Source organism: Pinus tabuliformis, chromosome 8, assembly GCF_031772625.1.
Source record: "Pinus tabuliformis cultivar Carrire ecotype Pingquan chromosome 8, CPIR1, whole genome shotgun sequence".
In the NCBI taxonomy this organism is placed as follows: Eukaryota; Viridiplantae; Streptophyta; class Pinopsida; order Pinales; family Pinaceae; genus Pinus; species Pinus tabuliformis.
The window spans coordinates 550541207-550613295 of NC_142294.1; the positions used below are offsets into that span (position 1 = coordinate 550541207).

At 35.4% G+C, this 72089-nt stretch overlaps 1 protein-coding gene across 1 annotated transcript; it reads right to left on the reverse strand.

Moving 5' to 3' along the window:
• Nucleotides 1–29551: 29551 nt before the first annotated feature.
• On the reverse strand, nt 29552–30289 carry LOC149236621 (uncharacterized). Its single transcript, XM_089368980.1, has one exon. It carries the CDS (start codon nt 30287–30289, stop codon nt 29552–29554), a length of 738 nt encoding a protein of 245 aa, XP_089225106.1.
• Between the last annotated feature and the right edge of the window lie 41800 nt (nt 30290–72089).

The window sequence follows — 72089 nt, forward strand, 5'->3', positions numbered from 1 at the left end:
GTATACTAATAATACTTGGTGTGATTAGGCACAAATTCAATCACTTAGCAGGTAGGCTAATAAGATAATGTAAGATAATATGTTCAAGTAGGACCTTACATACACCCATCCTTCAAAAAAAAACTCCGTCCTGAAGTTAGACTCAAAAGGTTACCAACAGTCTATAAGTAGTATGACAATAAGGCATATCAAAACATAAAGAGATATGGTAGTCAAATTAAGTAAGTCAAGCAAGAATTCCTCTTCCCCTCTAAATTATCCAACTAACCTATAGCCTCCTATCCTCCTTAATCTACTTCCGCCCCAATCCTATCCACCCTCTACTGCAATATACTATGGCATCGACTATACTGATCTAACCATTGATGGAACCAAAATGATAGAAGCATCGACTATATTGACCTAACTACCCCAACAGGCAACTAGAAATCATCATCACACGTATAGGGTAGTGTGTCCATCACTGCACTCCCATGATTCCATGCTTGGAGGTTACATGGTGGGAAATGTCTCTACCCATCCTCAAAACTAAGTTCAACACCCTAATATGGACCACACTACAACACTGGTTGGATACTTTTCATCGGACAATTCAGCTAGCAAGTCATATCACCTGCAATCTTCATTGTACCTAATGTCATAATAGTGCAAGTCAAGTAGATACAAAATGTAATAAAACATTGTACAGCATACCATTCCTCCTTGGATATCTCGGCATCCTCCAGTTACTAGCATGGATCTTAGTTATCATATAGTATTTTCCAATTCTGCAAGTTAGTTCTCATCCATGCATATATATAATAACAAAATATATATAGAAAAATCATCATAATCATCATTTTATTAGGCCTAGTACCTACATACGCATTTTGTAATTAATATCAACACACTGGAGGTAAATCTTTCATCAAATAAATCATAACTTCAATTTAAGTCATTCACTAGATAAATCATATCCAATTAAGCCATACATCAAACAAATCATAACTTTGATAACTCATGCACTAGATAAGTCATATCCAATTAATCCATACATCAAACAATTCATAACTCTGATAAGTCATGCACTAGATAAATCATATTCAATTAAGCCATACATCAAATAAATCATAATTCTGATAAGTCATGCACAAGATAAATCATAACCAAGTAAGCCATGCATTGGGTAAATCATACATTAGATAAGTCATACATCAAATACTTTAATCAACAAAACCTAATCCATCAAGTGTTTTGTATACGTAAATATCATCTATCCAACTCAAATGTATCAATATTACATAGTATTCATAAATAAAACAACATGAAAATACAAGTAGAGCCTCAATATAGGTAGTTATTTAGGGAAAAATAGGCATAACAAATGGTCAAAAAGTGAGAGGTAGTATTATATAAACACTTCCAAAGAGGTTAAATATCTTTCACATCAACTCCTAATTCGATACACACCTTATATCATACATAGAATATTTTCCTTTAGATGAATGGAATATAATCATTGATAAACCTTATCCACCCATATTCGTTCAATGGACTACAAGCACATCAATATGGATAAAGTATGTACTACATTTCACTCCTATCAATACTAAAGTCTCATTTCTAGTTTACACCATTCTTAGTGGGTTGTCATTTAGTAATCATCATTCCACAAAACACACAACGTCCTCCATATGAATGAACTTGGAAGGTTTCTCGTCACTTGAACCTTATAGATCCTAATCACTAGTATCTCACTAGGATAAGCAAACCTATTCACATGGGAGATGTTGATTTTTTATCTTAAAACACTTCAATACCATCTCAACCTTCAACCACTTAAAATTTACCCAATATTTCATGAACATCTTGATGCTATACCTTTCACTAATAAATAAATGATCTACCTTATCGTGGATTTATATAACATCTATTAAACCATAACATGATTGTTTCTAAGTTCCATGTATTGTAGAACCATTGAAATTAATATCACTAATTTTAAATTTGGATATGATCTAAGTATTAAAATGAAGACATCAAATATTTTTCCAATACACCTAAATTTTATATAATCTATACATTCAACTATATTATAATGGGATTTTCTTAAATTGTCCCTTTAAACAAGTAGGTAGCTAGTTCAATGGTGGTTTGAAATTTCAAAGTGACTATTAATATTATATATAAGTAGAACTCATGTAACAACCCTAGTTAAAACTTGATGTAAAAATATATAAATACCACGGATGATGGGACACGTATTCCAAGTTTAATGGTGGGAAGGACATCCTAGTGGGTGTTCATTTGGTTGTTTATGGCTAAGGAAATTGGCAAAGGAAATGGCTGAGGCATTAAAGAGGAAAAAAGGTATTTTGGCACATTTATTTATGAAAATAATGGAAATTAGGAGAAAAGGAAGGTGAAAGGTCACATGTTGCATGTGAGGAGGAAAATGAAGGAAAATAATGGAAATTAAAGAAAATAGAGCCTCATCCATAAAAAGGCTTCTTAGGATTAGTTGGCAAGCTTGGTCAGTGTTAAGGCTTGATTAGTTTAGTTCTGGAGCACTCTTATTATTCTCTCTCTCTCATACTCTTAGACACTTAGAATTTTCTTGGAGCACTTTGGCATTGGAGCAAGAAAAGCAAATAAGGCAAGAGGAAGTAAAGATCAAGCCGGGAAAGGTAGGATCAAGCAACTACAACAAGATTCATTGCAGGTATCGACTTGCATGTGTATTTTCCTTGCTATATTTGGCATGCATGGGATTGCATGTGTTTCTTTTCTACCATGGCATGGATTTTGATAGGTTTGACAATATTTTAAGCCTAACCTTGACATTTCCTGATAGCCTTGATGAGATGGGTTCTCTCATTCGGTTTATGTGGGATGGCCGGATTGGGTTCGAAGCTAAGTGGGGTGGATCTCCGAATTGACAAACACATGGTGTAGTGGTCCTTGAACTGGACTAAGGATCATGAAGCCACTGGCTTAGTAACCCCTGAACCAGAATTTGTGTTGCGTAAAGCCAAATTTTGTGCCTCAGTGGGTCTAGGAATCTTTGCTGGTGAATGACGGGATATAGAATAAAGCCAAGAGGTGGATTTTCTCTCCACTGGGCCTAGTGATTTTGGGATGGAATGCACGGTAAATCTTGGAGAGTATGTCTTGGCGTAGGGAATAGTGATCCCTAAATCGGATTGCAGATGCACGGTAAAGCCTGAGAGACTAGGAGGCACTCAAATTCCTCACAGTGTAGGCAAAGAACATTGGTGGCATCCACATTGATTGATGTTTTTGATGTGTTCTATGAGTCCCACATTCATGTTTGGAATATGGCAGGGGGGTGATTGGCTAAAGAGATACTTGGATCAGCCAATATATGGTCGATTGGAACGTGGTAGTCCCATCACCAATTGGTTCATTGCATTGATTAATGAGAAATTCATTCCATTGATTTTCATGTGTAAATTTGCTGGTGTATATATGGATTTTGATGGTTGATATGTTTATTATATTTTTGTCCCTATTATGTTGGTTATATGCACATTTTATGACAACAGCTATGTATGGCTCTCATCATGTTTTTACTTGTATATGAATGGATAATGTGTCTATAACCTAATAGATGAATGTGCAACAAATGACATGAGGGAACAATGGTTTATAGTGATTCTTAGATAAGTATGAGATCCTTACACTTAGTTTTGTTGTTTACACCTATAGGTTACATATTGATGACATGTTTGATGAAATGCCTGTCATGGCTAGTAGGGGTCTGGTTAAGGTCTTGTTGAACTTATTGTGTTTGCTTCATTTTTTCCCTATACTTTATCTGATTCTGAGCTATCATTCCATTCTGGGCAATGCCTGGGCTCTGGGCCTGAAAAAGTGGCTTAATTCCTGGGGTCGTTGGCACAGAACTGGCAAGTTTGGTCCACAATCGTTGGCAGGCAGGTCTATGAGAGAGACTTTAGGTCTCTGTTCGCTACCTTTCCCATAGCATGAGAGCGACTATGGCCTAAGAGGTCCATAACAATAATGGGACCTAGGGACATGTTGTCTTAGTGGCTGACTTGTCTCCTAAGGGTTATGTTGATGATGTTAGATGATTGTGTGTGATGTTTTGTCGATTCCACTTCCTTAAGGTTACCTAGGAGGTCAAATATGATCGTAGTTAGCCTCTCATCTCATGTTTACCCCGGTTGGCATGGTTACATGGGTGGATGTGGGAGGAGGATGTTACAACTCATATCATAGATTGTGATTAAGATACACGAACTTTGAATCAATAAGAGTTAAGGCTTGCAATTTTCCTTTCTAAAATAAATATTAAATTAACTTTATTTTTTTCTTAGTTAATAAAAATAATTAATTACCAATCATTTATCAATTTCAAAATTTAGATATAACCACTTCGTATGACTAATAAATTTGTTTTATATTTTCTACTATAAACAATACACTTGTATTTGCTAAATATGGTATATTTTCTACTATAAAGAATACACTTGTATTTGCTAAATATGGTATATTTTCTAATATAAATAATACACCTGCATTTGCACAATGTGGTGATGCCCTTTATCGTATTCATTTGGGGTTGTACAATCCATGTTATTTTATTTCACTTGTCATTTAAAAATAAATAAAGAATACATAAAACAACAAAAAAAAATACACTCATAAAAATCATTAAACAACTTACTATTTATCTATCACGCACTTTCATGAATACAAAGTTTATTGTTTCTATTTAAAGACTATGACCATGAGTTTTATGATACTAAAATTAAATGTACAATTCAATAACCAATGAACACAAATTTTTTTTGGCAGCAAAGGATTTTAAAACTAGACGATAATGATTTTCACAGTAGCATGAGCTGAGGAGAGGAAATAATAAAATCACACAATTGGAGTCGAACCCTTTTTAATTCTGGTGAATTTTGAAAATTATAACATTTTCTCGTCTTTTTTTAAACATTATTTATATTTATTGCAATATTCCAATCAACCTAAATATAAGTAAAGAGTGCACAAAAAACCCTTTGGAAACCTAGTTTTACTAATTATACATTCATTTAAGTTGCAGTCAGTACTATTTATGATTAGGGAATTTAAAATTTCTGTGTAAACCATTTCAAGTATATTCATAAGTAATAAAAACTATTTAAACTAATTAAGTATTACTTAATATGGAAGTTTGGTTAAATCCCTTTTCCAAAGTTTTATTGAACAACCCTAATAACTAATGCTTATTGATTTAAGGAAGATCTGACAACAAATGCTGGTCAAGAAAGATTTGAAGAAATTAATTCCAAAATGAGAATGTGGTCAATAAAACAATTGGAATGGAAACCTTACCAATTTCATTAAAGATTGTGATTAATTATAAAGATATTTGCACTTTTCCTTTTATCATGGCCTTCTTTTACTATTATTTTTATATTTCTAACTAATAAGCATTTAATAATGTGCCCACACACTAATAGCAATTCTACCTAAATATCTGATTGTATCTATCTAATTGTATCTATGGGATTGGCTTTTAATGCCTTTACAGTATGAGTTGCTCCCAGTATTATAGCATTCTCAACTTTTTCATCTTGAACATCAACATCTTTCATCTTATTGCCTCCAAAGGGCTTTGCTATTTAGGTCGTACTCCATCAATATAAATGACAACAATAATAACAATAGTTTCTACAACAGGTCAGTGATGTCTCATTTCACCTTACACGTAAGTATTTATACATAAATATTCCTTAACAATGATAAGGTTTTACTCTGTCTGACCCATTAACCTAACAAAAAATACAATCACCAAAGCAAAATAATGTAATATATGAATGATTTAAAATTTACTTGACCATGATTTTCTCTTTTGATAAAACAAAGTTTAAATTTAAATTCTCCTTAATTTAATATCATTTATATTATATTAAAGTACCAGCATTAAACTCTTTGAAGTACTCTATAATTCTTTGGATTTTTATAAATTGAAATGCGAAAATTGTGTTTGTTTTTTTTACTGCTAAATTCCTTATCCAATTCACATTTTTAAAATTGATTTGATACTCAATTTATTTCTTAATTTTTTGTTTTATATTTATATAATTTTATAGACATTAAATGAATTTATAGTGTAAAAGATGTGTACATAATTATGGCAAATTTTTTTTCTAATGGTTCACATCCCTTTTTTTTTAATAAATTATGTTTATATTTTTTTCCCAAAGAATTATGTTTATATCAAAATGTTTATTTGCAGCTAGATGAAGTCTTTATAGTGGGTGATTTCAATGCTAGGACTGCAAGTGAGCAAGCTAGCATTCTTTGTTGTAAAGATGATTGTGACCCTATTTGGCTTACAGAAGACAGTAATCATTAGTGGGAAAGAATTTCAGAGGACACGGGCTGCAATCTCTTTGGTGAACAATTGCTTACTCTATGTGGGGCATTTGATTTAGTCATTTGTATTGGCTTGACTAGATGGGCAAAGTCCGGTAGTTTCACTTGCAATACTTACAATGGAGCAAGTGTGGTAGATTATGTGATTTGTTCGCATGGTTTATATGAGAACATGGAGGAAGTTTTGATTGGAGATCAGTTGTGGGACTTGAAATCAGATCACAAGCCAATTTATTTATGTTTCTCTTGGATTGGAAAGAAACAATTAGAGTAAAAAATTCAGCATGTCCAACAAAATTTCCCATAGGGCAGAATTCTTTTGACCCCAAAAAATTGTAATACCTTCAAAATGACACTAGAGAGGCTCTTCAAGAAGGAGAAAATTACAATGCACAACCTTCATAGTCATGAATTAACACATTTAATTCAATGTGCACTTGCAAAGTGAAAAAATATCAAAAATTAAGAAGTCTGAAACAAATTGCTTTTTGGTTAATGCTTGGTTTGATGAGGAATGCAAAAAGGAAAGGAGAATGTGGAAAGAGTCAAACAGGGATAACATAAAGCTCAAAGCTTACAAGCATTTATTAAGCAAGAAAAAGGTCGATTTCATGGTTTTAAGGACGGAAGAACTAATCTTTCTTGGGAAAAATAATCCCAAATTATTTTGGAAGGAGCTCCAACCGAAAAAGATACAAATTGGAAATAATATTACAGCTTCTAAATGGTTTGACTATGCAAGACAACTCTATGACAGGTTCCCAAGGTTGACCCTCTCCCCTTGGTCAACATTGATATTGAACTCTTCACAATACAAGAGGTAGAGATGGGTATCAAGAAGTTGGGTGTTGGAAAAGAAAAAGACTTAGCTGAACTCCAAGCAGAATATCTAAAGTGGGGCTCAAATTTTCTTGCACCTCACATTACAAAAATCTTCAACAACATCATACAACAAGGGTTCCCCACAGATTATACAACTAGTCTGGCAATACCTCTTTTCAAGAGTGGTGATGTCAATAATCCCTCCAATTATAGGACCATCATGATAAACCCTTTGTTTGCAAAGCTATTTGGAAGCATGCTAGAAAAAAAAAATTAACAAGTGGGCAGAAGAAAGAGATAAGCATGCTAAAGGGCAAGCAGGTTTTAGACCTAAATATTCCATAGTTGATCATTGTATAACTTTAAGGCACGTCATTGAAAAAGTTTGGGAGAAAAAGGAAGAAGTATTTTGTTGCTTTGTTGATTTTAGAAAAGTGTTTGACTCAGTTCCTAGGGATAAGCTTTGGCACAGAATGGAAGAACTTGGGGTTCCTAAACATTTGAGAGCAATTGTGCATAGGCTGCATGAAGACATGAAAGTCAAAATTAGAACTTCAACAGGAATTTCTGAAAGTTTTAAAAGCGATATCGGGGTCAAGCAAGGTTGTCCACTGTCGCCTACCCTTTTTGGTTTATATATCGACAAGCTTGAGGAGTGGCTAAATTCACAAGGGGGTGATGGTATCTATTTGGGAAAGTTTGTTATAAGGCTTCTTTTGTATGCAGATGACCTTATTCTGATTGCTAAATCGACTCTTGGTTTGCAAGAGCACTTACTATCCCTTAAGAATTTTTGTAGAAGTGTGGGGATGCAAGTCAATATCAGCAAAACGAAATTAGTGGTCTTCTCTAAGAAAAGAAAACATAACTAGCATAAGTTCTACTTTGAAGGCAACATTCTAGAAGAATTTGTGGATTACAAATACCTCGGAATTAATTTCAACAAAAATCTAAGCTGGAATGGTTGTAGATAGAAAATAACTTTGGGGGGTTGGAAAGCATTTTATGCTTTTCAAAATAGGTGTAGAGAGGCAGAGTTATGGGATTGGAAAACCACTCAAACTCTTTTTGGGCTTCTAGTGATTCTGGTGATTCTCTATGGTTGTGAACTATGGGCCAGCAGTACATCTGACATGCAGTGGAGACAAATTAAGAAAATTCAGAAGCGTTTGATTACAAACAAATTTAAGATTAAAAGTGTAGTTCCTTATGATATCTTGTTAAGTGAAACAAGGACTGCTCCTATTGAAGCAAATTGCTATGGTGCGATTCATAAGGTATTTAAAAAAAAATGAGCAAATGGCAGAGGGTAAATGGCCTAAGGTTGTCTTTAATGATAGATTGTGCAAGAGCAAAAAAACTTGGTTGCAACAAATTAACAAATGGTTTAGTAAATGGGTATTGGCTTGAACGGGTGCCCCATAAACAACAAAGAGATAAAAGCTTTTGTTATGGAAAAGTTCCACAAGCGTACTTGGGATAAGGAGCTAGGAAGAAAGAAAAATTACTATATTGAAGTGTTTAATCCCACTCATAGTCATCAACCAAAAGCATACATAGAGGCCAATATTTCTTGGAGAGACAAAATTCTTATTGCTCAGTTAAGGACTAATTCTCATCAACTCCGTTGTGAAATAGGGCGGTGGAAAAGGCCAAAGGAAGTGTGGGAGGAAAGAGTATGCATTTTTTGTTCTTCCGTAAAAGTGGAAACGAAAAAACATTTCATTTTAGAATGCGCTGGCAGCTAGCTCTTGGGATAATCTATTTAGTGAGGGGTTTGTCAAGAAGCTAGGAGCATTTATTTTGAAGCTTCAAAGAAAAAGGGTTGAATACATCAAGCAGATGAAGAAGTAATCTGTCCCATAGGGTATATTTAAGCTTGTGGACGCTAAAAAATCTTTGTTTCTTTCTTAACATTTGTTGACCAAAATGAAAAAAACATTTCAAGCACTAGATTAACCTAAACTTTCTTGATTGAACAAGCCCAAATTTTTGAAAGATGACTAGTAAAATAGAATACCATAGAGAAACTATACTAACAACTACTTAAAAAATAGAATACCATAGAGAAACCATACTAACTACTAGGTACCATACAAATCATTTAAAAAGAATGAACACTAAAGATTAATAAATGAAATAAATCAAAACTCTATAGTATATATTTCTAATTGTTACTCCTCTCACCTATATTTTACTTCTTAACTTATTTCTCTTCCAAGCTCTACTGCCTTGCATGGGATTTTTTTTGGAAAAAGACAAAAATGATAAAGTCATAAAAACTTTTTACGCCATTTATTAATGTGCATCACTTTAACATACTTATATGGTTATGACAATCTTCTTTTCATATTTACTCTTACTCATTTGGTATTTATATCTTTTATCTCTCTTCTTCTTTTTCTTTTTCTTTTTTTTTTGTCTTTCTAAGAATTGTGATCAATTTTTTTTTAAATCAATTTTAATAAAATAATATATATTCCTTACTTCAATAATATTTCTAAACATTTTTTTTCATTCACATGAATATGCTTATTTTAACATCAACTTTAATGATTTATAAATGTATACTTTTCAATATTGTTTATATAAAAATATAAACTCTCATTAAAATATATAAACATTTAACTCTAATTAAAAACTTCCAAGAACCAATATTAACCCAAAATTTTTACTTTCTCAAATTATGTACAATTTCGTTCACAATGCAAAGTGAATCTTGTATCAAGTCTTCTGCTTTCTTTCCTTTTCTGAAATTTAAATCAATTTTTTATTAGCTAAATGTATATGATTATACAATCTCAATGAAGGAAAAAACCTATAATTAATAAAAGTTTAACTAGATTTTACGTTCTTTAGAAAAAGTCAAGGCAAGTGTTACAGGCTCAAGTCTCTTGTTGCATAACTATAGTTAATCGTGTTGCATAACAACTATAGTTAATCGTGTTGCATAACAACTATTTTCATGTTATCCAGTGAGTATACATCGAGTGAAATTCGGATGCAATATTATGTCAAGGACCCTCCAAGTCTCTACTTGCTAAATTCCTAGTTAGTCCTAATTTATTTTGTTGTTAGGTTGTTTAAGTATAGATTCACAACATTGGTGGATAGACACACAAAATGCATTGCAATAAGAAGCTTATTTGGGTAATTTGGATGCATTGCAATAAGAAGCTTATTTGGGTAATTTGGAAGTATGAATATGTGTTTTATATATATATTTTTTTTTCTACTGTTAATCCATCAAATGGTTGGAATTCAAAATAAAAATCTTCTCGCATTTTCAATTTTTTTGGGGTTTTCAATTTATTTTTTTGTTTAAAGTCATTCTCAGTTGTTTTGAGTTGAGTTGGGTGGGTTGTACAGGGATGCTCTAGCAGGTTTTAGGATTCAAATTTTGAATCTGGAGTTTTGATGACATGTGTGAGGATTATTCAAATTTATTTCACAAAATTTTAGATAAATGAATTTCAAGTTTATAACACATCACTCATTATTTCATCATAAGCATGAACATAATTTAATTTGATCTGCAATATATATAATTTCTAACAATTTGAACTTCTAATAATTTACTTCTAACAATTTGAACTTAGAACAATTTACATAAATAAAATAATTAACTAAAGAATACATGATCCAGTGACTTCGTTTCTGACTCAGATGGAATGCTCTCATTGGGCTTCCTGACTGAATTTACCTCCTAGCCAACTAGGAATGACTTCCCAGCCCAGGGAGCCTCCACATGTTCCCTTGCCCTCCAAGCTCAAGTCCAACTAGCCGTAGTGTGTCTAGGTAAGATCTAGATCTAACCCTCTCCAATAAATCTCATAAATCACAGTTTGAGTTCTTTCAAGCCACCCTAAAATTCCCAAACACAATCAGGAAATCCCAGATAAATAATAAATAAATGCAACACAACTAGGAAGTCCCAAACAAACAAACAAAAGAAAAGGCAAATAGGAAGTCCCAAACAAACAAAAAAAGATAAGGCCCCTCTTCCATCCGTCCTTCCTAGACTTATCCTCCCTTCCTCATCTGTCCCCATTGCTTCTCATGAATTTCACCCCATCCTTGGTTTTAATGTTATTGAATTTCAATCCCCCGACACCTCCTCGAGCCTCCCCTTCCTTATCCTTCCATTTACTCCTTATCCTTTCATTACCCTCTATAGGAGGTTATTCCTGATTTAGGGAGGAAGTAGGTTAGGGAGAATAGGATGTTATGGGTTAACTAGAGACTCTAGAGCGGAAGAGGAATTCTTGCTTGACATACTTAATTTGACTACTACATCTCTCTCTGTTTTGATATGCCTTATTGTCATACTATTTCTAGATTATTGGTAACCTTTTGAGTCTAGCTTCAGGACAATTTTTTTTTTAAGGACGGGTGTATGTAATGCCCTACTTGAACCTATTATCTTACATTATCTTATAAGCCTACATGTTGAGTAATTGACTTTGTGCCTAATTACAATAAGTATTATTAGTATATGTACAAGGTATGTGTATGTTGGGTACATACCCACACCTCACACGAATACACTAGTATTCTAAAGGTTAAAGTGTTGGATGATTAAATAAAGGGTTAATCATGATTAGTGATTAATTAACTTTAAAACATGATTTATAATAATTGATTATATTCAAACATGATTCATTTAATTATCAAATTAATAACATTCTTCAAGTTTGATTAATATTTCTAAAATAATATTATTGAATGGTGATATTTATTAGAAAACCATTATTTTATTAAGTGTTGATATTTATTAAAATAATAATATTATTGAATGATGATATTTTTTTGTTTAAATTTTGGCTTTATATTACTGTTAGAAAGGAGTACCAACATATTTTCCATGTGTTAATGGTCATGGAGATAGGCAACTAGGCCAATAGCACAAATTGATCAACTTCAGATTACATACATTGTGCTTTTAGTTTGACCTTAAAAACAAAAGTTGCCTAGATACTTGTCCGAGGATCTCAAAATAAAAAAATTCATAGCTCGGTGAAGCTGAACCGCACACAATTAAACTATAACAAGATTTGCATGCCATGAGTTGACAAAGAGAAAGGCAGGATATGAAATCTGCAGTATTGATCGATTGCCCATGTGATGGATAGGGAATTGAGTATGGGTGTCGATGTAGGATGTGGCCACTATAATTGAAGATGTGTCTCCTCACTAGCATTGTGACCCAGCAAAATAAGAGAGCCCACACCACGAGTTGATTCATGCTCATTTGTTACCAAAATTCGTGCCTTCATCCTGCCTGACCCGGGGTGAAACATCCATCCATTGTCAGAATGAGCTAGCCAATGATCGAGACTTCACATTGAGGAAGCATTCCTAACAAGTTTACACAACATGATTATTAAGTCGCGAAGAAGATCAAGAGAACATCGAAGAAAATCATACCAATTGAGGCCATATTCGGAACCTTGGTTGCAATCCCAAGTGTCAGTGTCCTGTATTATCGAATTCTTCCCATAGTGACTATGCCATTTAGTCCTTGGGCCAACCTGAAATGGATTGAGAGCTTAATTAGTGAAATGTAACCCCAAAGTGACCAAATAAATTGTGAAGGTAGCGAAGTGCCCAGGGAGAGATGAACCGCAATTACCATTCTCCATATTGGCGAGAAATAAAGAATGCCCCACGTAGGCTCAGAAGCCAAATACACAAACACAACTACTATGATTGGCATTAAGTTGATCTCGTACCATAACTAGTCTATCATCCTAGAAGAAAATGCAAAATTTGAAGGCCATGATGTTTTCTATAGAAATATCCCACACTTGAGGATTGAAGAGGTCGATCATATGCATGGATGAAACTATAGTGGCTCACCATTATTAAAATTTTTCCTGTGTACTTGCTCATTGTAGGGAGTAATGGCATGCGATCTTTGTAATTAAACTCGTGTACGCTCGTCGGAGTGATGGCACATGGCCATTCATGTGGCGAGCCCATCTGCCACCACCCATCATTTTAGTTGGATGTCATTTCATTGTCACCCATGGTGGAGGTATTAAATGATGATATTTATTACAATAAAATTATGTTATTTAATGGTTATAAATTATTAAACTAATGTTAAGGACTGGTAACATTTGTTGGATTAATAAGGGGTGGTTAGGAATGTGCCACCAAAAGGTTAATGAAAGGATAAGGAGTAACTTGAAGGATAAGGAGGAGGAGGCTCGAGGAGGTATCGAGGGTGAATTCAATAACATTAAAACCAATGTCGGTGCGAGATTCATGAGAGGTAGTGGGGATGGATGAGAAAGGGAGAATAAGTCAAGGAAGGGAGGATGGAAGAGGGGCCTTGTCTTTTTTTGTTTGTTTGGACTTCCTAGTTGTGTTGTCTTTTTTGTTTGTTTGGGGCTTCTTGGTTGTGTTGGGGATTTTTGGGGTGGGGTGAAAGATCTTAAACTATGATTTATGAGATTTATTGGCGAGGGATAGATCTAGATACTACCTGGACAAACTATGGACACACTTCATCTAGTTCGACTTGGGCTCGAAAGGCTAGGGAACCTGTGGAGGTTCCCTGGGCTAGGAAGTCATTCCTAGTTGCCTGAGAGGTAAATTCAATCGGTCAGTCCCAACAAGAGAATTCCACACGAGTTAAAAATCGAGTCACTGAATCAAGTATTCTTCATTTAATTATTTTATTTATGTAAATTATTACAAGTTTAAATTGTGAAGTAAATTGTTAGAAGCTATACATGTTGCAGATCAAATTAAATTATGTTCATGCTTATGACCAAATAGTGATGTTTTATAAACCTGAAATTCCTTCTTTTTTTTTGTCAAATATATTTGAATAATCCTCGCAATAGGCTAAGGCACCACTTCCAACCTTCTAGCTAAACCTCTTTCTATCACTCAAAATGAATGTAATATCGCCTTCCATATCAAAGATATATTTGGCTTATGCTTCACAGGTGATCTGATCCATCCCAAGAGGGACTACGATCTTATGTATTTATTAGTTACAACCTCCGTCAAAAGACTACTTGAGGATACCAACTGCCAACCGACCTTACTTTCCAATGCCCTCATAAAGAAATGGATGCTTTTCAGCCCCCATCCCCCCCATTCCTTTAGTAGATACTTTATGTCCCACTAGACCCAAGAAAATATCCAACCTTATTTCTGCCCAACCCATAGATATCTACAACATATTTTCCGAACTTCGTTTAAAATGGATTTTGGTATCCAAGAAAGAGATGACCAAAATACAAGTATGGCCTCCAACATTGATTTGTAAGGATTAGTCTACTAGTTCAAGAAAGCCAACGAAAACCCCAGAATATCAAAAACCTTGTATAAAGAAAACATGTAACTTGTTACATAAACTTACTAAGGAAGTTACCCTTGTAGCTTTCCCTTTAACACAAACGAGTTGGTTCTAGCCAACAACTCGACAACCATTGTGATAAATACCAAATCCAAAGTCTCTTTCCATAGAATCAAGAAGACCACTACTACTCTTGAATCAAGAAGATCACTACTAGTAATATTGAAGGTTGCACCTCTTCATCTTTCAAAGCATTCGACAACACTTATACTACTATGAAATCTTACATATGTGAAGTATGGAAGACCCTATATGATGAGATTGTAATCGAGGTAGTCATGCATTTTTGTTGTTTGAAAATCAAAATTCCATTGAACACTTCCTCATGAATGTATTTGGAAGTATCCTAGAGAGATCCAGTTTAGTTATTCTTAATTGCACCCTTAAACAAATATTTGAGGCATAATAGCAAAGGATTAAGACACTACTTGGTAATTAGTGTAACCAATAACTCTTGCACATATTAATTTTTCCATGTTCATGATCACAATCTACTCATGAACCATATCTTCCTAATGAAATTTAATTTAATATCAAAAACCTTGTGAAATCCATTGTTTCTACCCATTTCTACGTATAAAAGAAACATGCAACTTGTTACACAAACTTACTAAGGAAGTCACCCTTGTAGATTTCCCTTTAACACAAACGAGTTGGTTCTAGCCAACAACTCGAAAAGCATTGTGATAAATACCAAATCCGAATTCTCTTTTCATAGAATCAAGAAGAGCACTACTACTCTTGAATCAATAAGATCACTACTAGGAACACCTTCGCCCTCCTGGATCTTTAGAGTGACTCCGTCCCTTGATCTCTAGGGTAAGGTGAGTAACTAAAAGTTTCTCTCCCTATTGGGAAGGTTGTACCTCTTCATCTTTCAAAGCATTCAACAACACTTATAATAGTATGAAATCTTACATATGTCAAGTATTGAAATATTCGCTTCGATAATAATGACAAAGTTCAATACAATGCCTAGAAAAAGAATATGATAAAAAGGTCTTGAAAGATAACCATGATGAGCCAACTAAAGGCATTTTGCTGGCAAAACCACAACCTAGAAAGTATTAAGGGTTGGATACTATTGGCCTACTCTCTTTTGTGATGCTCATGGGATGTAAAATTTTGTCCATTAATTACAGAAAAAGACAGAAAAGCATCTATAACACTATAACATGTCTAACCTTTAACCAATAAAACATTAATATCATATGAAAGATAAATCCACATTCATAAAAAAACACTTTCTCTAATAAACCATAACATATAATTATAAATCTTATAAATAAAACTAAATACTACATTAATTTTGATTTAATTTAATTATTTTTAAAACTTTATATTATATAAATATTCTATAATAAAATAATAAAATATCTTATTCTACTTAAAATCACATTATTTATGCCCATGGGGCTTTGGATTGACGGTGAATGGGTGTGCTGTTAAAGCACTCCTTGCGATAAGTCACCGGTTCAAATCCCTTGTGGGTACTTAGGTTAGTCTTAACTAAAAAAAATCACATTATTTATTATATCACATTACTTTATGTAATGAATTATTAATTACTCATCCTTATGAGGATGGCAAAAAAGGGCACATTGATAATCTAGTTCTAAACAAATTTCATATTGAATTCACAATAATGTAAACCATGATTATAAGTTTAATGACACGAAAATATTTTATTAAATACTCCTTAATCTAAAACGTGATCGTGGCAAAAAAGGGCACATTGATAATCTAGTTCTAAACAAATTTCATATTGAATTCACAATAATGTAAACCATGATTATAAGTTTAAGGACACGAAAATATTTTATTAAATACTCCTTAATCTAAAACGTGATCGTAGTTTTAATGATATGTATAAGTTTAAGGATATGAAAATATTATTATTAAATACCCCTTAATCGTAGTTTTAATGATATGAGAAAGGAAATGAAATAATTTATTATTTATTAAAAGATATTGTAACTATGATCATGTTGGGGACTCCATCCAATTGAGAACACATGGACTTGAGTTAGAATGTAGTATCACGTGTTGGGATCCTTCGAAGGAAGTTTCTCCCATGAAGTATTATTGCATATATTTGCAAGTTGTGGAGTGTAACGGTGTGTAGTCTATTCCCACATGTAAGGAAGTATTATATATATTTTTGAATATATATATATATAATTTAAGTGGGTTTAATGTTTAAGAGTATGTGTTTTTTTTAAAAGGTTATAAGTTTAAAATTAGAGGGGTAGAGTATGTATACTTTCATAGATTTAGCAGTGAAATTGATGTGTGGAGGTAGGTCCCTTGTCTCACAAACAAAGGGGTCTTATACGCCAATTTGATGTCTGGCTTGGCCGTGACCTTAAAATTAGATAATGATAATGATCATATATATATATATATACATATGAGAGAAAACGAAAAAAAGGTATCAATTTAGATGTCATTGTGTATACAAGACATTAGGAAAAGGTTTGTGGTGACAAGGAAGTCAAAGGTTCTGACTGGTTAGGCAAGAAAGCGAGAGGGGATCAGGTGGTCATTTAGATGCCAATTCAATACGGTTCTAGAAACTGAACACATGAACATTCCATGAAGTATGAGATACTCCCAGGTATATTTATCAAATAAATATGTATTATATTTTGTTATGTTTTTTTATTAGTATAGCATGACTTTTTAGTTGGGGAATTGCAGCTTAATGAATGATGAAGAAGATATATCATGACTTTTTAGTAGTTGTTGTGAATATAGAAATTTGTTTTCGTGTTTTACTTATAATATATATTTATTCTCTAAAAAAAATTAATTGTGAAAAGCTAAAAGGAGAGGTTTTTTTTTTAAATAATGAGATTGATATTTTATTTTATTAAAGAAAATGTCCTCAAAAGCAGAGAAAATTAATTGGAAAATATTTTTTTAAGAATATACAAAATAATGATTTAGACAAATTGTGTTAGAAATTCAAAAAGTTATAGAAGATTAACCATAGTAAATGTTTTAGAGGAAAATAAATAATTATTAAAAATTCATAAATTAATAAGAAAATATTTTTTTAAGAAAATCACAAATAATGGTTAAGGCAAATTTGTATTAGAAATGAGAAAAATTTATAGAAAATTAATAATAGTAAATGTTTTAAGGAAAATAAATAATTATTGAAATTCTATGAACATCAATTTTATTAAATAAATAATTTTCAATCAAAATAATTTTAACACAAAGAAAGAAACAACTCATAATAGAAGATCCAAGAGAGAGGAAAAATAATGTTTCTTCGAGTCACATCTTGAACACAAGTATGAAAAGACTAAAGTGAGTGTGTCGATGTCTCTCTGCTTCCTCTTTATATATGAAAGGCCAAAAATACATATGTGCTCCTATGCCTTTACAATAATACATGTAGGTGCCACATACAATAATACATGTAGGTCCACATGTGTGGGGTGTTATGCTTTAAGGGCACACATGTCAAGCTCCAAGATGTTGTCACCCACAAGCAAAGCTCCAAAAGTGTGGGTGCTCCATGAGATATGTCCAATGCTCATATTACAAGCCTTAAATGACTCCAATGAACCTCCTAATCCATGTATCCGATAGGTCCGCTCCCCCCTATATGAACAATACTACAACTTAGGAAATCCCAAGTCAAATCCAAGACTCCATTCAAGTATCCATGCAATTATGTGTTATCTAGGTCCCAATGTCGTTCTTTAGATGCAAAATGATCCTCTTCCTATGTAGGTATTCATTAAGCAAGCAACCATCTCCATGTGGCCATCAAGTGGAATGCTAGTAAAGTTGTTTAAAGATTTCTAATACCCTAAGAAAGAATATGATGCAAGCACCCAATTAAGATAAAAAAAACCTCTAAGTAAATCATTTCCAAAGTGCAAATCCATCATAAACCATCCAAGATCTTATCAAATACCATCTACCCAAAATCTAGTGAAACATCCCCAAACATGATGTGAACACTTTCAAAGTAACCCTAAAAACTAACAAAAGAACATAACCAAACTAACAAATGAATATTTACATTAAAAAGTAATAATCAATACATATTTACACTTTTTTCTACTCAACAATTAGAATTAACCATGTGAATGTATATACATAACTTAACATAAAATAATCTATAGAAAACCCTATAGTTAAATACATAAATTTGTTATTCACTTTTGCAAATAAAATAATATTTTTAAATAAGTTAAATGATTAACATTGTTCCAATAATAATTCTCTTTCCAAAATGATAACCTATAATTGTGATGGTTTATTTAACCTTTTTCTCTTAATTAATAATAACCTTAAATGAAACTTATAATAACAATTTTTCACTAACATTTCCTTAATATGTAACTGTCATATGGTAGATATGCTTTAAACCTGTGATGAATTTGTTTACTTACAGTAAATTTTAATGTGTACATGCATATATTTTTGGATTTTTCTTGATATTTATGGTGAAACATTCTACTTGAGATTAATATTGAAATATATTTTTGTTATTATTTTTTTTCTTTTTTTAAATGTCTCTTTGTAACTCTTCATTTAATACACTCTAGAACTATGTAGGAGCTTGATATTTTTATTTATTAATCCCCATAAAGTGACAAAGAATAAGAATTTGGTGTGGGGAGGAGGTGGTAGCAGTCCTTAGGGCCGACATAGAGCCCAATAGAAGGCCTAGGAGGATGCTGCAACTTTTCATTCATTCATTCCCCCCGAGTCCAAAAAAAAAAATCTAATAATTAGAAAATCTTGCTGCCAGAGAAAAGCAAGTTTTCTTTGATTCAAAGATTAATGAAGGAATCATTATGGGAATTTTGAGGTCTAAAATGGGCCTCCTGAGGAAATTATAAAATAATAATGGAGATAATAAAATAAGATTAGATTACATCATCAAATTTTAGAGGGAAAAAATAAAAAAAGTATTTTTTCAACCCGTATTTTCAACTTATCTCCCTATGGGTTTACTCAAATTTTGAGTTGAAGCACTCGTTGGATGTAAAATTTTATTCCTCATCCAAGGAGTACCCTTGTTTCATACTTTTGATGGACCTTTCTACACGAAAAATGAGAAATACATAAAAAGATGTGATTCCAATCACATTTTTTCATGTAGTTCTCAATTTTCGTAGAGCATGGGTCCATCAAAAGTATGCAACATGGGTACTCCTTTGATTTGATTGGGAAAATTAGTTTTGTTTTGCTAAATTCCTTGTCAGAATATGTTAAATGTGCTTAAGGATTCATGAGATTATTTGCAAGTTTAAAACATGAGTTTTTTGGGCTTTTATGTAATTTTTATGTGCAAATTAACATAAACAAATGACTGAACAACAACATATAATAGACATAAACATCACCATAAACAGTATCACAACAGCACATGATGAAGGATTTCACCCCTCTTGGGCTATATCTCCTTGGTCCAGCTTCCAATGGCTTGGCCCTCTCTATTATGCTAAAAAATGTGAATACATCAGTTTATAATGCTCATAAAGATCTGAAACATGTTCCAATGGCTACATAATGCCCAAAAATGCCTGTGTAGCTGCTTTTTTCTCCTAATTTGGTCAAAAACTGAAGAAGTTATAGCATTTCCAAGTTTTCTGCTAATCGCACCATAGATTCCCCAAAATTCGGCACCATCCTACAAATTTTCCCCAAAACGCGCTAATGGAGCAACAATTTAGCTGATTTTCGGGCGAAATTGTCGAATGCTTCAAATAGCCTCCAATGCCTTAATTCAGAAAAATTTGGGCACATGGGGGCTGCGTGCCCGGGGTTGAGGTCAACGACTCGCCCCCGTCGGTTGGTTCTCTTGCACTGCTACGTTGGTGGTCATATGGCGATGGTGCGACCAAGGATTGGCCCCTATGGGCTGGCCCCTCCCCTGAAATGGTGCACACTTACAACATAAATAAAACCCACGGACAATATATGTTAAGTTCTATTGTGATGGTATGTTGGTAGTTGGCTTTGCTCGTTGTTATGTGGTCGCGGGTTTGACCCCTGCTGTCGCTGCCTGAACTCAACCCAAAATTTTGGTGGACCTCGGGCTCCAACGTGGTAGTGTCCGGCTGGGCCACGTGTCAGCCCATGGTTGGCCACCAATCCAACCAATCAAAAATCGTTGAATTACATCCACTAAGAACGTACCACTTGGCACAATGTGATTTGCCGGAGGATATTAGCCAGTCAACCTGCCACATAGACCTGCACAGTCAACGCCATGTCAGTAGTATGGAGTATTGACTGGGTTGTCATTTTTTTGTAAAAAATCGCATGTTTGGGAAAGTGAACAGAACATGATTCTCAGAGCATATGGTGTCTATTTCACGCGAAACAAGTTGTGTTGTATTCAAGATGATGAGCACTATGCGGTCGTTCAGGTTCCACTCCAATATAAAAACTTTGAATTTTAACCTAAATTTTGAGCACCTGATCATCCTTGGATGGGGAATTAAATTTTGCATCCAACGAGTACTCCCACTAGAATTTGAATAAAACCTTAGGGAGATAAGTTGAAAATACAAGTTGAAAAAGTAGTTATTATTTTATTGTTTTTTAATATTTTTACTTTTTTACTCAAAAAATGGTGAATCATCCCCCATGGTTGACATCAACATCTTGAATCTTATAAAATTTATTTTGGTTGTCCATTTTTCTTAGGAGGCCCATTTTATACCTCAAATTCCCCTACTGAATCCATTCCTTCATTAACATTGTTGAAATATAAATTGTCATAACATATAACAACATAATTCATAGTGCAACACATATGTAAACATATACACTTACTTATACAAGTTGAATCCCTAGTAACTGGGAGGGACTTCCACTTTCCACCCAACCATAGATTAGCTACATTGCAATATTTCTTGCAGGTGACCACCCTTGAGCCAGATTAAGATTTTAAGGAGTTAAGTGCTCAAGGGAATTCACATTGATATAAGGAAACCATATCATACAGAAGTCCAAAGCACACAATGTCTCCTCTTTCTAACCAATAGTCCAAAGCACACAATGTCTCCATTAGTTAAACACTACAAATATTCATAGCCCACAACATCTCCACTTGCTAAACAATGTAGGATTCCAGAGCGCACAATATCTCCACCTATTAAACACCACACGAAAACCAAAGCACACAATGTCCCCACCTATTAGGCACCACTTGAAATCTAGAGTACACAATTTTTCCACCTGTGAAACACCACAGGAAATCTAGGGCACTCACTATCTCCAGCTTCTTTTCTTTTTTTCTACTTTGTGCCACATTCCTTAGCATACTCCCACTCCTAGACATACGTTGTGCTCTCTTTACTTCTATTTATAAGCTCTCTCACATTTTCTTTTTACTCATTCAGGAGTATCCTCCATCTATATGTTTGTGCATACCAAAATCCCCATACTCTTTGTCATATGTTTCCTTGTTGTTTCTGACCCTCGTCAACATTTTGCATGTTGAACACATCAACACGCCCTACAAGGAAAAAGGTGGTATGGGTTCATCCCTCTCTCAGGGAACCCTACTCAACCTCCATTCCTATTGTGTAGAACATTAAACTCAATTAGGGAACTGGTAGCATAATAAATGAAGTAGCTTGAGTTTAATGACTTCCTAGGCAACTCTTACTCCTCATACCTCTAAATACATGTCCACTCCTCCAACCTAGTGTAACATCCCTAGGTTAAAGTTTCATGTAATAAAAGATAATAAAGGACAAATAATAAGACCAAGGTCATGGGACATGTATTCCAAGCTAAATGTTGGGAAAACACTATAGTGGGCATCACTTTTGGTTTATTTATGGCTATAGAAATTGGTAAAGGAATTGGAAAAGGAAAAGGGGTAATAAATGACATTTATTTATGAAAATAAAGGAAAATAGGAGAAAATGAAGGTGAAGAGACACAGATTTGCATGCAAGGAAATTAGAGGGAAAATGAAGAAAAATGAGATATCAATAATAAAAAGGCTTCAAAGAAACAATTCACAGCGTTTGTTGGTTTAACTTTTGTCAATTTTAGCTTGGATCAATTGAGAAAGAGAGAAAGAGAACTCCAAGAGGAGAAATCAAGCAAGCTAGCAAAGGAAGGAGAAGGGAAGCAAAGGACATGAAAGGACAAGCAAAGGAAAGTGAACGAAAACCAAGGAGAAGGTTGGATCAATAGCTTCAATAAGAGGATTTTGTAGGTAATAGGTTGCATGTGTAATTTCCTGGATGAGGTGTGAATGCACGATACATGAATTTGTTTATTTGGTTCATTTTTTGTCATTGTCATGGGTTTTGCCTGGTTTGACAATGGTTTCAGCCTTGCCTTGTAATTTCCTCGATAACCATGGTGTGATGGAATTATTTTTTTGTTCAGCTTTGGATTTCCATAAGGTTTTGGAACCGAGTGAGGTGGTCTTAGGAAAATTCCCAAGGGTTTGGGGTGGAGATAGTTTTCTCCAGGAAGCCCTTAACAGGTGGGTGGAGATAGGAAAATTTCTCATGGTAAGGCAAAGAAATTATGAGGCATCTAAGCTTGGTTTGGTGTTGTGATCTTGGGACTGGTTTAGGTGAGATAACGGTAGTTTGAGTGTGGAGGTGGTTTAACCTCTGAAGTCTTTGGTTGATTATGTTTTGGTTTATCCCATGAGATCCCACATTCATGCTTGGAATATGGAACGAGGGTGATTGGCTGAAAAAAAGATTTGGTTTAGGATAATCTATGGTCAGATGGCACATGGAAGTCCCTGAGTTGGTTGGATTTTGCATATGTTAATAAGAGTTATTTTCCTATTGTGCACTATGATCACTTGTACTTGTTATTATGTTGATTTGATGGATGATTTTCCATGGGTAATATTCTGATTATATGCTGGTTATAAGCACGGTTCTATGATGTGCTCTAGTTATGGATCTTGTTCATGATTTGATAAGTATTTCATTGGTTAATGAATGCATGGGCTAACAAGCGTTGTTGAAACTACTTGAGAGGGCATTAAACCTTCTTGGTGATTCTCCGATGAAGTTAAGAGATTTATGATCAGATATGCATTCATGACCTGTAACTTACATGCTTACCATATGTTTGACAAAATGTCTAATGTGTGCTAGACAATCACTACAACAAAACACACAAATAATGCCTAAAATAGTGTCGAACTTCAATGTTTTTTAGTTAACAAATTGGACACCTTTCCCAACACAAAAATGGGTGCAATTTGGCACCGTAAATTGCTCCAGAAATAACATCATAAATTGTGCATGGAATAGCACTGAAAAAATAATGCCTAAAATATTTCCTGGAGTTGAGGCGAAAGTGGTGTCGGAAATAACGTCGTAAGTAGCACTATGAATAATAATGTCAATAGTGTCGTAAAGAGCACTCAAAATATTGCTTGGAATTGCACCAAAATTAATTACATAGTAGTACCAAAAATAATATTGGAAATAACACCTGGAATAATGTCATGTTAGTGCCTGAAATAATGCCAGGATTTGCTTCCAATTTGGCTCATGGTTTGGCTTCCAGTTTAACATCTTGTTTTTCTTCCAGTTTTGCTTCTAGTGTGGCTTCCAGTTTTGCTTCTAGTGTGGCTTCCAATTTTGCTTCCATTTTTGCTTGTAGTGTAGCTTCCAATTTTGCTTCTAGTTTTGCTTCTTGTGTGGCTTCCAATTTTGTTTCTAGTTTTGCCTCTAGTGTGGCTTCCAATTTTGCTTTCAGTTTTGCTTCTAGTGTGGCTTCCAATTTTGCTTCTAATGTGGCTTCCAATTTTTCTTCTAGTGTTGTTTCCAATTTTTCTTCTAGTGCGGCTTCCAATTTTGCTTCTAGTGTGGCTTCTAATTTTTCTTCCAATGTTGCTTATTTTTTTGCTTCCAAGTGTCGGAAATAGTGCCAGTTTTAGTGTTATGTTTAGCACCAAGATATATGTCCAGTTTGGATTTTGATTTGGCTTCTAGTTTTGCTTCTAGTGTGGCTTCCAATTTTTCTTCCAATTTGGCTTCCATTGTTACTTATTTTTTTGCTTCCAAAAAATGATTATTGTTTTGCATATAGTATGTTTTATTTCAATTTAATTAGTTAAATATATCATGTTTGTTAAATAAGCTATATGATTATACATCACATGAATGCATTTGAAATATTTTATAGGATAACATTTATAAAGAATTTTTAGGGAAACATATATCCATATAAATTAACAACATCATTATACTTATTAAATCTCCATCAAAATAGAATCTACAACATCTAGTATATATAAAATAACAAGATAATTATTGTAACATGATCATCATCTATAATTAAAACAAGTGAGTCAAATATCTATAATTTAAGTGAATTTGACAACATCCATCATGAGCAGTAAATCAAAACCATCATACGTAATAAATATGCATCCAAATCATCAACCACTTTCAACATATAAAAATTGACGAGTCAATATTGACAAGATCATTGTCATATATGTCTTTGGAGATGCGAGTTCATGCCCCCATCCAACATAGTCACTTGAGGTAATTTTAGTAATGCAAAAGGAAATTTGTACACAATAGGGTTTCTCAAAATTGATCATCATCAAATGACCCTCCATGCTTATTAAATAGATATCATGGACCAATCGAGTGTTAAGTCATGGATCAACAGTCATTAGTATCGAGAAGAAAATCACACATCAAGTCACTATATGTCTAGAGCATATTGTGATTGCCAGATTATAGTGCAACTAATGCATACTAAAAAAATGCCCTAAGAAGCACACTTTTACCTCAAGATAGATTAAGCCAAGTTGATTTTAACTAATTCCTAAGTGTCTAAATATCCTAACACTTAGGTCATTTTTTCACTCCATGCTATGTTTTGGATCAAGTTTTCATTTCTATACTTATCCAATCATTAGTCAAAACTAACAAGTTTGTGTTACAGGGTAAGCCACCAGAGTAACACATTACATGTTTGGACATTCATAAATGCAAAGTAATTTTAATTCTTAACAATGGGAAACCAAATGTCGTTGTATTCATATTACAAGCAATGATGTCACATGAATACATGAGACAAACACAAGTTCAAGTGAATAAAAACACTTTTCATAAATAGAGTACAAGGAAAATGATGAAATGTACTACCATTAAGCTTTAGAGCATAAAGTTGTTTCCATTATGTTTTTGTTTCACTTGAACTTTAAAATTATTGTTATTCAAAATTATTTATTTGATAAGATTGATGTTTATTCAATTCTAATAGTTAGTCATCTTTCTCAAGAAAAAATTCTATTGTTAATTTTTTATAACTTCTTTTGCACTAATAAAAAAAGATTTGCTTAACTATAATTTTAGCTTTGACCTCAAACACTATTGTTGTTTTCCTTAAAAAGAAAAAATATAATTATTTTTTCCAATATTATCTACACTTTTAAAAGAAATTTTCTTTACTTTCCCTTTTTCTTTCCATTAAATCATTCTTCTTATACTTAGTAACTCCTAACTCCTATGATCATCCAAGTAAAAATAAAAGAATAACTAATAATGAATTATAATTAAAACACTACATAGCAATAACTAAAAAGTATGTTATAGTTATCTAACTAAAAGGATTTAATTAAAAGAAATGGTAACAATTACTCTTATTAAATAATGAAAACAAAACCTAAAGTAAATAAAGTTCAGACAAAAATGTTCGTTAACATAACTCAAAGCTATAAATAAAACAAATCCTAAAGTAAATAAAGTTCAGACAAAAATGTTCCTTAAGATAACTCAAAGCTATAAATAAAATAAATCTCAATGTAAAGATTAATATTTTATAAATATATATCTTTGACTTTGAAAACTAGATGTTTATTATTCAATATTATCAAAGAAATTATTTTTCAAACATTTTATTGGACCATAACCTAAAGGTCTTATTGCATCCTTTGCACAATATAATGTCATGTGGATAATTGTCTTACATATTTTATGCCACAAGTTATTAATATGGTTACAATATTCATATATGATTTTAGTTATCTAGATAGTGATTTTTTATTCTAAACCAAGAGAGCCATAAAAAAATCCTTGAAAATAGCTCATACTCAAGTAAATAACATATCTCCCCTTAGTTAATTCCCACCATAATTTAAGAAAGCATTTGGATAAATAATGGATAGGAATAAGATGTAAATAAATATACTTGCTAAGAGTTATTTCCCACCATTATTTATATGGGAGTGAAATTGTAAATGCGAAGACTTACTAGTAGTTACTACCCACCAAAATTTAAATAGCTCATACTCAAGTAAATAACATATTTCCCCTCATTTAATTCCCACCATAATTTAAGCAAGCATTTGCATAAATAATGGATAGGAATAAAATGTAAATAAATATACTTGCTAAGAGTTATTTCCCACCATTATTTATATGGGAGTGAAATTGTAAATGCGTAAATAGTTTTAAATGCGTAGACTTACTAGTAGTTACTACCCACCAAAATTTATGTAAGCACTTGTGCCTAAGCAATAAATTAATTTATCCACTTCACATCTAATTAATTTATCCACTTTGCATCTCAATTTATTAGTTATTGTCAAGGAAAGGCTATATGATTCAATTTTTCTATTTAACACTATTAATTTAGAATTGACCAATGTAGCTAATAATTTTTATGCAATTTTTACCAACATAATTTCTAATTTGAGTAACAAGGACTAAGCTTCCTTATAATACTTGTTAGTGTGAAAATAAATTTAGCTTATAAGGTGGGTACACGCATATACTATATATTTGCATCATCCATATGAATATAGGTGAAATGGGTTTTTTTTTTTTTTTTTCTTCTACCATTTTCTTGTGTTTCAATACATATTGATAAGCCATGTTATTGGCCCATGGCATTGTAACAAAACATATTTACATATTAAGGGTCTCCATGGTGAATATGGGTAGTTAAAAGTCTTGTTAGATGTGTTTTTTTAATGTATTTATATTTAACTCATATAAAAATTTTGTTAATAATAATACTAAAGTTTATATATATATATATATATATATAATGTGAGATGTATTATTAAGTATGTATTTTGCTACTTATTATAGATTGATGCCTATATATAAAACAGGCATATAACATATACATGATACAAAACAAAACGATTGACCAAAATCCATATTGCCATCAATTTTAAATATTTTCATAATGTTTTATTATATTGTAATAATGTATGTACTAATTATAAAATAAACGTTTCTCTCTCTCCACGCACACACATATATATATTGAACAACCACATTGCAACATGAACTTTTTTTTCTCTTTCTATATATATCTAATGGAAAACTCCTCTGGAAATCCAACATTTCCCATTAGTAAGCATGTGACACTATCATGGATTAGCCAAATACACTAATTCTTCAAATTATTAGTTCTCGATAAATTCATAGGTGTACTGGCACAAAACTAACTAATCGAATATATTGATGAAATTCATTTGAGTTAATTATCTATTTTACAAATATTTTTAAAAATATAAATTAAATTATATAGATAAAATAAATATAATTGTAATTAAACTGAAAGACATTCATCTATTTTTTTAATAAATGTAAATCCAATTTAATTCTAATTCTATCAAATTCAACTGTGCAAAATTCTTTTTTATTTTTAACTCATAAAATTTTCACCTCTACAAATTTAATTTGCTTTAACATCTATAAAAGTATATTTCAATTTCTTATTTAAAAATCAATATAAAAACTTTCTTCACTTAATAATTAACATTAATTAAATATATATAACACATTTACTTAAAATATTTAAAAATCAATATAAAAACTTTCTTCGCTCAATAATTAACATTAATTAAATATATATAACACATTTACTTAAAATATCATAATTGTAAAAAAACTGATATATTTTTTTGAAATATTAATCATACCTTAATACTTATTCTTTTCAGAAATGAAAAGTCAGACTACAATCATAATTTTTCAATTAATATTATTTTATTTAGAATTAATAATAAAATATATTTTTATTATTAATATATTAAAAATATTATAATATTTAAAATATATATAATAATTTGTGAATATTTTTTTGTTATATAAATATTAATTGTGATTTTTAAACTTAATCTAAGTTTATGAATCCCAATGATACCATCCCTCTAAGTGAGTAAAAAAAAATATATATATATATATAACCAGAAACTAACAATAAAAGTTTTAAAAATTAGAATATATAATTTCCATAAAAGATAAAATATATCGGAGCAAAAGGTTTAAAGCGTATATTGAAAAAAAAATGCACCAATAAAAAAAAGAAAAAAAAAAAAAAAAAAATATATATATATATATATATATATAATAAAAAAAACATATATATATAATAAAAAAAACATATATATATATCCACTCTGGTACCCCACACAGCTACACTACTGAGCAGTGAGCACCCACACAAAGTTCAAGTTGCAAGACGTACTATTTTGAACTTACTTTGAACCATGCACAGAGTTAAACATGCTCGGCGCCCTCTGAGTAGGAATGACTGTCCGCCATTAACGAGCGCAAGAAAGCGCAAAGGTATTCACAGAGAGGACTCAAATATCTAACTAAAATATCAGGAGGTGAGCTCTTTGCACGCCCCACATATCAGTGAAAATGTCCAACCAGCGAAATGGCAGCTATGGAAAGTAATTCAGTAAAATCTCATGGCAGAGCATAACGAATATAGATTGCACAACAAAATTTTACATAATAATATCAGAAATTACTTTTTATTAGTACGTACATACAAATCCTGATTCAGGAAGAAATAATAATCCTTAGAACGAAGTCGCTATATAATTACAGGAGTATAACTGTGGCAGTGCATTTGCAGTGTACAAACGAAAAAATATTATCAAATCAAATTAGAACCAAAAGTAAATAAATTAGGCACATTCTGCCTAATTTATACAAATCAGGGGAAGCTCCAGAGGCTGCAGAAATCCTGAGAATGATCGGGACCATAACTCTCATCCACCCAGTTGGACAATGGAGTCAGATCAGACGATAGCCATGCACAGCAGATCATCTCATCATCATACCCATAATTATCAACACTGCTGGGAGACTCTAACAGCTGCTCTAACCATGAATTCTCCTCCCTTACTGCACCCACATTGTCATTGCTGTTACCAGTACTGGGCATTGTTTCAGTACCAACAGCTGTTTTTACATTGGAGGCTAAAGAATCTTGAAGGCTTTGAGCAGCACAGCCAACGCCATTGGAGCCTGCAAGATCAATAGTAGCACTAGGATAACCATAGGCAGCAGCAGCTGCAACTTTTTGTATAGACCTCGGAGACATCAATGGTGGCTGGCAGCTCTGGGGAAGATGAATAGTGGTGGCAGATTCTGGGAAATTGAGGGTAGCAGAGGAGCCCTTCAGACAGAGGACAGCTGCATCATAAGCTCTGGCAGCGGCCTCTGCAGTGGAATATGAGCCCAACCAGATCCTTGTCTTCTGATGGGGTGCCCTTATCTCAGAAACCCATGATCCCCAACTCCTCATCCGAATGCCTCTGTACTGCCTCGGCTGCCTAGAGCCTCTGCTCCTCCTGTTACTAGAAACTTGGCATTCTCTGCGTTCTGAGTGCTGTTGCGATCCGACCAACACCTTCTGGTGGCACTCTGATTCTTTACTTCTGCAAACCATTGGGCTTCTCTGGAAAATAACTATGGATTCCCTTAATATCAAAATGTATACTATAATCACATAAGGGTATTGAATGTATTGAATTTTATGCCCAGCAAAAATAATACTAAAGCGAAAGTAATGCGATATGGGGCCGGTAGGGTGGATAAGATCTGGCAAAGCTGAATTGGGTGTGTAGTGTTTTACGATTATGGAGTACGCATCTCTCTATATATATATAATGGCGAATATATTCCTGGGTCGGAGGCAGCTTCCTCTTTCACTAATATTAGTAAAGTTGATGTTCAGCTGTTGGGAAGTGTATGTAGTGTGGGGATGTAAAAATACAGCTGAGCTGTGAGCTGTTAGCGTCTGTCAAACCGCGTCGTTCCTTTTAATGTTTACGCGGTGAAAATTGTCTGCGTAGACTTTCTTCCCTCATGTGTTGCATGCATTCTCACTTGAGAAAAATAATTCGACAGAATAATAAATGTGGTATAAGCTGGCATTCATAAGGCGTTGTCTACTGAGTGGCATGGCATTCATGAGGGGTTGTCTACTGAGTGGTAAATTTACCTTGGGTTAAAAAATGTGGAATTCTAGTTGTTCTTTTAAGGCGTTGAGTGGTAAATTTACCTTGGGTTAAAAAATGTGGAAATCTAGTCTTTTTTTTAATGAATTCGATAGATAAAAAACTGTTTGAATTTTGTTGTTTTTTTATTATAGAAATAGATTCAGCCCTATAAAAAATTCTTGGGTTCAAATCTTGAAACTTGAAACTTGACAATTTTAATCTAGATTTTCCAAAATTTCTACCTAATGTTATCAAAATTTTACCAAAAATTCTAATAATTTCTAAACAAATTTGAAACCTCATTAAACTACAGTCATAAATTTGATTATGTATAATTTTTTATTATTTTACTGAAAAATATTATTTATATTATTTTATCAAATGATGTAAGTTAAGTGAATTTTTTATTTCTCTATTATAATCAAAATCATGATTACCAAAATTCGTCTTAATTCGAAAATTCGATTCTGTTAGTTCACTAATTTGTTCATTTGCACATGTAAAATGCTATTGACACTACTCAGCTCAACACATATAGATAGGAACGTGTATAGAAAAACGAAACGAAATAGAAATAATCTTGAAGTTGGAACAATTCTCATTATCCAATTTTACTTATTTTTTTGAGTTTTTTAGTATGAAAAAATGTTGATATTAGAAGTGAATAATCAATATATTTGTTTACAAATAGTAGTTTTATCAAATGATATCATCTAGATATGAGTTTTAGCTAGAAGGTTTCATGCCATATCTACATAAAACCTCCATGTTGTGTGAAAAAATTAAACAGTTATAACAGTGTATATGTTCATTATCCATAACTAAAACAACATTTATGTTGCTCCAAATATAGTAAGGAAAATCAAAACTTCGAAAGACAAAAACGATTGCAAACATAGTAAGGGCAGCAAGATCAAGATAGTAGACCCCATCAGGGGAAGGGAAAGAACCCAACATCATGTGAACAACTCACTAACACCAGCGTTATATGTACACCATCTTGAGGAGGAGCGATTCCAAGCTTGGACATGGCATCAGCGATAGAATTGTGTGCCCTACGAATGTGTTGAATGGAAATCCCGTGGAAAGTGCCTATGAGATACCTGATGTTCTTTAACCAGCCTTGTATGTGTGTTGCCTTGTATGTGTGTTTGCTATATGAAGGATTTGCCCAACACATGGTTAATAATGGATTGTGAATCCTCATATATGTGAAGAGCAGGGATATTCAGGAAGTTTGCAAACCACAACATTCCCCAAAATGCCATCGCCTAGCTTTCATGTTGACCCCTCTGCCCCTTCCCCAATGAATCTTATATTGTTGGTCATGTTCAACAACGATCCAACAACCGTATTCACAATTTCCGAAAAAAAAGAGATTTTGTAAAATTGAACTATTTTAATAAAGAGATATTAATTTTCTAAATATGTTTCTATGTTGACAAATTTTAGTTAAATAAATTTAGAATATTGATTTTATAAATATCTATATATTTATTAGATAAGAATTTTGGATAAATAAATTAGATTTCACATTTTGGATAAATAAATTAGATTTAAGTTTTGAAAAGAAAAAATATTTTACATAGAAAAGAAAATGTAAATATTTTTGATGAATTATATTTGTAATGCAACATGTTATATCATTTTGACTTATTAGAAATTTTGTGTGGTTCTCTCTTCCGGATTCATCACATTTTACTTGTTTCAATTTTAAAGATACAAGTAAAATTTATGTTAACAGAAACGCCTGCATTATCCCCCTGCATTAAACACAACCTTAAAAACTACAGAAACAACCACATTTTCACCAAAGCCAACCATTCACTCATATCTTTTATTTATTACACATCATTCTATGACTTCTTCACATATCTAACCCTAATGATGAACCACGGAAGATGGTTCAAAACGTCGATATATAAAACAAGTAAAACACAACCTTAAAAACTACAGAAACAGCCACATTTTCACCAAAGCCAACCATTCACTCATATCTTTTATTTATTACACATCATTCTATGACTTGTTCACATATCTAACCCTAATGATGAACCACGGAAGATGGTTCAAAACGTCGATATATAAAACAAGTAAAATGAGAGGACCACACAAAACACAAATCGAAGTTTCAAATCTATTATTAGAAATTATTTAAAATTTAAAATAAATGAGGAAGAAAATGAACATAATGCATCATCATCTTTAAATAATATATATATATATATATATCCAAGATATATACTATTGATTTTTTTATTAAAAAAATTTATCTTAATTTTTATCTTATTATATTTTAATTTGAATTGAAACTTAATAAATATAAGTAAAATAATATTGTTTTGTGATTTAAATTACATTTTTAAAAGCATAAATAAATTTATCCATTAAAAAAATCTCTACAATACTTTATAATAATAATAATAATAATAATATCTATTTTTAAGGTCACAGCGAAGCGAGACACTAAATTGGTGTATGAGACCCCCTTGTTTGTGGGACAAGGAACCCACGGCAGCGCAGCGATTTGACTGCTAAGTCTACAAAGACATACATACTCTACCCCCTCACCCCCTCTAGTTTTGAACCTGTGACCTCTTAGGAGGAAACACATCCTCTTAACCATTATGTAAACTCATTAAATTCAAACTACAATTCTCCCAATCTCTAACTGAGTTTCAAATAACATTTAAAAGAAAAACAAAACACCTTTTCAATCAAACAACCCCAAAAATCACCCTGTCAAACTGCTGCAAACTTATCTGGTTACTAACCAAACTTTGTTCAATGATGACATCATACTAGCTAGAGCCCTTGCATGGAACTTCATTGCTGCTACACAACTCCAAACAACTCTTCTGTGTTTTGTCCGTCTGACTTCCTTGCCATCTCCATCACCGCCCCTCGTGGCTTACATACATAATGATTTCTAAGTGGGCCCGCCCTTCTGATTTCATATTTTCTCGAAGTTCCTTACCGTCCATGTCTCCCTGGGCTCCGTACAAGATGCAGTGCAGTACCTTCCTTGACCGTACACTACATAGTAGCTGGAATGTGAGTTAACAGTGCCCACGAGTAACTACAGTCGCTCTGTTGAGCTGTTACCTCTGGTTTCAATGGGATGCTAATCAAGTGGGTTGATTTCTCATTGGGTTTATTTCACAGTCAGTATGATATGATATGATGTGATGTGTAATTTTGTTTATTTTTAAAGTAAAAATTAAATAATTATATAAAATATTTAATGGCGGTTTATAGAAAAATTTACATTGGAAAAAATTAGATCTTTATTTAAAATAAATAATTATATTATTTTTAAAATTAATAATATAAAATTAAAATAAATTTATTTAATATCCAGTTTATTTCAAGTACATAGCTGGCTAGCATGTCTTTTTTATGAACATTCTTTGAGACTTTTATACTACCATGTGCTTTGAATTGAATAGCAACTAAGTGAAGGGATCCCTCAACATGGTTATAATATAATTATTATTATAGTTATATTACTTTCCCCTACCACGTGCTTTGAATTCCATAACAACTAAGTGGAGGGATTCCTCAAAATGGTTATGATAGTAGTCACCTTAAGGTTTTAAGGTTAGATTCATATAATTGATAGTTAAATACATAACGATTATTTATTTGCTTTCATGATTGGATATTAATTAATAAATTTTGTTTTGACCATTAAATCCAAGAGAAACCAATGTGACATAATTGATAATATTTCATTATAAAATGAATGCGATTTAAAATAATCCAAGATGTATATAATGTTGTGCATGTGAAATAGAATCTAAAGAAATACATTGTAATAATTCTAGGTTTTATTGTACGTACTTATTTATTTATTTTTGACAAATTGGTGATTTGATTAAGGTGAGGGGTTTTTATTTCACATGGACTTCCCTCTTTACCAAGCTTTGCACACCTTATTAGAGAATTTTCATCCTGTTTTTTCATCATTTGTATTTGTTTTAAATTAACTTTTTAGATTCATTGTGATCTCATTAAATGAATGAGATGACATCTAATAGAATTATTATTGGGGTTTAATACTTGATACTTGATAGGAGTATACTAGCAAGGCATTGTTGTTATGGAAAATTTGAGGTGTAAAAAAATTTGTGAAGGGTTTATGTTTTGAATTCCATGCTAAATGTTTAGAGGAATTTAGAGAATCTGTTACTTGATTTCCCATTTTGTAAAATTATTATGACTATTATGTGTTTTCATTTACTATGTGGTGCCTTGTTTGTTGTTACTTGTTTACCAAATTTGACTTTATTTTTTGAGGGAATTTTATTTAAATTGACCTTGTTTATTGACTTGTGTTATGATGATGAAACTTATACTCTGTGATTATTATGAATTGTTCTTAATTTGACACAATGGTAGTTTTCAATGAATTTTATTTAAATGTTTATGTAAAACATGGATGGATAAAATATACATTGATATGACGTAATTGAGATTATGATATCGTGTGATTATGGTACATTGAAGTTGTAACAACCCTGGTGAAAATTCCATGTAATAAACATTAAAAACAATAACCACGGATGACTGCGACACTTATTCCATGTTGAATGTTTGGCAAGACATCCTAGGGGGTGTTCATTTGGTTGTTTATGGCCAAGGAAATTGGCAAAGGCAAAGGCTAAGGCATTAAAAGGCATTTTGGCACAATTATTTATGAAAATAATGGAAATTAGGAGAAAAAGAAGGTGAAAGGTCACAAGTTGCATGTGAGGAGGAAAATGAAGAAAATAGTGGCCTTATTCATAAAAAGGCTTATGAGGATGAGTGGGTAACCTTTTGTCAGTTTAGCTTTAGAGCTCTCTCATTATTCTCTCTCTCTCATACTCTTGGATACTTAGAGTTTTCTTGGAGCACTCTTGGAAGGTGTGGCATACTTGGATTCTTGGAGCAAGAAAGCAAAGGAAGAACAGGAAGGCATAAGAAGGCATCGACATCAGTAACTACATCAGATTTGCTTGCAGGTACCGAGTTGCATGTATGATTTCTTCACTAATTTGGAGACGCATGGCATATGCATGTGGATTCTTGGTCATGATATGTCATTGGCATGGAGGATTGCCTGGATTGACAGTGGATTGCATAGCCTTGCCATTTCCTGGATAGCCATGGTGATTGTGGGTTATTTTCATTGTTTTGTTTTGGTTGGTTCTCATGTTTCCTTAGCTTGGGTTGAGTTATGAATTCTTGGAGCCTTGGTTGGACAAATGCTTTGGAGCCCTATAACAACTTGGGTTGAGTTACTAGTCTTAGAGCCTTGGTTGGAAAAACGCTCTAGAGCCCTTGGAGAGTTGAGTTACTAGTCCTGGAGCCTTGGTTGGACAAATTCTCTAGAGCCCGGCAAGAGTTGTGGGTTGAGTTACTAGTCCTGGAACCTTGTTCGAAACAAACGCTCTAGAGCCCTGAATGGCTAGGATGGAGACCGATCTGATGATGGTTTTGATGATGTCTAACCATGACGTGGAACCAATGTTTGATGAGTTGAGGTAGATGGACTCTACCCTAAATGAGTTTTGATTGATGTGTTCTATGAGATCCCACATTCATGCTTGGAATATGGCACGAGGGTGAATGGTTGAAGAGAGATTTGGCTCCGCCATACTATGGCCGAGTGGAACGTGGCAGTCCCATCTTTGGTTGGTTTATTGCATTCATTGATGAGAAATCCATTCCCTTTATTTTCATGTGTTAAAGGTATTGATGTATTTATGGATTTGATGGTTGTTATGTTTATTGTATTTTTGTTTTTATTATGCTGGTTATATGCACATTTTATGACAACAATTATGTATGGCTCTCCACATGTTTTTAGTTGTATGTGAATGGATAATGTGCCTATGACCTAATAGATGATAATGTAGTAAATGGCATGATGGAACAATGGTTCATAGCGATTCTGAGATAAGTATGAGATCCCTACACTTAACTCTATTATTTACAACTGTAGATTACATGTTGATGATATGTTTGACAAAATTCCTGTCATGGCTAGTAGGGGTCCAGTAAAGGTCTTGAACAAGTATTTTCTTTAATGTTATCATTTCCATGTTAAATTACTGATCTAAAGAGATGATTCAGTTTTGGGTAGTGACCTGGGCTCTGGGCCTGAAAAAGTGGCTAAAATCCCGGAGTCGTTGGCACAACATTGACAATTTTGGTCCACAATCGTTGGTAGGCAGGCCTGTGAGAGTGACTTTAGGTTGCAAGTCGCTCCCTTGCCCATAGCATGAGAGCGATTATGGCCCAATAGACCTAAAACAACAGTGGGACCTAGGGACAGCTTGTCTGAGTGGCTGACTTGTCTTCTAAGGATTCTGTTGATGATGTTGGATGTTTGTATGTTGTGTTTATGTCGGTTCCACTTCCTTAATGTGACTTAGGAGGTTGAATCATATCATAGTGGCCTCTCATTACATGTTTACCCTGCCTGGCCGATTGCTTGGGTAGATGTGGGAGGAGGGTGTTATAGAGTGGTATCAGATCATGGTTCACCCCTCACACTGGATGGGCTACGTGTTGGTCATTCATGTGTGCCTCTTACACTTATATACTTATTACAATGTCGTGACATTGTATTAGGGTTGTAGTATGGTTATCATGTAGTAATGGTTATTGTCATGCATGAGGTCATAACATGCATTGTTGATATGGCCTTGCATTGATGACTGGATCCTAGTTAGAGTGATGTTTATGTGTTGATACATTTATTGGTGTATGTCTATATGCTGTTATAATTATGTTATACATCTATCACATTGATTTGGCAATCTTGCTGACAAGTATCCTCCCCGAGCTATACTAAGGTACGTTGGTTTATTGTGATTTGGTTTATCTGACATATTATGCCTTGCAGGGAAAGATAAGGAATTGTAAGGTAGATAATGAAAGAATCATAAATTCACATGAAAAGTTAGCAGAGGTGAATGCATTAATACTTCAGAGCTTGTCGGATTTACAGTGACAAGGACCACTCTGGATCATTCATGAACAGGAGAATAAAACTAATGGGGCATATGACAGCAGGTCTCATAGTAGACATAGGTCGAATAGATCTGACACCATCCGAGATGGTATATTTTTGGACACTCCGTAGAGGAGAAGGGATAGACATATGTATGATTCTAGTTATGATTCATATAGGCACTATTATCATCATCGATACCATCCTTAAAGGAGGAGCAATAGGGGGGTATTTTCCAGATGAATTTAGGAAAGCAAAACCACCTACTTTTGATGGGGAAATGAAGAAACCACAGGATGTAGAGGCATGGTTGCTTGGAATGAGGAACTTCTCCAGGTTGCATGATTATTCAGAGAACATGAAAGCTAGAGTAGCTACCTTCAGTCTCAAAGGTAAAGAGGAACTTTGGTGGGAAGATGTGAAGAATTTCAGGTGTATTCATGAGGAAAATTTGTCTTGGAGTGAGTTTGAGCAGCTATTTAAGAAGTACTTCTCAGAAAGGTACTTTGATGATAGGGAAAAATAGTTTTATGAACTAAAGATGGGTTCCATGACAGATGATGAGTGCACTAGTAGGTTCTTGGAGTTACTGAGATATGTACCTTATCTTACAGAGGAAAAGGCCAAGATTCAAAGGTTCATTAGTGGATTATTGGTTGCATTCAAAGACAGGATCGAGTTCGATGAGCCTAGATCATTAGAGGAGGCCATTCGAAATTTAAGACATTGCTATGAACAATTGAAGCACAGAAATGAGAATAAGTCAGACTAGAGAGGTGATGTAAATAAAAAAGGCAAATGGGATAAAAAGAAACCAAGGCCAAAGAGTATAGATAACAAGGAGAATGTTGCACCACCTAAGAAGTTCAATGCATCAGATAAAGGACAGGGGAATCGACCTCAGGAGCATACTAAGAAGCCCACTCGTTGTTGGACTTGTGCCAAAGACCACCTTAAGAGAGATTGTCTGCAACATCAGAGTGGTAGAACTCAGATATATAGTGTACAGGAGGTGTAGACTGTTGGATATGTAGGCCAAAGTATTCCTCGTATCTATGCAGTCGTGGACAATAGGCAGGCCGAGCATCAGGAATCTATCATTGAGATGGACGGTAAGCTTTGTGATCAAGTTATTTCTATTTTGATTGACCCTGGATCTAATTATAGCTATGTTAGTCCTGACTTGGTGGATAAGTGTGGTTTTCCTACAGAGTCTTAGTTAGCGCAGTTGGCTATAGGTACGAAGAAGTGAGTTCATCATTGGGTAAGAGCTTGTACGTTTGACTTAAATGGTATTCCTACCACAACATATTTGAATGTTTTACCATTGGGTTCATACAATATGTTATTAGGCATGGATTGGTAGTATTTACATAGAAATAAGGTTGACTGCTATGACAAATCCATTGAGTGTGTTGATGAAAATGGAGAACCAAGAGTCTTGTAAGGTAAGAAGAAAGCCACATCAGTTAGGATGGTGACATCTATGCAAGAAAAGTGTAGTCGTAGGAAAGGGTGCAAGTTATTTGCAGTACACATTTCTAGTGATAAGGGTAAGGAGCTTGAGGATGCAGATGTGTTGAACAAATACCTTGTTTTACAGCAGTTCAGGGATGTATTTCCTGAGGAAATTACAAAGTTGCTACCTCATAGGAAGGTATACTTTTCTATTGAGTTAGTACCAGAGGAAGCTTCAGCATTGAAAGCACTTTATAGGATGAGCACACATGATTTGGTTGAGTTAAAATTGCAGTTGAAGGAAATGTTGGACAAAGGATACATTAGGTAAGGTGTATCACCGTGGGGCGCACCGATCTTGTTTGTGAGGAAGAAATATGATACCCTCATATTATGCATTGATTATAGGAAGTTGAACAAAGTGACTATCAAGAACAAGTACCCTTTGTCGAGGATTGATGACTTGTTCGATCATTTGAAGGGAGTAGTAATGTTCTCAAAGATTGACTTGAGATCTGAATACCATCAGATACACATCAAAGAGGAGCACATTTACAAGACTGCTTTAAGGACTAGGTATGGGCATTATGAGTTTGTTTTTGTTCCATTTGGCTTAACGAATGCTACAGCTACATTCATGTGTTTGATTAATAGTGTGTTGTGTCCATATTTGGACAAGTTTGTTATTGTGTTCATTGATCATATACTAGTATATTCTAAGAATGAGGAAGAGCATGTCGAGCACTTAGCAACAATGTTGAGGTTGTTGAGAGAGCATCAATTGTATGCTAAGCTCAACAAATGCAGCTTCTTTCAGAGTGAGGTACATTACTTGGGACATGTTGTCTCCAAGGAAGGCATTGCAGTAGATCTAGAGAAGATAACGACCATCATGGAGTGGGTAGCTCCTAAGAGTGTGGATGAGGTGAGATCTTTCATGGGTTTGGCAAGGTACTATAGGAGGTTCATCAAGAACTTCTCGCAGATTTCTTACCCCATTACATCATTGCAGAGGAAAGGTAAGAAATTTGAATGGACTAAAGAGTGTGGGACTAGCTTTGAGTAGCTTAAGCAGTTTCTGACACATGCACCAGTACTACAGATTGCAGATCCAGACAAAGAGTTTGTAGTGTGTACATATGATTGCAAGATAGGACTTGGTGGAGTCCTTATGCAAGACGGACATGTGGTATGTTATGAGTCTTGGAAACTAAACGAGCATGAGCAGAACTTACCCACGCATGATCTCGAGTTAGCAACGATTATAGATGCATTGAAGATGTGGAGGCACTATCTTCTTGGCAAGCGGTTTGTGCTTATGAGTGATCACATTGGGCTGAGGTATTTGTTTGACCATCCGAATATGAATTTTAGGCAGGCTAGATGGTTGGCCACGATCAACGAGTTTGATTGTGAGATCATGTACATCAAAGGCAAGGAGAACAGAGTGGCATATGCTCTGAGTAGGTGGGTACAAGTGAATCACTTAGCAACTATGAGCTCTTATGGGACATATTTACAATATGGGATCTTGGAGGCAGGACAACAGGATGTTAGATATATGGGGATTATGCACAGGTTGCAGCAGGGTACAGATACAGGTACAGGTGATAGTATAGGTACAGGTACAAGTGATAGTATAGGTACATGTACATGTGATGGCACAGGTACAGGTAGTAGTACATGTACAGGTTATGGTACAGGTAGTGGTATAGGTACAGGTGCAAATGCACAGGACTTGGACTATTGTCTTGCGAAAAAAGGATTGGTGAGGTTCTGAGACACAATATATGTGTCGAATGACAGTGACCTCAAAAAGGTGATCTTGAGGGAGTTTCAAGCAAAACTGTATTCAGGTCACCTAGTTTATCAGAAGACACTCACGGCGGTGAAGAGATATTATTATTGGCTGAATATGAAGAGGGATATAGTAGAGTTTCGGGCGATATGTTTCAATTATCAACGAGTGAAGGTAGAGTGTAAACATCCAGGTGGACTTCTATAGCCGATCGCGATTCTGGAGTGGAAATGGGAGGTCATTTCCATGGATTTCATAACAGGGTTTCCAAATACAGTGAAGTAGCATGATTCCATCATGGTCATTGTGGACATGTTAACAAAGGTTGCACACTTTGTTCCGATGAAGTCTACATTCTCAGCTAGTGATGTGGAACATGTATTTATCATAGATGCGGTTAGACTACATGGTGTTCCAAAGAAGATTGTGTCAGACAGGGATGCGAAGTCCACTTCCAAGTTTTGGAAGGAGTTATTTGTATGTTTGGGCACAGATTTGGCCTTCAGCACAACTTCTCATCTGTAGACGGATGGAGAAACAAAGAGCGTCAACAGGATTTTAGAGGACATGTTGAGGATGTATGTGATGCATCAGCAGTGCAAGTGGGAAGAGTATCTCCCTTTGGTTGAGTTTTCATACAACAATGGTTATCAGGAGTCATTAAGGATGAGTCCTTTTGAGGCATTGTATGGGCAGAGTTGTAACACTCCCATTAGTTGGAGTGATCCGGTTATCAAGATATTGATTGGACCAGATATGTTGGTAGACATGGAACAAGAGATGCAAGTGATCAAGAAGAATCTTAAGGCAGCACAAAATAGGAAAGAGATCTATGCTGATAGGAATAGGTTGTTCAAGGAGTTCCAGGTTGGGGAACAAATGTACTTGCGCATCAAATCGAAGAAGAGCTCTTTGTATATTGGCTCATGTGCCAAGCTACCACCACAGTTTTTTGGACCCTTCAGTATCACTGAGAGGATTGGGCAGTAGCCTATCAACTTGCACTGCCTTTGACAACGAAATTCAATGATGTTTTCCATGTCTCATTGCTTAAGAATTATGTTAAAGATGTTGATCATATGATTGATTGGTCTGTATTGAAGGTGGAACCAAATGGAGAATTCCAACCAGAGTCTCATTATATATTGCAGAAAAAGGTGCTCATGCTCTGAAACCGAGCAATAGAGCAAGTTAAAGTGAAATGGAAGCAATTTGGGCCCGATGAAGCTATGTGGGAGATGGTGGATCATATGTAGGCTATGTATCCTTCATTATTTTCCGGTTGAGGCAAAGCAGCTTCGATATGGTGGTTTGGTGATTGCTTATGGTGGTTGGTAGTTGCTTTATGGTGGTTTAGTATTTGCTATTGATGGCTTGGTATGTGCTTCATGGTGGTTTAGTATTTGTTTTATGTTGGTTTAGTATATACTTATTGGTGATCGATATATGCTTTATGATGGTTGATATATGCTTTATGATGTTTTGATATATGCCTAGATATAACGTTAGTATATGCTTGATATATGTTTTGGTATATGATTTGGCATATGTGTTTGGTATATATAATTTTGATGATGTTGTTATGTGTACACTTGTGTATGGATGTGAATATTGTAATGAGTTATGTTATAATGCTCCATTATGCGGTATTGGTGTTATGTTAATATGATATCACTTGGTTATGTTATCATGATGTTATGATGTCATATGAGTTTGTCTTGAGCAGGAATTTCATTGTAAATACCATAACGAGCCATGTTATAAAGATCCATTATGCGGTATGTTTTCCTGGTGTCATGATGTTATGTCTTGAGCATATCTTTCATTCTAAATACTGCATCGAGTTGTGTTATAAAGTTCCATAAGTAGTGTGTCTTCTTTTCGTAGGTTTTTGAGGTATAGGTGTGATTGAACACCAAGGATGGTTTCCCCCAAGGGGGAGGGTTCTATAACAGCCCTGGTGAACATTCCATGTAATAAACATTAAAAACAATAACCACGGATGACTAGGACACTTATTCCAAGTTGAATGTTGGGAAAGACACCCTAGGGGGGTGTTCATTTGGTTTTTTATGGCTAAGGAAATTGGCAAAGGCAAAGGCTAAGACATTAAAAGGCATTTTGGCACAATTATTTATGAAAATAATGGGAATTAGGAGAAAAAGGTGGTGAAAGGTCACAAGTTGCATGTGAGGAGGAAAATGAAGGAAAATAATGGAAAATGAAGAAAATATAGGCTTCATTCATAAAAAGGCTTCTGAGGATCAGTGGGTCACCTTTTGTTAGTTTAGCTTTAGAACTCTCTCATTATTCTCTCTCTCTCATAATCTTTTATACTTGGAGTTTTCTTGGAACACTCTTGGAGGGTGTGGCATACTTGCATTCTTGGAGCAAGAAGGTAAAGGAAGAGCTGGAAGGCACAAGAAGGCATCGACATCAACAACTACATCAAAATTTCTTGCAGGTACCGAGTTGCATGTATGATTTCTTCACTAGTTTGGACATGCATGGAATATGCAAGTGGATTCCTAATCATGATATGTCATTGGCATGGAGGATTGCCTAGATTGATAGTGTATTACCTAGCCTTACCATTTCTTGGATAGTCATGGTGACTATGGGTTATTTTCATTGTTTTGTTTTGGTTAGTTCTCATGTTTCCTTAGATTGGGTTCAATTATTAGTTCCTGGAGCCTTGGTTGGAAAAACGCTCTGGAGCCTTATAACAACATGGGTTGAGTTACTAGTCCTAGAGCCTTGGTTTAACAAACGCTCTAGATCCCTTGGTGGGTTGAGTTACTAGTCCTAGAGCCTTGGTTGGACAAATGCTCTAGAGCTCGGCGGCAACTGTAGGTTGAATTACTAGTCTTGGAGCCTTGGTTGGAACAAACACTCTAGAGCCCTGGATGGCTAGGATGAAGATCGATTTGGTGATGGTTTTGGTGATGTCTGACCTTGAGGTGGAATCATTGTTTGATGGGTTGAGGTGGATGGCATCTAGAAGCCCCAGATGATTTTTTATTGATGTGTTCTATGAGATCCCACATTCATTCTTGGAATATGGCACGAGGGTGGATGGCTGAAGAGAGATTTGGTTCAGCCATTCTACAGTCGAGTGGAACGTGGTAGTCCCATCTCTGGTTGGTTCATTTCATTCATTAATGAGAAATCCATTCCCTTGATTTTCATGTGTTAAAGGTACTGATGTATTTATGGATTTGATGGCTGGTATGTTTATTGTATTTATGTTCCTATTATGTTGGCTGTATGCATATTTTATGACAGTAGCTATGTATGGCTCTTCGTATTTTTTTAGTTGTATGTGAATGGATAATGTTCCTATGACCTAATAGATGATAATGTAGAAAATGGCATGAGGGAACAATGGTTCACAATGATTCTGAGATAAGTATGAGATCCCTACACTTAACTTTGTTATTTACACTTGTAGATTACATGTTGATGATATGTTTGACGAAATTCCTATCATGGCTAGTAGGGGTCTAGTAAAGGTCTTGAACAGGTAATTTCTTTAATGATGCCATTTCCATGTTAAATTATTGATCTAAAGAGATGATTTAGTTATGGGTAGTGACTTGGGCTCTAGGCCTGAAAAAGTGGCTCAAATCTCGGAGTCATTAGCACAACACTAACAATTTTGGTCCACAGTCACTAGCAGGCAAGCTTGTGAGAGCGACTTTAGGTTGTTGGTTGCTCTCTTTCCCATAGCAAGAGAGAGATTATGGCCCAAGAGACCTAAAAAAACAGTGGGACCCAGGGAAAGGTTGTCTCAATGGCTGACTTGTCTTCTCAGGGTTTTGTTGATGATGTTGGATGTCTATATGGTGTGTTTCCATCGGTTCCACTTCCTTAGTGTGACTTAGGAGGTCGAATCATATCATAGTGGCCTCTCGTCACATGTTTACCCTGGCTGGTTGATTTCTTAGGTAGATGTGGGAGGAGGGTGTTACAAAAGTGTATATATGTCTGGTGCAATTATCTTTAGATTTTATTGATGGTTTGTCTAGTATGATAAGGACGTCACATGTGTGCATAGACATGAGGTTATGTAAACATTATATGCACTCTGTATATTGAATTATGATATATTATGTGATTTATGATATGATTTAATTGTAAACATGGAATAATTTAATGTGTTGATTTAATTGTGTGTAGACATAGGGAATATGCTCTTAAATCAATCCACAAATGTGTAAATGGGTTTGTGTTGAATTGTGCATGGTATAATTAGGAGAAGAGGACTGACATTCTCATTTATCCCTACTAGCATTGTTTTTTCATGATCTAGGTTGAAAATCATATGAAGCTTTTACTTAGAGGTTTTATGTTGCTATGAGTTTAGGTCATGGATTTATTCATTCACAAAGTTTGGCTAAAGGTAATGTAATAATTGATATCCTTATTCCTAAGAGACTATTAGTATTTCAACAAGGATGACAAAGGTTGATTTCACAGGGTCTCATAGTTGCACAATTGTGCATGTATTAAATTCAATCATTAAATAATATATTGAGGTTGAATTGTTGGCATATACCTATTGTGTATGCATTTAATCCAATAAAAGTACATAACTATATACCTATTATATATTCATTACATCTAACAACAATATAGTTAATCAAACTATTCAATAAGTTTATATTTTATTAAAGCAATAATCTAATAATGTTTAGTTGATTAAATGTTGTGGGATTTCAATATTTTGATTATTCATTCAAACTAATAGTTGAGTTGTGGGTCTAGATTTACTTTTTGAAATCATGTTAAATTTAGAGTTAAAATTGTCTTGAAACTAGAGTAACGTGGTTGGTGAAAACCCTATCTAAAATCGTTATGGCATACATTATATCTTGGGCCAGTAGACTAGTTAAAGTATAGACTATGTGTAGTTAAAAGTCAAAGCATAGATTGTATGAGAACTAGATATCTTAGACCTAGGTGACTCAATCTAACAATCATTAGTATCAAATAGATTGTAACAAACCTTTTTTCTACTCCTCTTGTAAATGTGACTATGAATTGTAATTCATGTAAATATGTGGAAATGTAAATAATGACTAGGTTGAAGGAGTGGACATGGATTCAAATATCTGAGGAGGAGTTTCTTGGGAAGTGATTAAACCCAAGCTACTTCATTTATTACATTGCTAGTTCCATGACTGAGTTTAATGGCCTGCACACTAGGTAGGGAGGTTGAGTATGGGTTCCCTGAGAGAAGGATGAACCCATATATGTCCATGTAGGGTGTGTTGGTGTAGTCAACATGCAAGAGGTCGATAAGGGTTGGAAACAACAAGGAAACAAATGGGAAGGAGTATGGGGGGTGGGGGGTGTGGTATGCGTAGATATACAAATGGAGGATACTCTTGAATGGGCCGACAAAATACATGAGAGAGCCCACAAAAGAGAAGGCAAGAGAGTGCAACATATGCGTAGGAGCAAGAGCACACTGAGGAGTGTGGCACGAAGTGGAGACACTGAGTGATTTGGATTTCCTGTGGTGTTTAATAGGTGGAGACATTGTGTGCTTTGGATTTCCCATGGTGCCTAACATGTGGGGACATAGTGTGTTATGGATTTCATGTGGTGTTCAACAAGTGGAGATACTATGGGATTTGGAATCATGTAGTGTTTATCCAATGGAGACACTGTGGGCTCTAGATACATGTAGTATTTAAATGGTGGATACACTATGTGCTTTGGACTCCTGGTTAACAGGAGGAGACACTAAGTGCTTTAAAATCTTGGTTAATAGGAGGAGACACTGTGTGATTTTGACTCCTATGTGATTTGGTTGCCTTATATGGGTGTGAATTCCCTGGAGCACTTAATTCCTTAGACTCTAAATTTGACTCAGGGGTGGTAATTTGACTCAGGGGTAGTCAACTACAAGAAAGATTACAGTGTAGCTGGCCTATGGTTGGGTGGAGAGTGGAAGTTCCTCCCTTAGTTTCCGGTCATTCGAGTTATACACATAAGTGTATATGCTTACATATGTGTTGCACTATGAATGATGTTGCTGTGTGTTATGAAAATGTATGTATCAACACTGTTAATGGAGGAACAAGTTATTCCTATTTGTCTATAATGAGATGCTTATGTGAATGTTCTCATGGTTATGAGGGGCTTGTAGATCCCTATGGTTGTTGATACCTTCCTGAGTTGTAAAGCTATATACATGGCTATGTATGATTGCTTGTTGTTGTCTGCTAGACTATTACATTATGTGGTTTCTAGTTTCTAGTTTGATATGGATATCATGGATCTCTATTTGTTTAACAATGTGATTGTCTTTATAATGTGTGATATATCGTTGGATCTCATAGTGTTGTTAGGAATCCATTATGTGGTATAATAAGAGGTCGTTGTATTTGAAATTACAGAGTAGTGTTAGCTATGGTTCAGTTTGTTTTGGTTCCTAATAGTAGGCATGTTAATAGTTCCATTAGTTGTATTATAACTTTGTATAGTATTTGGAATGTTAGTGTTTGAATAAGGGTTTCATTCCTATAGAAGTTGGTGTTTTGAGCAATGCCATGCTTCAAGGAAAGCTTTGGCTGATCCCCTTGAAGTTCTTAAAATCTCTAAGTCTAAGTATTACATGGATCAAACTTTATATTCAGGGTTGGATAAGTTGTTGGCAGGATTTTGTATATGGGATGGATGCACTTTGGATTGGTAGATGAATCTACGAATCCAGAAGTTTGGCTGATTGTGCCTTGTGCATTTTTAGAAATGGGTCAGATTTCTAGTTATGTCGATTTTCATGAAGAATGAAGTGTATCAAAAGTGGGTCCCACTTAGGTGAATACTACGTGAGGCTAGATGTTAAACAATTTGGGTGAGTTTTCGGGATCAGAATTTTTTCAATTAACGCAAAAGTTGGTGACACCAAATTTCAGAGAGGCTTGGATTTCAATGAAAGCCTTGTTAGGGTCAGATGTGTAATGACCTAGTTTTTTGACAGTTGTGCATCTTATCTGGGGTGAGACCTTGCCTGGAGAAGTAATTGTGTAAGTCTGAATTGGAATGGAGCTAACTTCCTAGAATGCATAATGTATCTGGGGTGGGATCCATAAGAGGGTTTACTAGCTCGAGGTTGGATTGAATCAAGTGGAGGTTGTATTTGGTATCTAGGACATTTGTGTTAGCCTCACTCTCTTAAAAATCAATAATAAATCCAATTATTAAATTAAATAAATAAAATCATGAGAATTCCTCAAACTAAGGAGTCTAGTTTGGATGAGAGATTCTCTCCAACTAGCTCTCCTAAATTAGTGTGTAAGTTGAGAAATTGTCTCAACCAAGTGAGTCTAAGATAGACGCACTATCTTAAGACCACTTTCTCATGTATCTCAATGTATTATTAAATTATTTGAATAAGATTGAATTACATGAGCATGAGAGACCACATGATGGGTCTCTGCCTTTTCCGCTAGTTTAATTTTTGTGTGTTAATTTGCTGTGCATATGGTTATACGATTTTTTGCTTCTTCTTCATGTGGTATCAGAGCCACCTTTATGGAAAAAAAATTCGTTAGTGCTGCAGTGCACTGCGCACAGGGTGAACTACTTAGGTTTTGATTGCAAGCCTTATCCAAACTCTGTCGACTGCTCAGACGAATATGGCTTCCAGCAGAAAGAGGGTTTGATGGTGCCCTGCATTGTGGAGGTTTTTGAGGAATCGTTGCGGCTCATTGAGTGCAGTCAATCGACCTGTGGACAGTTCGACCTTGAAATATTGGTGAACAATCTCAGAGTCAAGGCATCTCTCGCCCCATGAATAATCTCAGAGTTGAGGCATCTCTCGCCCCATGAATGAGGAATATCCCTTTTCTGTTGAGAATGCAACAAGATGATGGAGCTTAGTGGAAAGGAGTCGCCTTCACTAAGTTGTCCCGCATGCAAATTATGGCGCAACGTCTATTTTTAGACTATGTCTATTTTTAGACATATGGATCATGTCTATGAGTTGCAGGATGCTGTTTATGGATGATTGGTCATGTTGGGAAAAATAGATGGATTTCTATTTCTGGTTCACAGCAGGAGTGATCAAAGTCTATTTTTAGACTGCTAGGTTAAAAATAGAAAAGTTAAATATTATTGTCTCATAATAATATTTAGACTATAAAATTTATCTTATCCTCTTGGAGCACTTCAGTTTGAGCTACAGATGTGGCACATGCAGCTGTCAGAAGGAAATACGCTTTTCTTATGAGTCAGTTGAGCTATTGCATGTAGGACATCGGTTAGAACTCATGCATGTGAAATCTGTGGAATTGGATGTGGAGTTGATGGAGTTGTGTTCAGTTTGACTTTGTTAAACTAGTTGTAATTAGTCTAACTGCAAATAGACTAGTGATGAGTTATGTGAATTAATTATTAACTCATAATGCAACTGAAGAATACATCAGTTAACTCAGTGCATGTACAGTTCAGTGGAGACAGGTGTTAGAGGTTGAGATTGCTATCAGTTGTGACTATAGTTGTGCATGAGGTCTTGCACAAGCAATGTATTGAGTATGCCAATGAGTATTGCCCAGTATATGCCCAGAGAATAGCTTGTGCTCACGTGATTTCCAATGTGAGTGATTCTCAGCAGGTATTGTGCAATAGAGGCAGGCAAAGCAGCGGAGGAGATTTGAACCTGTGACTTGTTCGGATCTGAGCTGGTTTGTGTGTAACAGGTGGAGATAGTGCTGGATACTTGTGAGGAGTATTGTACTATGTTATGTTACATGTTCTCAATCATTAATATACAGATAGTGTGGGGTTTTCAGTTGTAAGCTTTCCCCAGGATACATATTGTGTTAATGTGTGCATGTTATTGATGTTTCATTGTTTTTGATGCTGCTAAATTGTTGATCAACGTAGAGGAGCTTATGTATTGTGCATGTATTCCACAATAGTGCATGATCAGGATAATCTCTGTTGAATATGTGTTTATTATTCAAAATTTCTACATTTTCTGCCAGCACTGCAGCTCATTCTCAATCGCTATACACTCATTTTTCTGCCAGCCAGACAGCCTAAGTTGATGAATCCCAGTCACAAGTTCTCCTAAAGGATGATCCCATGTAGTTGCATTTCTGCATCTTGCCTCCTGAACCAGCCATGATGGGCCTCTAGCCTCAACAACATTCACAAACCTGCTCAGTAATACAAAAGAGTAGTCTTCAAGTCCAATTTCACAGAGGCGCTACTTTTGACGGGTAGTAATGGCAGTATCAGGAGCATCATTCCTCAGACCACTTTCAAGGCCTTTTACAAGCATTTCTCTCAGCCCTGTTAGGGAATGCAAAGTCCCGATCAACTGTTCCATGACCCTTATAAGCATTAACTTTGTTGCAATCAAATCTTCTGGACCCGCATTACGATGGAGTTTGTTTTGTATTGTATGCTTGATTTCTTGCTTCATATCATGAGGAATGTCATTCTGGTGGGCTATATCTCTTATATGTGTCAATGGAACTGAAGTAGTAAATTCAGACTTGAATGAAGGCAAGCAAGGATGTGTCTTACGAATCACAAGAACCTCCTTGGCTGACATGGCTGTTTCTGATGAAATCCTTTCCACTTCACGGAAAATAAGTCTAGATATCTCAATATGTTTGTTTGGTCTGTGATGGCCTCCACCCTCATAGCATGGAATCTGACCTGTGTTAATCCACTTAAGGTTTTGGGATAAGCAGAGCGCAAATCAACAATGCGTAGCATCCACAATCTTACGCCTCTTCCTTTTAGGCGTAGCATCCACAATCTTACGCCTCTTCCTTTTAGATGTCCATTGTCCACCTACTTTATCAAAAAAATCATGCAATTCAGCTTCTGTTTCTAACGGTGCAAATTTTCTTTTCAATTGAGCCAAAAAAAGGCTCTTGAGCAACGATTGAACAACCCTTGGCACTACAATCAACATCTTTGTGTGGCAATCCATGGTTCACATCTGCTACTTTTTTGTCAAATTGCACTAAACAAAAACAAGCAGCACTATTATTCCGAGGGCCATAACTAGCATTGCTTGGCAGCGCGCCTCCGGATCACTCAGCAACCAAAACGTGACAAGGCATGGTCAAGATTTGAGTTGAAAATCACTGAGGAAAAATTCATTCAATAGAAATGCAGCTTGGTAAGGTTATAGCTCTACGATTTGGCTTTTCATTAGTTTATGCAAGTCCAGTTCTGTTCAACGTATTGAGTTGAAGGATGTGGGAGCAGAGTATTTATTGGTGAGTTTTAATACTTGTTTTGTTGGTCAATTTGGAAGGGAATATGATGGTAATGGGGTATTTATGGTTGAGCAAGAATCGATCTGATGGGTAATTAAATGCTTGGAATTTGAATTGTTAGATTTCAAAGGGATAGCAATGGAGTTTTTTGTATCAGATTGCATACTCTATATTGAATTAAATCTGAATGAAATTGTTCGTATTGAGAGCATGGGAGACTTAGTGAATGCGCCCGATAAATTGAAGATCCAGTGACATAAGAAAAAGGATTAATGCATTAGGTGCATTAATTTTTATTTTGGAGAGATACGACATTTTTTTTAATTTGGAGTGATAAGTGAGGATTTTTAAAAGGAAGCTCATTGTTATATTTTGAAGAAAGTTTTTTAGTAGAGTGTACTTTTATTTTTGAAGACAAGCTGCTTCAAGAATTTGTGAGCTTGGCATTCTCATTGTTGGAGAAATTTCATTCATGATGTTGTGAAAGTGAAGGTTGATGTAATTCACTATTTAATAAAACATATATTTTTTTGTGTGGTGATTGTGTCCTAGATCCGCCCGAAATTGAATAAGGGGATCTTAGGTACACCATGTGTAATGAATGCCTGTGCATGACTTGTGTTCAGATTATCTCTTTGTATTATAGTTAAACAAGTACATGCACATAACCAAGCTTAAGTATAAGAATGCTTAATTAAGCTCCTGTAATCAAGATCAAGTTCATAAGCACAAAGCGCCACATCATCAACTTGATAAGATGCTCTTCCAAGCAAGAAAATTTCATATCATGTAATCAAAGCAATCAAGTTAAGGATGCTACAAAAACAAGAATTTCAAGCCAAGACGACATCAACATCATCAACACTTTTTGTATCACTTGCAGATAAACATTTTTTAACTGAATTGTACGGGTGCATTCTCGGTTATAACCAACACCCTAATTTGAATTGTTAAGGTGAATACATTAATTCAAGTAAGTCTTCAACTAAGTCATGAAGATTGAACTTGTCATTTGTCTCTTGGGTGCATTTTCGACAGTGTTCGACACCCTTCCTTTTTTAATCAACACATTCAGTGAGTACATTCAAGAAAGCACAAAGTGTCAGTAATCAATCAAGTAAGTTCAAGCAAGCCATATAACAAGCAATCATCATCAAACAAGTGTATTTTATTCTTCAAGTGAAAAATATACAACAAAGCAAGCGACCGTGTCATTCAAACAACAAAAAAAGCGAGCACATCATTTAAACAACAAGCAAGCGAGTGTGTCAAAATCAAGTGTGAAAGTTCAAAGAACGACATCTACAACAAACGAGCCAGTGTGAAGTTGATTGAAGCATTCACAAAGTGCTAGTGAAGCATTCAAGCAAAGCGATCGTCATCAAGTGAGCGTGACATCAAGAGTTCAAACAACCAAGTCATCAGACTCTAGCAAGTGTTTTCAACAATAGTACAAGCAAGCAAGCTAACATGGCGACACACATACAACTATCCCAAATTCTTAACAATTTGATTTTATCATTAGTTGGCGACATGGTGAACATCAACAAAACAACTCTTGTTGATATTCAAGTGCATCTTCAACATGCACATGAAATAATTGAGTTCCTTCAACTGGAGTCGCAACTTCAAAGAGATAAGTTGCAACAGAAAAGTGATGTTTCCAAGTCTTTCATCCGTATAGATAAAGATAAAGATGTTAATTCCAAGTCAATGATCCAACCAACTTCAAGTGTCGAAGTGGTCCCTGATCCAGTTCAACTTTCTTCCAAACCCATCATCAATCCATGGGAAGAAATTCAAAGTAATCGAAATCGATGCAACTTAGGATATGTCAAAGATAACGACAACTTACATATCCCTGATTATTCAAAGCCCATTTAGTTCCTTTGTGACAGATTACTTGAACAAATCACCTCAGCAAGTTCTCAGCAACTTGCAGACCGATGTCAATGCACGCAAACTGAAGTTACAGATAAACATAAATGCACACAAACTCAAGTTGCAGACAAACCAAAATGCCTTCATTGTCAAAGAACCAGTCATCTGGAAGATCAGTGTTTTGATCTCCATCCTTGTAGCCATTGTGGAAAGTCAAATCATACATCAGAGAAATGCTGCAACCAATTACGGTCAGCCAGATTGAAGATAAATTATTCATGGATTGATCCATGGGAATGGTCATCCACAGCCATAAGATACAATGGAATTCAATCACACATATTGCAGCCAACAATCAAATGAAGATGGTATTCTCGTGCATTTGAAAGGGGGAGTACACCAGTGAAATACTCCGCCACCTACAGGAGGGGAGTTGAAATATATTTTGGAGAAGATTGCCTCTCCTTTCATATAACAAAGGGGGGGAAATGTCAATGAAATTGACAAGCGGTTGTCAGACTGAAAGTCTCCTGACAACATCAGCGAAGCAACCAATGGGCATCTTCATCAGCCAGTGAGCGATCATCATCAGCAAATACGCCAGTGGGCGTTCATCAAATTGTGTCAGTGGACACCGGAAGTTGTTTTCAAGCAAAGGACAGTTGGATCCTTTTGTGGCTTGGCACATGATGGAGTTGTCAAGTGAAATTTAGATATGGATCAGTCACGCAGTTGATTCATGTTCTCTTCAGATTTGAGTTTTTTTCAGCATCCAGCTGTGGCGGTTTTTCAGGCAAATGTTTTTTGGGGATCAAATTGAGAACTTGGAAGATGGTTCCTTATTCGTTTTTGATTTATCATTGAGGGTGGGAATGTTAGCCTCACTCTCTTAAAAATCAATAATAAATCCAATTATTAAATTAAATAAATAAAATCATGAGAATTCCTCAAACTAAGGAGTCTAGTTTGGATGAGAGATTCTCTCCAACTAGATCTCCTAAATTAGTGTGTTAGTTGAGAAATTGTCTCAACCAAGTGAGTCTAAGATAGACGCACTATCTTAAGATCACTTGCTCATGTATTTAAATGTATTATTAAATTATTTGAATAAGAGTGAATTACATAAGCATCAGAAACCACATGATGGGTCTCTGCCTTTTTCCCCAGTTTAATTTTTTTGTGTTAATTTGTTGTGCATATGGTTATATGACTTTGTGATTCTTCTTCAATGATCTGAATTGGATCCTAAAACTCTCTAAGTTTTCATGACTGTTTCAAATTATGTTAAAAGATTTAATTCCTAGAAAAGATCAAAGCTATTAGAAGGAATCCTCGTAATAGTTGCAATTGTGGCCAGAGTAGAGCAACGAGGATCATCGGTCGATCGCGTAGACTGTTGGCCCATGGTAATGCGCACTGGCGCAAACTGGCAAAACCAGAGGCCAAATCAAGAAACGGGGGTGGTTTCTAATACGCCACTAGTGCTAAGCACTAATCGTGTATCGCAGAGCGTCCCCCTCAGTGAAGGAGAGCCCCGAAGCACTTGGACCCGAAATCACTATAAAATTCGGAAAAGTAACTGTTTCGGTTCCGTAGCGCGGGATTCCAAAAACCAGCAGGATATCGAAAGGCTTCGAGGCGGTAAGCAGTTTTGACTGAGTCCCACCCGATGCCACACATCGAGCGACACGCGTCTGGCGGATGAGAGAGAAAACCGCCCACATTGGACGGGTAAACACCGTGCGACTTGTCTGCCCGATATGAAGGACGACTGTAGGATCTGGGGGGCCCAGATCAATGGCAGAGATGCGTCCTGATGACTGACTGGATTTGACAGGTCAAAAAGCAAGATGACAGGGGATTTGAAGTCCGACGTGGATGATGAGTTGGCAAACGATTCATGATTCGCGAGCGATCTTGAAACAAATTGAATTAATAGCCAATAAAAAATGATTCAAGGAATCTGACACCCAGTTCGTTGGGAAACAGGTGGCCACCTCCCTACGAGGTGTTACCCAATGATGATGACGCTGAGTAGAGGAATTCGAACGGATAGAGGTAAGGAAACCAGAAGGCCAGGAAGTGGAAACGAATGGTCGAAAGAACAGACTGGCTTTAAAGCCATGAACTGATAGAAGAAAAACAAACACAGAGAGACAGACAGGAGTTAGCTAGACGCAAGAAGCTAATAGCAGAGAACAGAGAGTAGAAGTCGAGCTGACCTGAAGGCAACATCAAGCCAAACAAAGCCAGAGAGAGTCAGAGAGTCTGTGTACTCCATTGAAGGCTTGAGAGGTTCAAGCAAACTCCTCGGCATAGGCCTGTCATACTACTATGACCCTCAGAGGTCGAGTTCCAGTAAGGAGAGTTTGTGCATTCCATTCCTACTAACTTCATTATGTTTAAGTGAGTCTTGAATCGAGATCACTGTTGTAAAAACTTTGCTTGAAAACATAATAGAGAGGCCACCACTGAAAGGTTGGACCAGGAGACGTAGCCTAGGAGCATTGGGTGAACTCCTTGTTAAACTCTTTTTGTTTACATGTTTAACTGTTATGTTTTCTCTGATTGCCTCAGTGTCTATGTATTCTAGCAATCTTATTGATCCGTTGCATAAGTAACATAGGTACATCCATTCACATGAGTCTGTAATACCTTTAATTCTTTGTCCTGGATGAATTACAGATCAAGTGGTATCAGAGCTATAGGTTACTAAGTTTAGACAAGCTTGTGCTGGATCTTGTTGTTGAATGCTAACTAGATCTAAGCTTAAATTAGGAGAAGGATAATTGGTTGAAACTAACTTGGAAATTGGTAGAGTCTATTCTAAGAGGAAAATGTCAGAAGAAAATCCCTTGGAATCAAACCCCCAGTTCATGGATAGTTTTATGACCCTAAGATCCATGGTGGAGGAAATGTATAGGGACTTTAAGAAACATAGAGATGAAGATTCATCAAGCTCCAAACAAGACAAAGGAGTAGAAGAATCTCTCCTCCATGACCACTCTAAAGGCAAAGGGAAAGAAGAAAAATTTCTCACGCCTCTTAATAACCCTGAAAAATAAAAAGAAGACATATTTGATTAAATTAGATGTTAAATTTGATTTACCAATATATGATGGAGAGTTGAATGCAAAGAAGCTGGATAATTGGATAAGACTGATTGATGTTTATTGCAGAGTGCAGAGCATTGACTCAGACAAGAGTAAGATTCAGCTGGCCAGCCTACGCCTTGGAGGCACTGCCTTGGTATGGTGGGAAAGCAGGACACAAGCTGACATGAAGAAACATGGTAAGATTCTTTCTGTCTGGAGTGAATTTGTTTCTACAATTAAAACGCAATTCTATCCACTAGCCTACATGCAACAAGCCATGATGAGTTGGCAAACTCTTCAACAACTAAAAGGGTAAAGTGTACAAGGTTACACCCAAGAATTTAGGAAAAGAACTTTGATTCTAGGAATTTCTTTAGACTCACCCGAGACTCTGTTGAAGTATATAGGTGGTCTATACAGCTACATGAGGCACACTATCCTTATGTTTAATCCCACTAGCATAGATGAGGTATCCATTTAGGCTACGCATCTAGAAGCTAGAGGTAAGAATGGGAACCCACAAGTCAGGGGATCATCCAAACCCACTGCAAGCAAAAATAAGGAGAAAAGAAAACAGAAATGGAAAGAGAGGAAGACGAACACTGTACAGAAAGGCAAGTCTTCATGCACTCACTATAAGAAGGATGAGCATGACGATGAACACTGCTAGATTCTGCATCCAGAGTTGAAACCTAAGAAGTTCGAGGACAAGAAGAAGAAGACTGCTGCAACTATTCAAAAGGATTTGGGGTCAGACTCAGGAGATGAAGCAACAATTGCAGCCACAAGTATAAAAGGTAAAAATTCTGAAGCATCTACTCGTAATTCTACACAATCTACTGATAATGAAGAAAATGAGAGAAAAAGACGTGAGCTTTTTCATATTCGAGTTATTTCCAATCATCAAAAGATTGATACTTTGTTTGATAGTGGCTCACAATTAAATTTAATTTCTGAAGCAATTGTAAAGAAGTTGGGATTACTAACCATACCTCACAAGAAAACATATCCATTAGGTTGGTTATGTGATAAAGCAAAGCTACAGTGACTAGACAATGTAAACTTAAGTTTTCTTTTGGGTCAGCATTTGTAGATGAGGTTGAGTTAGATATAATTCCTTTGGATATATGTGGAATTGTTTTAGGAAGTCCTTACTTGTATGATAGAAAAGCTATTTTCTATAGAGCTGAGAACAAGTATCTACTCATTAAATATGCAATCAAATATATTGTAAGAGCTCATAAGTTCAAGAATAATTATACTCTCATAAATTCAGGGCAGATGAAACAAATTGTAAATTCATGCAAACAATTTTTACTGATGGTTGTAAAGGAAAAGAAACCTGATAAAACCAATGTATTTGAGGGTTGTGATGCTAAATAGCAAGCTGATTTAAAAAAAATTGTTTCAGAATATGATATATTGTTTCAAGAACCTAAAGGTCTGCCACCCAAAAAGGAAATAGTGCATGATATTAATTTGCAGCAAGATGCTCCATTGCCTAACATCGAAATGTACAGGTTGTCCTCTTTAGAGAATGTAGAAATCATGAAGCAGGTACAGGAGCTGCTCGAGAAGGGGTTCATCAGACCTATCACATCACCATGTGGGTCGCCAATTGTTTTGGTGAAAAAGAAAGATGGCTTGTGGAGAATATGCATTGATTACCGAGCACTGAATAAGATAACGATCAAAAATCATTATCCCCTTCCTCGCATAAATGATCTATTAGATCAGTTGAAAGAAGTTGTTTATTTTTCCAAGTTAGACTTGCATAGTGGCTATCATCAAGTCAGAGTTGCAGAGCAAGATGCATGGAAGACTGGTTTCAAAACAAAGCAAGGACTGTATGAGTGGCTGGTTATGCCTTTTGGCTTAACTAATGCTCTTGCTACTTTCATGAGAGTAATGAATGATGTACTCAAACCTTTTCTTGATGATTTTGTTATTGTATATCTGGATGACATTCTTATATTTAGCAAAACATGGGAATAACATTTAAAGCATGTTAAGCAGACACTAGATGTTTTGAAAAGAGAAAAACTTTATGTTAAACTCTCAAAATGTGAATTTGGCAAAACATCTTTGATTTATTTGGGACATATAGTAGGGGGTGATGAATTGAAGATAGATCCCTCTAAGTTTGCAGTCATTATAAACTGGCCTAAACCCAAATCTACTACCAAAGTTAGAAGCTTCTTAGGGCAACACAATATTGGAGAAAGTTTGTTTCTAACTTTTCCTTAATTGCAGTTTCCTTACATGCTTTAACAGGATTGAACAAGGTTTTTCAGTGGGGAGGCAAACAGCAGGAAGCCTTTGACACCTTGAAAGAAAATATTAGTACAACACCGATACTAGCACTGCCTGATCTTCAAAGACCATTTGAGCTTGAAGTAGATGCCAGTGACTATGCCATGGGAGCAGTGTTTATGCAGCACGGTAAACCCATATGTTATCATTCTGAGACATTTAATTCTGTAGTAGTTAACTATCCCACATATGATAAAGAATTGTATGCATTAGTACAGAGTATGAAAAAGTGGAAACATTACTTAATGGGCAAAGAGACAGTTATACATACTGATCATCAACCACTTCAATATCTACACTCCCAAACTAAGTTGTAGCAATCAAGACACTATAGATGGATGGGGTTTCTACAACAGTTCCATTTAGTCATCAGATATAAAAAGGGCATACACAATAAAGTTACAGATATGTTATCTAGACCAATTATAAATGCATCTACTATACTTAAGCATAATTCAGTATTGCATGAGAGCTACATTGAACAATATGCTCAAGATATAGATTTTAAAGATGTATATGCAACTTTAAGTCAAGGAAAACGAGTAAAAGAATTGGATTATCATGTTAAGGACCAACTATTGTATGATTTTGGGAAGCTATGCATTCTACAAACTGAAAGAGTAAAGATAATTCAAGAAGCACACACTTCTCTAATATCAGGTCACTTTGGTGTAAGTAAAACAGTTGCACGGCTGCAAAGATTTTTTTATTGGCCAAAAATGAATGAGACAATTTCTAGATATGTAAAAGGGTGTACCATGTGTGCTAAAAGCAAGTCCAGCAATAGAAAACTAGGCTTGTACACTCCATGACCAGTTCCTTCTCATCCTTGGGAAAGTGTTTCCATGGACTTTGTTGGAGGACTGCCTAAATCTAGGAAAGGTCATGACTATTTATATGTTGTTGTGGATAGGTTCAGCAAAATGTGTATTTTAATACCTTGTAACAAACAGATTACAGTTGAACAAACTGCAAAGTTGTTCTTTCAGCATGTATGGGTTCATTTTGGATTACCCACTTCCATAATATCTAATTGAGATACCCAATTTGTTGGGAAATTTTGGTCAAGTTTGTGGGAATTGATGGACACCAGGCTGAAGAAGAGCACAACTTTTCACCCACAAACAGATGGCCAAACAGAAGTGGTCAACAGGATAGTGATCCAGTTGCTCAGGCTGAAGAAGAGCACAACTTTTCACCCACAAACAGATGGCCAAACAGAAGTGGTCAACAGGATAGTGATCCAGTTGCTCAGAGGCTATTGCAGCAAGCATCCCAAACTTTGGGATGAACATTTATGTTATGTGCAGCATGCTTACAACCGAGCTAAACATTCTTCTACACAGAGATCTCCTTTTGAGACCTGTTTTGGTTTCACACCAAGGTCTCCCTTGGATTTTGTAGTTGATGGACACAGTGATGTGGACAAGGCAACCAAGTTCATTGAACAAGTCCAAGAGATTCACCAGGTAGTCTAGGAAGAGCTGGAAAAGAGCCAAGCCAAGTACAAGGCAAGGCATGACAAGCATCAGATGGAGCATAGTTTCCAAGTTGGTGATCATGTCTAGCTGTATATCAGCAAAGACAAAATGCAAGGTGAAGGTAAGAAGTTGAAGCCAATAAGGTATGGACCTTTCAAGATACTGGAGAAAATTGGTGAGAATGCTCTTCGCCTTGATTTACTAGCTTACATGCACATCTACTCAGTCGTTAATGTAGACAACTTGAGACTATTTGAACCTTCATTAATTGAAGATCCCGAAGAGCAGAGTCAATTGCCTTCTATTGATGATCTGTTACCTAGATATCTTAATGAGTTGCAAGAAGATACAGTTCTGAATAGGAAGGTAAGAACTACACGCAGAGGGGATGTTGAATACCTCAGGCTTGGACTCAAAGGTTCAAAACCAAGAAGTGCGAAATGGATAGAAATTGAGCAAGCGAGGAAGCAATACCCTCAGTTGATTGATGCTTGAAATAAAACCAACTTTTGGTGGTCCAAAAGATTTTTCAGTGGGAAGGCCGTGATCCAAATTAGATCCTAAAAACTCTCTAAGTTTTCATGACTATTTCAAATTATGCTAAAAGATTCAAGTCCTAGAAAAGATCAAAGTTATCAGAAGGAATCCTCGTAACAGTTGCAGTTGTGGCCAAATCAAGAAACGGGGGTGGTTGCTAATACGCGATTAGCTCTTAACACTAATCGCGCAGGGCGTCCCCCTCAGTGAAGGAAAGCCCCGAAGCACCCAGACCCGAAATCACTATAAAATTCAGAAAAGTAACTGTTTTGGTTCTGTAGTGCGGGATTCCATAAACCAGCAGGATATCAAAAGGCTTCGAGGCAGTAAGCAGTTTTGACTAAGTCCCGCCCGATGCCACACATCGAGTGACACACGTCTGGCGTATGAGAGAGAAAACCACCCGCATCGGACGAGTAAACACCGTGTGACTTGTCCACCTGATATGAAGGATGACCATAGGATCTGGGGGGCCCAGATCAACGTTGGAGATGCATCCTGATGAGTGACCAAATTTAACAGGTCAAAAAGCAAGATGACAGGGGATTTGAAGTCCGATGTGGATGATGAGTTGGCAAACGATTCATGATTCGCAGGTGATCTTGAATCAAACGGAATTAACAGCCAATAAAAAATGATTCAAGGAATCTGACACCTAGTTTGTTCGGAAATAGGTGGCCACCTCCTTGCGAGGCGTTACCCAGTGATGATGATGCAAAGCGGAGGAATTCAAATGGATAGAGGTAAGGAAACCAGAAGGCCGGGAAGCGGAAACGAACAGTCGAAAGAACAGACTGGCTTTAAAGCCATGAATTGACAGAAGAAAAACGAACACAAAGAGCAGACAAGAGTTAGCTAGACGCAAGAAGCTAATAGCAGAGAACAAAGAGTAGAAGCCGAGCTGACCTGAAGGCAGCATCGAGCCAGACAAAGCTAGAGAGAGTCAGAGAGTCTGTGTACTCCATTGAAGGCTTGAGAGGTTCAAGCAAACTCCTCAGCATAGGCCTGTCATACTACTGTGACCCTCAGAGGTCGAGTTCCAGTAAGAAGAGTCTGTGTACTCCATTCCTACTGACTTCATTCTATTTAAGTGAGTCTCGAATCATGCTCAGTGTTGTAAAAACTCTGCTTGAAATTATAATAGAGAGACCACCACTGAAAGACTGGACCAGGAGACGTAGCCCAGGAGCATTGGGTGAACTCCTTATAAAACTTGTTTTGTTTACATGTTTGACTGTTATGTTTTCTCTGATTGCCTCAGTGTCTATGTATTCTAGTAATCTTATCGATTCGTTGCATAAGTAACATAGGCACATCCATGCACATGTGCCTGTAATACCTTTATTCTTTGTCCTGGATAAATTCCAGGTCATTCAATTTGGGGGAGAGAGCATGGTGAAATTTATGGAACCCTAGATGTGGGCCAGGGCTAGATTACCTTGTAAATGAGGATTGTATCCAAAGGTTTGGGGATTTAAGAAGGGTGTCACTTTGGAAATTTCATGTGCACCAAATTTTTTTCCAAACCTGGATATAGCATAGAAGCATTGCAAAACATGAAGGGGTCGGGCCCTGTGGGACCCATGAGTTAAGATAAGGTAGTAAGCACCAGAAGGCATGGTTATGATTGTGTGGATACCATGTAAGTGTTGTAGGTGACATGGAAGAACCACGTGGGTCTCATGTGGGTGTCATGGTAGTGTGTCACTGATGTGGTAAGAGTTGATTGCTCAAAATTTAGAAGGGCATAACTCTTAATCTGAGAGTCAGATTGAGATACAATTTACATCGCCAAAAATCTCTTGATGATGTGAATGTGATGCTGGTGCTTCTGTGGGATTTTGACAAAGTTGAACAACAAGGATTTTTGTAACCCCAACTTCATAATGAGAGCATGGAGGTCGGGTTAATGAAAAGTAACACATTCCATAGTCCAAGAAGACTAAGGGGGTGGAAGGGAGCATTACAATGTGGTATCATATCACTTAGGTTCAACACTAAGACTTAACGCTCCTAGGAGGATAAAGTTAGAGCTTTATTACATAATGTGGTATTTAAAGATAATTTTTTACTATGTGTAAATGTGTGCCAATCGTAAAATATTGACTAATGATTATGGGTTGTACACATATGTTTGTTGATATCAAAATAGTGAAATGATAAAATGTTGGCATAATAGATTTCTAATATGTTATTTTGGTTTCTAACTGGCATACTAACTTGAGATTTAATGTTATAAATAGCTTCATATTAAAATGTTTATTGCAAATATGCCAAGGTGATGGGTAAATATGTTTAGTGGTGTTTAATTTGGTGAATAGTTATGTGTGTATAACAACACATAAGAAGACACCAAGGAAAAATAAGAGAGTAAGGGGATGAGCACCAGAATTGTGCAATACAACATTGATAGATCCTGGCATGGTGAGGACGAAGAGTCTGTTGGAAGGAGGAGAGAGGAAGACTCCGATGACTAGATGGAAACCCTTAGAAGTTTAAGAGCTAAGCTAGGAAGTTGTAAGCCTAACAATGAGAAGATTGTTAGAGCTCGGAAGGAGCAGGAAGAAGTAAATGCATTAATATTATAGAGCTTATGAAACTTGCAAAGACAAAAGCATCACATGACAACCCCACCCATGGTCCTCTCATCAAATACATTGTAAATATTTCTGCAATATGTGAAATCTAAAAAAAGAGGACTGAATCAAAGGGACACAGATTCCAGAGATGGGGAGGAGGATTTATTTCTTGGGATGTTGTGGTTTATTGTGCAGAGAAAGAAACCTGAATTGCAAGACAAACATTAAAAATTGGCTGGTGCATGAATCTAATGAACTAGTTCTTGAAATTAAATAGGTTGCAAGAGAAAGTATGCAAGCGCATGTTGCTTAAGAAACAACAACAAGAAAAGAGGACAAGTAGTCCAATAGAGGGATTGTGCATTGCCGGGTAGCAAGGACACAAAAACAAATGCAAAACAAGGAAAAAAGATAGTAGTAGGCATTTTTTCGAAGGAAGGAGGAGGCATATAGAGAAGGTAGAGGAAATTTGAGCATCTAGTGAGAGAAAATAAGCAGGCATCTCTAAAGATAAGAGAAAAGAAGAGAAAGGAATTGGTTCTCTGGTTCCCTGAAGGATATGGATTGAACTACTAGTCTCTGGAGCCCTATAACAGATTGGGGTCCCTATGGACTGTGGGTTTAGATAGGATCCTTGGAGCCCTGTCACAGCTTGGGTCCCTTGAGGCCGTGGGTTGAGAAAAATATCTCTGGAGCCCTTTAACCACTTGAGTCTTTCGAGGCTGTGGGTTGGGATGGAATCTCTAGAGCCTTGTAATAGCTTGGGTCCCCTGGAGGTTATGGGTTGAGATAGTAGACTCTGGAGCCTTGTAACAACTTGGGAAGAGACCATCCTTAAGAAACATCAAAGGAAGATATGATTAAAGACTTGTGGTTACTAGATTATTGAAACAATGGATTCTGGAGTCCCTAAAAGGGGGTGAATCCTTGTGTGAGCACTTGGGGTGAGGGTGAGTACCTCTGGACTCCCTGTGTTGTTGAAGGAAGAATTGGTTAGCTGGCGGGATTGAGGAAGGAGGTCCTTTGGAATCCCTATTTCAGTTGGCAGTTGGTGTTTTAATCCGTTAAGAAAGCACCCCCCTCAGGCTCTAGAACCTGGCTCGAGCGTAACAGCTACAAGTAAGTGTGGCTGCAAATGTCTATGGTTGGGTGGAGAGTCCTTGTCCTAGACTCACTTTCCCTGTAAGTTCAAAGATAAGTATCTAATTGTACCTGTTTATATGTTTATGAATGTATGATGCATTTATGATTGTAATGGTTCTAGATTTTTGGGACTGCATTTGTGTTGTTAATGCTTGAACATGTGGTTACCCCTCTGTGGGGAGACGTCATTGATGGACATGTCTACATATCAGTGTGTGTGTGTCACTTATTTGAAATGAATGACACTGATGATGAACTAAGTAAGCATGAGCTTCTGAATTTGGAAACAAAATGTTGTGTGATTAATCTTAATGATGCTTAACACATAACATTTAATGTATAATATGTGTAAAGAACCACATGAGAATAAGGATTATGCTATATTATTGAGCTGAACATTACTCTGAATAAATTTTTAACAATGTTGTAGGCCACACATAATAAATGGCAGAGAAATAATAGGCCATGATACATGTTGTAGTGAAAGTCATAGGAGTTTGGAAAGAAGCTTGAAAATAGTGGCCTCAGAGACCCTTTTTATTAATATGAAATAGTTAAGTGGGAGACCCTTTGCTTAACAAGGTCTACATTTTCTTATAACATCCTATTTCCTAACTTGCAAGCTACTTTTCTGCACGACAAGCATTGCATTAACGTTGTAGGGTTTATTTCCCTTGGGGCTATTCGAATTCGATGTGCTTTACCTAAATGTATTCTCAACCATGTATCAATACTTTGGATATCTTCCACTAGCATCAGGTCATAGCTAGTTTAGCCCTTGAAGTTTTTGTATAGGGCCATGGAGTTTCTTACAGGCTTGACATGGATTTTGGCACTCGCAGTGTGTGGCAGGTGAGGTGGAAACCTCTTAGGAGTACATGCCAAGCATGTGGTAGATAATTTTCGTTGGAGTACTTATGCCAACATGCGTGGAATTTCTCATGTGATAACAAGGAAGGCAGACACGCCATTAGATTCATCCAAGCTTGGAAGGGGTCACACCATAAAATACCTTAATAAACTATTGGTGTCGACATGAACCCTTGACGTTGATGTGGATGCCCGTCGAACCTCGGAGACAAAGTCATGGTTAATAAGACTAGTTCGAGGAAGTTTATGCGGTAGCAAAGCTTATCTTTGGGGCGATTGCGGAGATCCCATTTTGAAACATCGCATAAAGCAGGACCAAGGTCCCTTAGTCGAACCATGGTTGTGGTTGAAGTAAGACTTGTCGTGGCGTGAAGGGATCAAGCCCTAGACTTATAAGAAAGGATCGAGCAACCTCATCCTTTTGCTTATCAAAACCCTAGATGTGAAGGCTTCCCATTGGTGTGACTTGACTCCCCTCTAACACAATTGGTCGTGAGGGAACCGACCTGGCCCGAAGGTTGAAGTTGGAAGGAATACTAAGAAGACTATTACAAGAGGGAAAATCACTAACCGGGATAACGATAGTTGGGACACGTTAGCGGCCATGTAACCTCAACCATTATGCTATTGGTTGGGGATGGACCTACCTAACAGTTCACCCCGTTAGGTTCACCCGAAGTATTTTCATAAACATCTCAATAAATTAAACAATCTAGTGGAAAGCGAGAAGTCGTGGTTCAAAACAAATGAACGTCTCAATAAATTAAACAATTTAGTGGACAGCGAGAAGTCGTGGATCAAAACCAATGAACGTCTCAATAAATTAAACAATCAAACAGCGCAAGAAAGGACTATTGTTGCAGATGATTTTACGCAGAATGACATCAATAATACCCAGCACGACGCTCCCATCAAACACACTCAGGTTATTTATAAACAGTTAGATGACAAATCGCAGGTTAAAAATACTCTCAGGCAAATAAATGGCCAGACAGCGCAAAATATAAATAATACACAAAAAGAAACTGTGATCAACCTCTCAAATCTGGCATTAGATGACAATTTGAAAATGCTGCTAGAAAAAGGCTTGAATTTTGCTTTATCTCCAGCAAAAATACCTGTATATGATATCATTAGCAACGTTGAAGTCATCATCAGAAACACTAATCTAAATGTTGCTGAAGAAATAAGACAAGACGTGGCTAGAATTCTCAGAAATGCCAAACCTCCTCCCAGCAACATCTCCAAAGAAGAATCCATAGCTTTAAAAAACATCAGGAAGAATAAGGACATCATAATTTTAAAAGCAGACAAAGGAAATGCCACTGTTATTATGAATAGGTCAGATTATGACAATAAGATGGAAGAACACCTTAACAAGAGTGGTTGCTATAGAATTCTTAACAAGGACCCCAGCAACAAAATTCTCCGCCTAGTTAGTAACAAAATCAAAAACTCCTCTCTTGACTCTACTATTAAGAACAAATTAATACCTAATAGTGCCATCATCCCTAGAATTTATGGAGTTCCCAAAATCCATAAATCTGGAATTCCTCTCAGACCCATTGTAAACACCATAGGGTCACCTACTTACTGGTTAGCAAAATACCTTGCAAACAAGCTTAGACCTTTATCAGGTAACACTCCCTCTTATATCAAGGATTCTGCCTCTTTCATAGAATGGATTAAAAACCTAGAAATCAGTGACAATGATCTCCTTGTTAGCTTTGACGTAGTGTCTCTCTACACTATGATTCCTGTAGATAAATCCATAGAAGTTTTAAAGAATATTACAGACCAGGAAACTGTAGATCTTGTAGACATTTGCCTAAAATCTTCATACTTCAACTTCAAAGGTAAAATCTATGAGCAAACTCATGGAGTTGCCATGGGTTCTCCTTTATCTCCTCTAATTGCCAATTTATATATGGAACATTTTGAACAAATGGCCCTCAAATCTTTCCCCTTTACACCTGATGAGTGGAAAAGATATGTAGATGATATTTTCGCTAAATGGAGACATGGTTTAGATAAACTTAATGAATTCTTATCCCACTTAAACAGTCTCTCAGAACACATAAAATTCACTATTGAGATTGAAAAAGACAACCAGCTCCCCTTCCTAGATGTCCTCCTTACCAAGAAAAATGGCAAACTAAGCCACCAGGTCTTCAGAAAACAAACTCACACCGACAAATATCTTCACTCTAATTCCCACCACCATCCGAAGCAAAAAGTAGGAGTCATCAAAACCCTAGCTACTAGAGCGTCAAGAATCTCTGACCTTGATCATTTAGAAGAAGAACTCAACCATCTCTGCAAAGTCTTCATCAAAAATGGCTATCATAAAAACATTATCCAAAAGATATTCAAAGAATCCACAACCAATAACCAAAAAAGGAAGACTCTGGAAAACCCTAGAATCTCCTTACCCTATATTAAAGGAACCACTGACAAAATCACTAGAATTCTCACCAAGCATAACATTATGGTTGCCTTCACACCCCCTAACACCATCAAAAACATGCTAGATTCTGCCAAGGACCTTATTGACCCAAAAAATCACAAAGGGGTATACTCAATTCCTTGCTCTTGTGGCAAAGTATATATAGGTGAAACAGGGAGATCCTTTGGCATTAGGCTAAAAGAGCATATTAATGACATCTCAAGAAATAGGTCAGAAAAATCTGGGCTAGCTGAGCATGCTTGTTCCTCCTCACATTATATTTGTATGGAACAAGCAAAATTAATTCATAAAGAAGACCATTATTTAAAAAGAAGAGTAAAAGAAGCAATTGAAATCGAAAAATCCTCCAATAATATGAATAGAGACGACGGTCTAAAGTTAAGTGATACCTGAAAACCCCTATTAAATAAAATAAAAAAGCAATAATCATAATAATTAATAAATATATAATCATTATAATAAAAATAATAATAAACATATTTAAAAAAAAAAAATTATAATAATAATAATAAATAAGTAAAAATAAATTAATAAATAAAATAATAATAATAATAATAATAGATTTATTTATTTGAAATTTAAATAACAAATTATATACATATAAATAAACAATAATATAATAAAATTATAACCAAATAAACAAACAATAATAATATATAATAATCGGCCTGGAGTATGCCGTAAAACTGCTTCTGCTTGGCTAAGAGCTCGTCTTCCTCGGACGTAAGGAAACAGGTTAACGGCCCAAGACCCAGAGGCATCTGGCAGGAGTGAAAGTCTGCTCCCTTACGGACCACCAGCGGGTTATTACAGGTGGCGTGGTTTTCATTGATAACGGTGATGAGTCAAACCGACATTCGCGGATAGCAGCCAGAGATGGCTGTCCTCACTGTTGGTTTGACACCTGAGTTTGATAGGTTTTGCCACCTTTGGAAAATAATAATAATAATATATAATAAATATAATTAAAACCTATCTGAATAAATAGGTATTTATTAATTTATTTTTATTCACCTATAATAAATAAATAAAAATAATTAATAAATTAATAAATAATAACAATAATAATAATATATAATAATTAGAATAAATACCTATCTAAACAAATAGTTACTCATTATAAATAATAACATATAAATAATAGATTTATTTTATTAAAAATATAAATAATAAATTATATATATAAATAAATAAATAATATAATAAAATTATAACCACATAAATAAGCAATAATAATATATAATAAATATAATAAATACCTATCTAAATAAATAAGTATTTTTTAGATTATTTTTATTTATTTATATTAAATAAATAAAAATAAATAAGCAATAATATAATAAAATTATAACCAAACAAATAAGCAATAATAATATATAATAAATATAATAAAAAACCTATCTAATTAAATAGGTATTTTTATTTATTTATATTAAATAAATAAAAGTAAATAAGTAATAATATAATAAAATTACAACCAAACAAATAAACAATAATAATATATAATAAATATAATAAAAAACCTATCTAATTAAATAGGTATTTATTAATTTATTTTTATTCATTTATTTTTTTCCAAGGAAAAAAACGGTAACCTTTTATTAAAGAATTAATGAAAATTTACACTAGCAGATGCAATGAAGCATTCAGTAATTGCCACATGGGCTCAAGTGCTTTCGCACCCCACGCAACGTTAGAAGACTAACGTGCACAAAGAATAAGAAAAGAAAAGAGGAAAGAGAAAGAAAAAGGGTTAAAAACCTGAATTCTGGCTGTGAGTAAAACTCACGCTTCAAGTTTTTCTCCCCTTTTTCTTTTCGACCTTGCGCCACTCTCCTTGAGTGGGCTCGATCGAAGCAATAACTAACTGTGTTGATGCATTTGGAGGCCCTGTTTCTTTGTCTAAGTCTGAAGTATCTGAGTGATGATGCCGTTTGATGCCTCCCATGCTTTGATCCACGCTTGTCATCTCTGCCTGATTTTGCTGTGTTTCAGCCTGATGGGACTGTGAAGCCTTGTTTTCTGCTATATTTTCCTTCTGGTTTTCTATTTCAACTTCCTCTATGGTGGTATCATCCTCTTCTGCTTCTGTTTCTTCGTCTTCTGTTACCGAAGGGGCTTTCTTTTCCGCGGCTCTCTTCTTTACGACATCATCTATGTTCTGCCATCCTTGGGGCTTCCTTTTTTGTGGCTTGCTCTTATTGAGGTTTTTGCATGCATTGAACAGATGACCTGTTTGTTGACATCCCTTGCATCTGAATGCTGTATTCTCATAGTCCAAAGGTTGTTTCCACTGAGAATTGTTAAAATTCAGAATGATGCTTTCAGGTAATCCTTGGCTAAGGTCTACCTCGACACATATCCTAGCAAAAGTAAATATTCCTTTTATGTGTCTCTCTGAATCAATCTTTAACATTCTTCCAAGGGTATTCCCTATGGCTGATAAGGTCTTGTAGTGCCAAAAATGTATCGGAAGATTATGCAACCTTACCCATACTAGCATCCTTGATACCACCATAGAATTTGCATCAAACTCCGGGAACCATGGGGTAACAAACAATCCCGCACTGCCCCAGAACCATGGTCCTTCATTGAGAATTTTTTCCCTTTCTCCTTCTACGAGGAAGATTACTATGAAGAAACCCTTCGAGCATAGGTGGATCTGGCAGTTTTTTGTCCAGACCGTGTGGATCCATTGGTACAAAGCATCCGTTCTAGGCCAGAAACCGTTAAATCTACAAATAACAGCATTTTTTTGTAGATCTGAGAATATGCACTTTACCTCTGGAGTATCCAGTAAGATGGAGGGACTCTCTGGCACTTGATCCACGATATACTGCCCTAGAGGTATATTAACAGCTGTGGATTCTTTCCCCTTTGGAGGTTCTTTCCCTTTGGCTGCATCGCGATAGTTGCCTGTAGGTTTTGAGGTAGATCCCTTAGATCCACCTCGCAATCGGTGATTGAGGATAATAGTTGAGTCCTTTGCAACCTTGTAATGCTGGAGTGTGTGTTGATCCTGTAAACATATCCCAGAAAATATTAGGATTTGAAAAGCAACTGGAATTCCCAATTTGTCCTGGATCTCTTTTTTAAGCTCCAAAACACTCATTCGTTCCCAGATCTGCACACAAACGTGTCTGCCTTCTGTTGATCTGATGAAGATTTGTTTCAGATCTGCTGTGTCTGCCTTGATCAGATCCCGTTTTTCGGATTTGTGTTCTGGATCTGGCGAAATTTCATTTTGCTTCTGCCTAGATCTGGCCAGATCTGGTAGATCCACCCCGAATCTACAATGTTTAGCACTAATTGATGATCTGTTTCCCAGATCGGGCCTCTTGTTAAGTCTATCTCTCATCTGGAGATCCCCAAACCCTACCTGCGCAGTGAAGATCTCAGGCTTAAGGGCTAAGATCCCATGTCTAAATCTCAGCTCCCTGCCACGGATCAGGAAGAAGAAAGCCCGATCTGGGCGGAAAGACGCATTTTCAACAAGATCTGCGACAACTAAAACCGGATCCGGATCTTGATGTGTAAAATTTTTGAGTTTTTGTTTCCTTTCCTCCGGGGTCTTGTCGCCATGGGTTTCTTTTTCGCGGATCTATATCTGCGTACCGCTGCATGTCAAAATAATGTGATTAATGAAGCCCCTGGATACCAGATCCATTCGAAAACTAGCATTGGCCCGGAAGCCCTCTTCCACCTGCGGAGCGATATGCAAAAACAAATTCCTGTGCTTGACCGACGCCAATCCCGCAACCTCAGAATCGGATCTCGCACATTTTTTCCCTGCGTTCGCCATCACCGAAACCCTGGATCGAATCTCCCTGCTAACGAGCAGGTTGTCCCCCGAGGATGCAGATGGTGGTGCGGATGGTTCTTCCACCACGTTCTGCTGCATTACCGGCCCCCACAAATAAGAGGTGTGTTCTATTTTTATTCATTTATAATAAATAAATAAAAATAATTAATAAATTAATAAATAATAACAATGATAATAATAAAATAATAATAATAATAATAAATAAATAATAGATTTATTTTATTTGAAATTTAAATAATAATATATATATATATATATATATATATATATATAAACAATAATATAATAAAATTATAACTAAATATATAAATAATAATAATATACAATAAATATAACAAATCCCTATCTAAATAAATATGTAAATATTAAAAATAATAATATACAAGTAATAGATTTATTTTATCAAAATATAAATAATAAATTATATATATATATATATATATATATAGATATATAGATATATATATATAAACAATAATATAATAAAATTATAACCAAGTAAATTAACAATAATAATATATAACAAATAAAATAAATACCTATCTA

Bases quoted from the DNA above. Each gene is read 5' to 3' on its own strand.
- LOC149236621 (XM_089368980.1), bottom strand. From the start codon at position 30,289: ATGGTTTGCAGAAGTAAAGAATCAGAGTGCCACCAGAAGGTGTTGGTC.